Here is a 72,089-nt window from a genome sequence, read left to right on the forward strand (position 1 = left end):
AAACAGGTTGGTACACAGTCCCCCTTAGTGCACACTAAATGCTGCAACTTCAATGCCAAAAGGAATCTCTTTGCTCTTGTTTCCAGTTCCGTAACTGCATGCTGAGCACCATCGGAATGGGCGGCTTGGTGGAGGACGAGAGCTCAGTTTCCACCAGCAAGACAGAAGTGTCCTCAGTGACTTAAATATGACGACACCTCAAAGTCGTCGTATAAAGTATTTATTTATTTATTTATTTATTTTTTGTCATAAAAGGTGAACCAGGAAAAAGTGGCTAGAAAGTGATTTTCGTTCCCACGTCTGGGCACTACTCTTTTTTTGCATTTTTGCATAGACAACGCCATTGTGGACATTAGATTAAAATTTCTCTGCAAAATATCCTGGCGTTTTTTTTTTAGAGCCATAAATGTATAAAAATAGGAATTACAAAAAACGAAAATCTTATGCAGCTTGTTTTTGCATTTACATTCATTCTGGAAACAGAATCTCTATCACAAATTGACATGAATACATATACCTAACATTTGAGGCAAGTATTTTAGCATTGGTATACTTTAATTTGAATTTAAACCATGAAACATACAAAAAAAAAAAAAAATGAAAAAAACGCTTCAAAATAAGTGAATAGCAACCTGTACAATTGAACATACACATGGTACATTTTGCTAAACAATTATGTTTTATACATTTAAAATGTCAGTACATACTGTTTATAAGAGGAAGTATAAAATAAAATAAAATAAAGAACACTTTGGCCCAAAATGGCTGACATCAATCAAAATATCGAATAATGCATTACAGTTTAGAATCTGTACACAATATGGTACAAAACAATATTTACATGAACAAAACAATGTGTTGATGTCACAGCAGGTCTTGAGTATTTTTTTAAACACTTTTTTTTTAAAAATTTTGTCTTAACTTTGCACATTGTTAAAGCCATATCTCAAGAATTCTTTGATAGATTTTCCTCAAATTTGGCACAAACTCAAACTATGATTATCATCTTTTTTTTTAAGGTCAAGTGCACTGTAACCTCACATTCTATTTTTAAAGTATTTAACTGAAGTAACTAAAAAAAAAAAGAAATAGTAAAACTACTCTGAGGGATTTTTCTCAAATGGGGCAAAAACTCAACTTTTGATTAGAGAACTAATTGATTAAGTGTGACTTTGCGTATTCTGAACGAGGGAGACATTGTTCATCTCTTAGCTATTACTATCATCAGAGCCATCTTCTCATGTGCTTTTATCCTCTGTTTCCATGGAAATATTGGCACAGACACAAATCAGTACAGGACAGTCTTGCAGACATACAGGAACATCTTCCTGTCTCACAACTAAACACTAAAAAAAATTGGCCCTAGTGTGCGAATGTGAGTGTGAATGTTGTCTGTCTATCTGTGTTGGCCCTGTGATGAGGTGGCGACTTGTCCAGGGTGTGCCCCGCCTTCCGCCCGATTGTAGCTGAGATAGGCTCCAGCGCCCCCGGCGACCCCAAAGGGAATAAGCGGTAGAAAATGGATGGATGGATGTATATAATGTAGGAACCAGAAATATTAATAACAGAAAGAAACAACCCTTTTGTGCGAATGAGTGTGGATGAGTGTAAATGGGGGAGGGAGTTTTTTGGGTTGGTGCACTAATTGTAAGTGTATCTTGTGTTTTTTATGTTGATTTAAAAAAAATAAAAAAAAATAAAATAAAAAAAAAATAAAAAAAAATAAAAAATAAAATAAAAAAAATAAAAAAAATAAAAAAAATAAATAAAATAAAAATAAATAAAAAAAATAAAAAAAAAATTAAAAAAAATAAAAAAAAAATTCTGGTGCGGCCCGGTACCAATCGATCCGCGGCCCGGTGGTTGGGGACCACTGCTATAAAGGAATCAACAAAAGTAAGTAAAAAAGCATGGTTAGTTACCTGGCAAAGGTGCACGATGGACTTGAACTCCACATGGTCACATAGATGGACATTCTGTCAAGGACGATGCATTACACGTCCATAACACCCAGAGATAAGGACACTGAAATCATGGAGAAATTTATGCAAGAAGCCAGAACTTTTTGACAGAAAAAATCCTGACTTTTTGACAGAAAATACCCCGACAGTTTGACAGAAAACAATTCCGATTTTTTTAACAGTAAAAATCCTGACAGTTTGACAGAAAAAAATTCCATTTTTTTTACAGAATAAATACAGATTTTTTGACAGCAAAAATCCAGATTTTTTGACAGAAAAAATCCAGACTTTGTGACAGAAAAAATCCAGACTTTTTGACAAAAAAAAATCCCGATTTTGTGACAGAAAAAAATCTCGATTTTTTGACACAGGAATCCAGATTTTTTGAGAAAAAAAAAATCCAGATTTTTTGACAGATAAAATCCAGACTTTTTGAGAGAAAAAATCCAGACTTTTTGACAGAAAACATCTACATTTTTTGACAGAAAATATACCGACTTTTTGACGGAAAATATCCTAACTTTTTGACAGGAAAAACCCAGACTTTTTGACAGAAAACATCCCGACTTTTTGACCAAAAAAATCCAGACTTTTTGACAGAAGAAATCCCGACTTTTTGACGGACAAAATCCCGATTTTTTTGACAGAAAACATCCCGAATTTTTAACAGAAAAAATCCGACTTGTTGACAGACAAAATCCCAATTTTTTGACAGAAAAAAATCCAGATTTTTTGACAGAAAAAATCCAGATTTTTTGACGGACAAAATCCCAATTTTTTGACGGAAAAAATACAGACTTTTTGACAGAAAAAATCCAGACTTTGTGACAGAAAAAATCCAGACTTTGTGACAGAAAAAAATCCTGATTTTTTGACAGAAAAATCCCGATTTTTTGACAGAAAAAAAATCCCGATTTTTGACGGGAAAAAAAATCCAGATTTTTGACAGAAAAAATCCAGATTTTTTGACAGAAAAAATTCTGACTTTTTGACAGAAAAAATCTCGACTTTTTGACAGAAAGCATACCGACTTTTTGACGGAAAACATCCCAACTTTTTGACAGAAAAACCCCCGACTTTTTGACAGAAAACATCCCGACTTTTTGACAAAAAAAATCCAGACTTTTTGACAGAAAAAATCCAGACTTTTTGACAGACAAAATCCCGATTTTTTGACAGAAAACATCCCGACTTTTTAACAGAAAAAAAATCCTGACTTGTTGACAGACAAAATCCCGACTTTTTGACAGAAAACTTCCAGACTTTTTGACAAACAAAATCCAGATTTTTTGACAGTAAAAATACCGACTTTGTGACAGAAAAAAATCCAACATTTTTTACAGTAAAAATACCGACTTTGTGACAGAAAAAATCCAAAATTTTTTACAGAAAACATTCCGAGTTTTTGACGGACAAAATTCAGATTTTTGACAGAAAAAAATCCCGATTTTTTGACAGAAAAAATCCAGACAAAATACTGACTTTTTGACAGTAAAAAATCCAGTCTTTGTGACAGAAAATATCCAGTATTTGTGACAGAAAATATCCAGACTTTGTGACAGAAAAAATTCCTAAATTTTTTTGACCGAAAAATCCAAATTTTTGGACAGAAAAAATCCAGACTTTTTGACAGAAAAATCCAGATTTTTTGACAAAAAAAATCCAGACTTTTTGTCAGAAAAAATCTCGACTATTTGACAGGAAAAATCTCGACTTTTTGACAGAAAATATACCGACTTTTTGACGGAAAACATCCCAAATTTTTGACAGAAAAAACCCTGACTTTTTGACGGAAAACATCCCAACTTTTTGACAGAAAAAACTCTGACTTTGTGACAGAAAACATCCCGACTTTTTGACAAAAAAAATTCCAGACTTTTTGACAGAAAAAATCCCGACTTTTTGACAGAAAACATCCCAACCTTTTAACAGAAAACATCCTGACTTTTTAACAGAAAAAATCCCGACTTGTTGACAGAAAAAATCCAGACTTTTTGACGGACAAAATCCCGACATTTTGACGGACAAAATCCCGACTTTTTGACAGAAAAAAATACAGACTTTGTGACAGAAAAAATCCAGAATTTTTGACAGAAAAAATCCCGACCTTTTGACAGCAAACATTCCGAGTTTTTGACGGGCAAAATTCTGATTTTTTGACAGAAAAAAACTCCCGATTTTTTGACAGAAAAAATCCAGACTTTTTGACAGAAAAAAATCCACTTTGTGAAGAACAAATCCAGACTTTTTGACCGAAAAATCCCGATTTTTTGACGGAAAAAAATCCAGATTTTTTGACAGAAAAAAATCCCGATTTTTTGACAGAAAAAAATCCCGATTTTTTGACAGAAAAAAATCTAGATTTTTTGACAGAAATAATCCCGACGTTTTGACAGAGAAAATCCAGACTTTTTGACAGAAAAAATCCAGACTTTTTGACAGAAAAAATCCAGACTTTTTGACAGAATAAATCCTCAATCATCAATCCGCGCACCTGGGTCTGATGAGGGCAGACAGCATAAAGACCAGCGGACCCGAAGATCCAGGGCCGGAACGTAGTTCACTCCTCGTAGTAAGAATCCCGTCTCTGGCTTCCCTCGGCGTACTTGTTCTCCCTGTGTTTTCCCTCTGCCCGTGTCTCGTGTCCCCTGTGTTCCCCGCAGTGTTCCTTCTGTTACCCATGATGGAGCTGTGTGCCTCGACTTCCCACCAGATTCTGGACTGTTTCCCTCGATCCTTGACCCCCGCTTGGACACGGACCTTGTCACCTCTCTCCAGCCCCTGACCTCTCGCCTGCCCTCGGACTGTCTTCTTGCCTTGCCCCTCTGCACTCTTGAAAGGTTCATCCAACATGCACACACAACAACCTCTGGTAACATTTACATTGTTAATTCTTCACATCGTCTTGCACCATTCACATAGAGTAGCATACACACCCCAACGCATAATCAGTATCACTAAACTTATTGAACTGATTCCTGCCGTTGTGTCGTCTCGCCGTACGTAACAAAAATATTAATAAAGATAATCAGCCGCCCACAATAGCCAGAATGGTACTTACCCTGACCAATATGATCAAGTTGGCGCTCACCAACGCTGACACGCAGTCCTTGATCTCGGGGAATGCCAAAACTTGGGCGCGCGCCACAATTGACATTTTAAAGGAATCATTATCAAAATCCATTACAAATTGACAAGGAAAAGTTGATCCCGTTAATTGGCACAGACTGGAGGGCACAACATAATTCCTCCTCCACCAAATTTCACACTCGGCACAATGCAGTCCGAAATGTACCGCTCTCCAAACCCAGACTGGTCCATCAGATTGCCAGATGGAAAAGATTAAGATTAAAGTACCAATGATTGTCACACACACACTAGATGTGGTGAAATTTGTCCTCTGCATTTGACCCATCCCCTTGGGGAGCAGTGGGCAGCAGCGGCGCCGCGCCCGGGAATCAAGCGTGATTCATCACTCCAGAGAAGGCGTCTCCACTGCTCTAGAGTCCAGTGGTGACGTGCTTTACACCACTGCCACCCACGCTTTGCATTGGACTTGGTGATGTATGGCTTAGATGCAGCTGCTCGGCCATGGAAACCCATTCCATGAAGCTCTCTGCGTACTGTACGTGGGCTAATTGGAAGGTCACATGAAGTTTGGAGCTCTTTAGCAACTGACTGTGCAGAAAGTCTTTGCACTATGCGCTTCAGCATCCGCTGACACCTCTCTGTCAGTTTACGTGGCCTACCACTTTGTGGCTTAGTTACTGTTGTTCCCAAACTCTTACATTTTCTTATAACAAAGCAGACAGTTGACTTTGGAATATTTAGGAGCGAGGACATTTCACGACTGGATTTGTTGCACAGGTGGCATCCTATGACAGTTCCACGCTGGAAATCACTGAGAGCGGCCCATTCTTTCGCCAATGTTTGTAGAAACAGTCTCCATGCCTAAGTGCTTGATTTTATACACCTGTGGCCGGGCCAAGTGATTAGGACACCTGATTCTGATCAAATACTTTTGGCAATATAGTGTAGCTCAGCTTTACAATATTTCAATATTGACTGCTGATAGAAATATTCTTCTATTGTTCAACATATTTCACTTTCCTCACTACTTTTGCTTTGCTCAAATGAACTGGATGAAAGTGCTCTTTAATTGTTGCTACTGAGTGTAATTATATATATGTATGTATTTTCTTTTACAAGTAGGCGCCGCTGTAGTGGCTGCTGGTGGCAGGAGCTCTGTGCTCTTGTGTCATCATTTTGTGTTCCTGATGTTTCCCTCGTTTTCATGTGTTTTTTTGTCTTTTCATTCGGGACCCTTTGGGACTGTGCGACAAGGGGTGGCACTTTCCTGACTTCTGCAGTGCTTTTTTGTGAACTTCCGGATCTGCCTCCCGGGAGCCTTTTGGCCATTGAGACCAGCTGCTGGTTCTCTGCCACACCAGAGTCCGTTTGGAGAGAATGGAGGAGATGCGGATGAAGAGACGGGACGGACAAGCTTCACAGTGTCTTGGCTGAATGAGCAGGTATCGGACACCTCGGTCTCCTTGGACGTTTCCTCGCTCATCCATGCGGACTGGACACGGGTCGAGAGTTGGTGGGCGGGCGAGGGTTGCTTTGTTGGGTCTGCTCCTGTCCCTGGCCATGCTCTCCTGACCCCAGCAGATGGCGTGGAACACCGCAGAGGCCACCATGGTGTATATGTTTGTTATTTTACTTTTGTGGCTGTGTGTAGAAGTGGCTGGTTGCATCAGCTCTGCTCTTTCAATGTATTTAATGTCCTTTGAGTTCCCCTCTTACACACATGCTTATGTGTGCTATGGCTATGAGGTTTTCTTCCCCTTGGCCTCAGTCTGGACCCCAGACTTAGACGGATCAGAAATGACCGCAGTATTACATTAAAAAAAAACATACTCACTAATATTAACTACATTTATTGTACCCAACTTTTGTTGAGCATACATTATTATTGCATAAAGGTCTGGGGACATACACTACCGTTCAAAAGTTTGGGGTCACATTGAAATGTCCTTATTTTTGAAGGAAAAGCACTGTACTTTTCAATGAAGATAACTTTAAACTAGTCTTAACTTTAAAGAAATACACTCTATACATTGCTAATGTGATAAATGACTATTCTAGCTGCAAATGTCTGGTTTTTGGTGCAATATCTACATAGGTGTATAGAGGCCCATTTCCAGAAACTATCACTCCAGTGTTCTAATGGTACAATGTGTTTGCTCATTGGCTTAGAAGGCTAATTGATGATTAGAAAACCCTTGTGCAATCATGTTCACAGTTTAGCTCGTTACAGAAGCTACAAAACTGACCTTCTTTTGAGCAGATTGAGTTTCTGGAGCATCACATTTGTGGGGTCAATTAAATGCTCAAAATGGCCAGAAAAAGATAACTTTCATCTGAAACTCGACAGTCTATTCTTGTTCTTAGAAACGAAGGCTGTTCCACAAAATTGTTTGGGTGACCCCAAACTTTTGAACGGTAGTGTACATATACAAAAAAAAAAATCATATTACAAAAGACAGTAATTCAGATAATACAATGGATTATCTAGATCCAACAAATGATTCATAAAGTCTCACATTTTAAAAGTATATGATCTTGTATGAAACACAACTGCTCAAATAATAATATGCTTCAAGAAGTGGTCCAGAAGATGTTTCAGATGTGAACCAGTAAATATGAACTAAGAGGGATGTATGTGTACTCAAAAGCAAAGGAATGAACAAATGCAAAACAAATATGTATATCATACACTATATTGCCAAAAGTGTTTGGCCACCTGCCTTGACTCACATATGAAATTGAAGTGCAATCCCATTCCTAACCCATAGGGTTCAATATGATGTGGGTCCACCCTTTGCAGCTATTACAGCTTCAACTCTTCTGGGAAGGCTGTCCACAAGGTTGCAGAGTGTGTTTGCCAGAATTTTCCACCATTCTTCCAAAAGCGCATTGGTGAGGTCACACCCTGATGTTGGCCGAGAAGGCCTGGCTCTCAGTCTCTGTTCTAATTCATCCCAAAGGTGTTCTATCGGGTTCAGGTCAGGACTCTGTGCAGGCCAGTCAAGTTCATCCACACCAGACTCTGTCATCCATGTCTTTATGGACCTTGCTTTGTGCACTGGTGCACAGTCATGTTGGAAGAGGAAGGGGCCCACTACAAACTGTTCCCACAAGGTTGAAAGCATGAAATTGTCCAAAATGCTTTGGTATCCTTGAGCATTCAAAGTTCAGGCCAGGTGGTCTTTCAGGATGACAACATCAGCCCTTCAACCTGGGGTTGCCCATGACATGTAGGTAGGTATGTTTTATGACGAGCGGGCCCTGCTAAACGGGGCCTGTTCTTAACGAGCTCGCTCCCCTCACGAAGTATGACATTGCTCACCCCGAAGACCAATGCTGGACTCCCGATCGTGATGAATGCGTGAGCCTCACGGTTCCTTAAGTGTAGCCAAATGCCTCGTCATCTAATTAGTGACACGCATGAATGGATGAATGATATTCCCACTGTCCCCACCCACTATCTAGCGAAACCCCAGCCAAGAGAACAGGCTTGGCAGAATCAACGTTTGTCAAAGTTAACTTTTCACAGTTTATTTCAAATCCTGCAGCTTCATTTGCTGCTGCTGTTCTCACTAGCACACTTGAACTTAGACGAGAATCTTTCACCAACTCAACACTTTCTCACCAGTGTGTCTTCTCATGTGTACTTTCAAATATTGACTTTGTACAACGGTGTTTTTCCAACCTTTTCTGAGCCAAGGCACATTTTTTTCATTGAAAAAATCTTGAGGCACCCCCACAGCAGAAAACATAAAAAAATGAAACTCAGCAGCTGATATTGACAATAAAAAGTCGTTCTAGCAATTGTTGGATATAAATTTAAACCATAACCAACCATGCATCACTATAGCTCTTGTCTCAAAGTAGGTGTACTGTCACGACCCGTCACATCACGCCGTGACTTATTTTGAGTTTTTTGGTGTTTTCCTGAGTGTAGTGTTTTAATTCTTGTCTTGCGCTCCTATTTTGTTGTTGATTGTCATATCATGTACGGATGTACTTTGTGGACGCCGTCTGCTCCACACGCTGTAAGTCTTTGCTGTCGTCCAGCATTCTGTTTTTGTTTACTTTGCAGCCAGCTCAGTTTTGGTTTAGTTGTACATAGCCATCCCTAAGCTTCAATGCCCTTTGTTTATTTTTGGTTCAAGCGCTAGATACCTTTTTACCGGCACGCTGCCTCCCGCTGTCGTCTGCATATCACCACAAACCATGTTCCTGACATCTACACAGCAATTAGCTACCTGCTGCCACCTACTGATATGGAACAGTATTACATGGTTACTCTGCTGAGCTCTAGACAGTACAGACACTCAACAATGGCACATTATTTGCGGATTATAATTACTGGTTTGCAAAACATATTTTGTAACCCAATTAGGTGAAATTACATAATCTCCCATGGACACACCAGACGATATATCACAGTACAATAGTGTGCCGCAGCACAGTGGTTAAAAAACACTGTTGTACAAAACCTTAACAGATTTAACAGGGGAAAGGTTTTTCTCCAGCATGCATTTTCATGTGTCCTTTCAGCATATTTTTATGTGCAAAACCTTTACCACACTCTGAGCAGGAAAAAGGTTTTTCTCCCGTGTGTACTCTCATGTGCGCTTTCAAATGGTATCCTTGAGTAAAATCTTTGCCGCAGATCGAACAAGAAAAAGGTTTTTCTCCAGCGTGCATTGTCATGTGTCCTTTCAGCACGTTTTTATGCGCAAAACCTTTACCACACTTTGAGCAGGAAAAAGGTTTTTCTCCAGTGTGTATTCTCATGTGCGCTTTCAAATGGTATCCTTGAGTAAAATCTTTGCTGCAGATTGAACAAGAAAACGGTTTTTCTCCAGTGTGTATTCTTGTGTGTATTATCAAATGTTGCCTTTGAGTACAACCTAGCCCACAGACTGAACAGGTAAAAGGTTTTTCTCCAGTGTGTGTTCTTGTGTGTGTTATCAAATGTTGCTTTTGAGTAAAACATAGACCACAGATTGAGCAGGAAAAAGGTTTTTCTCCAGTGTGTATCCTCATGTGTATTTTCAGTTGACAACAGTATTTAAAAGTTTTGCCACAGTCAGAACATGTCAAGTGTGTGTTGTCAGTGTGACATGTCTTATTAAAGTGTGTGTTGTCAGTGTGACGTGTTTTATCAGCTTCAGAGTCTTCATCATCAGTGTAAGGAGAGTGTGACCTTGATAGTGGAGCTAAGATCTTGTCTGCTTGGGATCCTCCACAGTGGTCTCCATCAGCTTCTGTTGTCATGTGTTGAGTTGAGCTGCTGCTTGGAGGCTCCACCTCTCTCTTCTCCTCACTTTCACCTTTGACCTCATCATCTTCACTCTTCACGATAACACAGACCACTTGGTCATCCTCAAGTCCTTCAAACTCCTCCTGACTGATGCTGTGTTCCTCCTCTTCCTCTTTAATGTGAGCAGAGCTATGACTCCTCTTTCTCTGTAATGTGACGGGGGAATGCGACTCCTTTATGTAAGAGGTAAGTTGCTCCTCCCCCTCTTTAATGTGGGCTTGCTTTGGCTTCTCCTCTTCCCCTTTAATGAAGGGGTACTGCAGCTCCTCCTCCTCTTTAATATAGGGGGGCTGAGGCTTATCCTGCTCCATTCTTGAGGTCCACTTGCTGCTCGGGAGAAGATGTTCTCCCCAGATGTCTGCAGGACACAAGAAAACAAACACATGGTTTAGAAAAATCCAGCTTTGCTCTGTCACATGAGACATTGTCCATGCATATGTTGTGATAATGTCCTTGACAGGGATCGTACACCTTTTCCATGGCCAAATTCAAGCACTTTTTAAAGACTTTCAAGATCAATTTTCCAGTTTTTCCAGTACCCTTCAAAAGGCGAAAACCAGTGTTTGATTGATTGATTGATTGAGACTTTTATTAGTAGGTTGCACAGTGAAGTACATATTCCGTACAATTGACCACTAAATGGTAACACCCATGAATCAATCCATAGCCTTGTTGTTTGAGGTCACCAAATGCTGTCTGTAGGAAAAATACGGAAAATCTGCTAAAACCTAAGCCTAACATTGAACCAGCAACTGAATGGGGCATAGAAAATGAAGCAGTGTGACTATTCATTGTCATTGGTGTTTGCAAACGTGTCTCCATGTGTTGTTTTTTCACATTTCTTGTTCTGTTTTTTTACTTACATCACGCAATGACATCGAACAGCACGGATTGATTCACACCGTATTTGTGCTTGTAAACTGCATAATGTGATATGAATACACGCACCCTCAAAATGTCAATTTTACTCATTTATTAACAAAACGGTTTCACATTAATATAAGGATAATAAATTAAAAGAAAATATTTTGTTTGTTTCATAACACCTCAGTCACTTTTCATTAAGCATATCCAAGCCTTATAACTGTGGCTATGATAACAAATCGATGTTTAGTTGAGGGAAGTTCTTAACATTATAATTTATCATTGACAAACGCTCACCTTTTTCTTTTCATAGCTCGTAATAACTTTTCGTAATTAACATGTAATCTAGCGCTAATCTCAAAGTTTAGGTCGAGCATGTACCAAAAGGTTAGAAAACAAAACTTTTGCTAACGTTAGTTAACATGTAGGGCTATCTCTGTGGTTTACCTTTCATATGAAGCAAGAGAGCCGACTCTCCCATTGCGAAAAGCTGGATTTCCTATTTTGCATACTTTGCAGCAGGCTACATGTGGATTTGGTCCACGTTTTATCCAAAGTTTGTATTTGTCATTTTCTATCCAATGTTCATTAAAACGACAACCTCCCGGCATGATGGACCGATGCACCACTGTCCTTTTGGGGGCGACACAGAGCCGTATATACGGCTCTGGCATGACAACAACCTAATGTAAGGGCTCATGCAAAGCCTACAGATCAAGCGTGTAGCTTAAATTTTTAAGGAATCTTGTTTTATTTTATTTCCATTTGATAATTAGCCTATTGAGTCAGACTGCTGAGAAATACGATGGACATTTCCAAGCATTTACAAGCACTTCACCCAAAATTCAAGCATTTTTCAAACCTTGAAAACACAACGTTAAAATCCAATCATTTTCAAGGTTTTTAGAGCACCCGTACGAACCCTTAAAGTAGGCATGTAACAACCGGCCACTGACCTGCTTATTTGTGGTCATTTTAACCTTGCTACTTAATTAAAGATTAATCAATTTACTTTTTATTTCATGTATTTATACTAAATAATAAGAGAGCAATGATGAAGTTCACTTTCCAAATTGCAGGTCACACATTTCTCCTTTGTTTTCATGGATAATCCAGGAAAAAACAGCAATTCATTTTTGAACTTCAAAAATGTATAGCTCCCTTAAAATTTGGCCTATCACAATGGTTCAAATACATTTGGAAAGCTTTTTTCCGAGATCTTTGTGAATGAAGCACACATTTGTAGTTGTTTCCCCATATTTCTACACAATAACTCAGATATGGTAACACTAGTTAGCAGTAGAGAATATGAAGTGATTTTTGATCTAGAATAAAGCAAAACATGTTCTAGATCAGTGGTTCTTAACCTGGGTTCGATCGAACCCTAGGGGTTCGGTGAGTCGGGCTCAGGGGTTCGGCGGAGGTCAAGACACACCCGACTCATCGTGTAAATAAAAAATTCTCCCTATCGGCGTATTACGGATACGGCAACAGCAGAAGTCACACTGATTTGCAGGTGTGTAATTTGTTGTGAGTTTATGCACTGTGTTGGTTTTGTTGTTTGAACAAGGTGATGTTCATGCACGGTTCATTTTGTGCACCAGTAATAAAACATGGTAACACTTTAGTATGGGGAACATATTCACCATTAATTAGTTGCTTAGTAACATGGAAATTAGTAACATATTGGCTCTTAACTAGTCATTATTAAGTACTTAGTAATGCCTTATTCGGCATGGCCTTATTATAACCCTAACCCTGGCCCTAACCCTAAACAAATAACTCTAAATTAAGTCTTTGTTACTTAGAATATGTTCCCCATACTAAAGTGTTACCAAAAACATATAACTTTGTTTTGAATTAGAAAATGTTTTTTATTTTATTTTTCACTAAAGAAGGGTTCGGTGAATGCGCATATGAAACTGGTGGGGTTCGGTACCTCCAACAAGGTTAAGAACCACTGATCTAGATGAAATATCTTGTGGGACATCATGCACAAAAGTGCACTTGATTTAGTTTAAACTATTTTAGTGGCGTTCTGTACAAAAAGTGCACTTTAATTGAGTGTTGTTTTGATATGTCATCTTAGTGACTGACATCATGCACAAAAGTGCACTCATAGCTTGTTTAAAAATGTCTCTGACAATCTTGCACTTTCTGTTTTGAAATGACATGAATGTTTGTGCCACTGCTTAATAACTGTTTAATAAATACAGTTTTGGTCAATTGATTTAGGTGTGATTTCCCTCTCTGCATGAAAGTTTAAAATGAGCATATATTAATGCAGTATGAACAAGAATGTTTTAATGTAGACACATAGAATCATCATACTGCTGTGATTATATGCATCAAGTGTCCATTCAAGGCTAAGGCAAAAATATCGAGATATATATCGTGTATCGTGACATGGCCTAAAAATATCGCGATATTAATAAAAGGCCTAACTAACTGGAACTGAACTGAACTTTGCAATTGGGACTTTTTGAAAAAAATTATTTTGCTTCAAACAATGTATTAGCAATTTCCTTTCCTTTCACAACAGTTTCATACATATATGTCAGGGCCAAATTACACCTCATCATTCTCTCTATGCTGTGTGTGTTCACACAATAATACATTTTAACAAACGGCCGCAGCCATTTTGCAACACGGCCGTTTGCCGCGACATCTCAAAGGACTCGGACACACAAAGTCATTAACTTGACATTTCAACATCAACAATCCGACACAAATCTTGTCAAACCTGGCATGAAACGTTCCGATGAATAAAAATAGACATTTGTGTGATTTTCACCGTGTACCAACCTGAAAAGCAGGTAAATGTCAACACAGTCGCAGGCACCGAAGATCTTCTCTCTGCTTCCGGCATCCGTCCGGTGAGGAGGCGGAAGAGCCCTCAACCATAGAAGTCCGGCGCGCGCGGCGGGCGCTAACACTTTGGTTCCGCTTCTTCTTCATTTTATGGCGGGTGCGTACCGCCATCGACTGTACTTGAGTGTGTATCCTCAGGGTGAGTACTTAGGTTACAGACTAAGTTGGTATATACCGGGGGTATATTAAACGTATTAAACGGCACGCTGGTGGCTCCATGGAGCTTTTTCAAAAATGTATAAAAATGGTAAAAAAAATGGGGTGAAAAATATGTTTTTTGTTGTAATATGGTTTCTGTAGGAGGACAAACACGACACAAACCTGGCTCTCAGTCTCCGTTTTAATTCATCCCAAAGGTGTTCTATCGGGTTCAGGTCAGGACTCTGTGCAGGCCAGTCAAGTTCATCCACACCAGACTCTGTCATCCATGTCTTTATGGACCTTGCTTTGTGCACTGGTGCACAGTCATGTTGGAAGAGGAAGGGGCCCGCTCTAAACTGTTCCCACAACGTTGGGAGCATGGAATTGTCCAAAATATTTTGGTATCCTGGAGCATTCAAAATGTATTTCACTGGAACTAAGGGGCCAAGCCCAACTCCTGAAAATCAACCCCACACCATAATTCCTCCTCCACCAAATGTCATACTCCTACCACGGTACAATGCAGTCCGAAATGTAGCGTTCTCCTGGCAACCTCCAAACCCAGATTGGTCCATCAGATTGCCAGATGGAAAAGCGTGATTCATCACTCCAGAGAAGGCGTCTCCACTGCTCTAGAGTCCAGTGGCGACGTGCTTTACACCAGTGCATCCCACGCTTTGCATTGGACTTGGTGATGTATGGCTTAGATGCAGCTGCTTGGCCATGGAAACCCATTCCATGAAGCTCTCTGCGTACTGTACGTGGGCTAATTAGAAGGTCACATGAAGTTTGGAGCTCTGTAGCAACTGACTGTGCAGAAAGTCTTTGCACTATGCGCTTCTGCATCCGCTGACCCCTCTGTCAGTTTACGTGGCCTACCACTTGGTGGCTGACTTGCTGTTGTCCCCAAACTCTTCCATTTTTTAAATAATAAAACTTGACTTTGGAATATTTAGGAGCGAGGGAATTTTACGACTGGATTTGTTGCACAGGTGGCATCCTATGACAGTTCCACGCTGGAAATCACTGAGAGCGGCCCATTCTTTCACAAATGTTTTGGTTCAGCTGTCCCGTTTCCCCGGTATTAATGTTTTGTCTCACACCAACTATTGCAAAAATTACTTCCGGTGTTTTGTCGAATTTTGCAGCTTCAGCAGCAAAAAACAACTAGTTGCGTAATTCGATAGAGAAGTATTTCGAATTACGCAACCATATAAAAAAGAATGCAACTTTAAGTTCTGGAACGCAGATTTGGATATCAAATAACGTTCCCATTGTATAATTACAAATATTACCTCCGTAAATGAGTTTGTTTTCGCCAGGGTTTATATGTTAACATACCATATTTTCCGGACCATAGGGTGCACCGGATTATAAGACGCACTACCGACAAATGGGCTATTTGTTATCTTTTTTCATATATAAGGCGCACCGGATTATAGGGCGCATTAAAGGAGTCGTATTATTATTAGTTTTTTCTAAATGTAAAACACTTCCTTGTGGTCTACATAACATGTAATGGTGGTTCTTTGGTCAAAATGTTGCATAGATGATGTTTTACAGATCATCTTCATGCCGCTTTCTGACAGTCTCTTCAGGATGCGCCGTTTTGTGGGCGGTCTTATTTACGTGGCTCACCTTCGACAGCGTCTTCTCCCCGTCATCTTTGTTATAGCGGTGTAGCGTGCAAGGACGGGAGTGGAAGAAGTGTCAAAAGATGGAACTAACTGTTTTAATGACATTCAGACTTTACTTCAATCAATAACGGAGCAGCATCTCACCTCATCCAGAAACAACAACACCGGAAATGTGTTCCGTGAAAAACCGTCCGACCGGAACTCTAATAACTAAAATTCCTTGGGTGAATAATGTAAACTCACTACACCGGTATGTTTTTTTTTTTTTTGGCGAGTTTAAAAAGTACCAATGATTGTCACACACACACTAGGTGTGGCAAAATTATTCTCTGCATTTGACCCATCACCCTTGATCACCCCCTGGCAGGTGAGGGGAGCAGTGACCGCGCCCGGGAATAATTTTGGGGGATTTAACCCCCAATTCCAACCCTTGATGCTGAGTGCCAAGCAGGAAGGTAATGGGTCCCATTTTTATAGTCTTTGGTATGACTCGGCAGGGGTTTGAACTCACAACCTACCGATCTCAGGGCAGACACTCTAACCACTAGGCCACTGAGAAGGTTACTGACAGATATAAGACGCGCGCAATTTTCCAGGATTTATGCAGATCCCAAATACAGATCAGCAGATACCAGAATAATAATATAATATTGTAAGCAAAACACCAGATATGTCTTACCTTATACACACACCATAATAATACTCGTATGTTGAAGCACAGTACAATCCACCAAGCGGTGCAGCTTCATAGCTTACCAAAGTCGTACTAAAACATTTTGATAGATTTTTGAGCGCCGTGTGTAATGTTCTATATTTTCAATGGAACATTTAAAATGTTAGTGTTGTTTACTTGAGACACATTGCCATTATAGTGCAGCCTACACTTATCTCTTATGTTTGACTGCCATCTACTGGTCACACTTATCATTTCACCATGTACCAAATAAAATAGCTTCGAGGTGGGTAAGCTCAACCAAACGTATTCCTTACATTAGGCGCACCGGGTTATAAGGCGCACGGTCGAGTTTTGAGGAAAACAAAGGATTTTAGGTGCTTACCTATAGTCCGGAAAATACGGTTATATGGACGGATTTGGATCACCCTTTCAGAAAATGTCCGAAATAGGTCATGGAACAAGTGCTTTCCTAATTTTTATTATTCATAAATGAGCTCGTCAAAGCACTTTTTGTTGGTACAGGTTTAGGGTCAACCCTAACCATCCATGCATTTCAGGTTAATTAAGGTTCATACCGTTTTTGTTTCCTGGAATGTAAATTAATTCTAAAAATAACCAATCTAGTCCAATCCACTTTATTTATATAGCACATTTACACAACAAGAATGTTTCCAAAGTGCTGCACAGCCATGTTAAAAACAATATTAAAAACAATATTATGCTACACCAATGACTGAATAAAAACAAAGAATAAATGAATAGAAAACCAATACAAAAACAATATAACCACAATAAATGAGGATTTTATGCCTATTGTGCAGAGGAAACAGATGGCCCTCTATGGCCTTCTGCTGTTGGCTAACGTCATATACTGTATATCAGGGGTGCCTTGGCTGATTATCGGTTCTGCTAGACACCGACATCTATTTAATAATACCACCTTAACATTTGACAACCAAACAATTACACAAGGCGACTCGGTAAAAAATCTGGGTATTATCTTCGACCCAACTCTCTCGTTTGAGTCACACATTAAGAGTGTTACTAAAACGGCCTTCTTTCATCTCCGTAATATCGCTAAAATTTGTTCCAGAATGCTTGCAGGCGGGTAGGGAATCAAAGTTCCTTTAATCAAACACAAATTAATTTAAAATCATATTTAATGTTTATTTTTTACATCATTGTCGTTTTGTTAGCTAGAACAGCAACAATACAATCTGAAATCTATTATCAGGGAATAAGTCTCTACGCAGATACAGTACAGTGTATGGATATTTTTAATGATTGGTAATAGATACAACTGTTTTTGAATTGCATGAAAACATGTTTTATCTTTGGAAAACAAAATACATTTGCACCCAATTTGTATTGTAAATACACACACAATTGCATTCGAAGTTAGGGATGTTCCGATCAGGGTTGATCATCAATGACTGAGATCAGCTGATACCAATATTGATAACATTTGTTAACTATAAATATTTCAGTTTATTTATGGTCTGTACTGTTAAAAGTTTAACAATATCAACACAATATTTCAACTAGTTCCCTAATTTTCTTTTATTACATAAAATTGTTTGAGCAAATTAAAGTCAATTGTAAACAATAGCTAGACAAAATCAAAAACTACTAATTTACTACTCGTTGAAAGGCCTACTGAAATGATTTTTTTTTATTTAAACGGGAATAGCAGATCCATTCTATGTGTCATACTTGATAATTTCGCGATATTGCCATATTTTTGCTGAAAGGATTTAGTAGAGAAAATTGACGATAAAGTTCGCAACTTTTGCTCGCTGATAAAAAAAAAAGCCTTGCCTGTACCGGAAGTAGCGTGACGTCACAGGAGCTAGTATTCCTCACAATTCCCCATTGTTTACAATGGAGCGAGAGAGATTCGGACCGAGAAAGTGACGATTACCCCATTAATTTGAGCGAGGATGAAAGATTCGTAGATGAGGAACGTTACAGTGAAGGACTTGAGAGGCAGTGATGGACGTATCTTTTTTCGCTCTGACCGTAACTTAGGTACAAGCTGGCTCATTGGATTCCACACTCTCCTTTTTCTATTGTGGATCACGGATTTGTATTTTAAACCACCTCGGATACTATATCCTCTTGAAAATGAGAGTCGAGCACGCGAAATGGACATTTAAAGTGACTTTTATCTCCAAGACAATACATCGGTGACACACTTAGCTACTGAGCTAACGTGCTAGCATCGTTCTCAAATGAAGATAGAAACAAAATAAATAAACCCCTGACTGGAAGGATAGACAGAAGACCAACAATAATATTAAACCATGTACATGTAACTACACGGTTAAAAATTCTCAGCCTGGTAAGGCTTAACTATGCTGTTGCTAACGACGCTAAGGCTAATTTAGCAACTTAGCAACCGGACCTCACAGAACTATGATCAAACATTAGCGTTCCACCTACGCCAGCCAGCCCTCATCTGCTCATCAACAGCCGTGCTCACCTGCATTCCAGCGATCAACGGCGCGACGAAGGACTTCATCCGTGGGTTTGGCGGCAAGCATCGGCTAGGCGTCAGGGTAAGTAGTCCTTGTTGTGTTGCTGTAAGTATTGTAATGCCCCGCAGTGGAGAAGGAGTCACACAGACGAGGATGCGCTGCTCAATCGCTTTATTAACAAGCGGTAACTGGTTGTAGTTCAAAAAGTAACGCACACACATACACGAGCTGCTGTTAGCCAAAACTCACGCTCACACACACTCAAGTTCTCCGCCAACTCACTCGCGCATTCGCGTTCCCCAAACCCTTAAAGACACAGTACACTAATGCAAATATCACAGATATTACAGTATTGTACTTAGCCGCTAAGACACCGATCGATCCCACCTACAACGTTCTTCTTTGCAGTCTCCATTGTTCATTAAACAAATTGCAAAAGATTCACCAACACAGATGTCCAGAATACTGTGGAATTTTGTCGAAGAAAACAAGAGGCTTTTCTATCGGGTCCGATGGGGTCCAACCACTTCCGTTGCTTTTGTGACGTCACGCGCATAAATCATATCCAAAGGAGTTTTTCAACCGGAAGTGTGGCGGGAATTTTAAAATTGCACTTTATAAGTTAACCCGGCCGTATTGGCATGTGTTGCAATGTTAAGATTTCATCATTGATATATAAACTATCAGACTACGTGGTCGGTAGTAGTGGGTTTCAGTAGGCCTTTAAATCTTTGGGTTTTTGCCCTCAAAGTCCTGCTGTGTTTAGGGAAGTATTACCTGAGCTGACAATACTAACAAAAACAATCCCCAAAAAATATTTTGTGGAAATAAAAATATCGACCTAATCGCTCTAGTAGGGATCATATACTGACACTACCCTTGGTATCGACACCATCAATTTATGGATTGATCTGCCCTCCTCTTACTGACTGTGACAACCAACAGTTGTTATATTATCCTCTCTCTAGACTCTTATTACATTTCTGTTTACTTTCTGCTGTAATGTGGTTCTAGCTACACTTCTTATACTTTACTAAATACTTTTTTCTTGGTGCTGTTTGAGGCTAGCTTAGCAGTTAGCTTGTCTATTACCATGCAGTCTCTCGGTGTGTAACATATGTATTATTAACTTGAAGGAGCGGCTCCACAAGTTTTATGGAGACATACTGTAAGTAGCTTCTAGCCGCTTGTCAGCTGGGGGACTAAAAATAAATACAATACTGACTGGCGGACGATCGATCGGAACATCCCTGTTCCAAAAATGACTCTACTCTTTGTAAATTACCTTTGCAAAGTTTCCTAAACTTGCAGCATCTCTACACATTTAATATTACAAATAGTCACTGTATTAGAAAAAAGTCCATCCTCTAAAAATGTACATTTTGAAAATATTTTTAATTTACACATTTTTGTACTGGGTTTTGTAATAACTCCAGGTGACAGTATACATATAGAGTATATGAAACTCCCAACAGTAAGCTAAGTTTCACTCAGGAGGAGGGGCAGGTGGAGGAATTTGTGAGAAAGGGACATTATGTAGCCAGGGTGCGGAGGAGTATGATGGAGTAAAAAACGATGGAGGTGGTGGGTAAAGAGGAAAAGCAATTGGAGGTGGAGGAAGGGGTGGGTAAAGGTAGGGCGATGGGGGGTACATAGGAGGAAAATGTGTGTGCTGAGGCGGTGGATGAGAATGAGGAAAGGCTGGTTGGATATTGTTCAAGTTCTGGTGGCTGAACTGAGCCCCAGTATGTGTTTGTGTTGCACCTGTGACACCTTGGCGATGCTGCTCATGGTGTGCAGTGCCCTGAGCATGGTTTTCTAGGAGAAAAAAAAAGAAAAGAAGATACAACCTTGTTAGGAACATTCTAATCTATATTTTTTGGAGATATAATAGTACCGTATTTTTCGGACTATAAGTTGCAGTTTTTTTCATAGTTTGGCCGGGGGTGCGACTTATACTCAGGAGCGACTTGTGTGTGAAATTATAAACACATTACCGTAAAATATCAAATAATATTATTTAGCTCATTCACGTAAGAGACGAGACGTATAAGATTTCATTGGATTTAGCGATTAGGAGTGACAGATTGTTTGGTAAACGTATAGCATGTTCTATATGTTATAGTTATTTGAATGACTCTTACCATAATATGTTAGGTTAACATACCAGGCACCTTCTCAGTTGGTTATTTATGCCTCATATAACGTACACTTATTCAGCCTGTTGTTCACTATTCTTTATTTATTTTAAATTGCCTTTCAAATGTCTATTCCCGGTGTTGGGTTTTATCAAATAAATTTCCCCAAAAAATGCGACTTATACTCCAGTGCGACTTATATATGTTTTTTTCCTTCTTTATTATGCATTTTCGGCCGGTGCGACTTATACTCCGGAGCGACTTATACTCCGAAAAATACGGTAATATAGAAAATGAGACTACAAGCTGTAACTCTGAATGCACATTAGGCAATTAAGAAACTTTCATTTAATTCATTTTATTGTTCTTATTTTATTTGAGAATTGTATTCATTGGAGATTTAAAGGGAAGTTTTTAAAATTGTGTTTTCCAGAGAATAGGAATTTACAGCAACAACAACAATTAAGCAGTTTATGTTTTGCTTGTTGTTCCCTTACTATACCCCAAATGAACCAAACAATGACTTTAAAACCGAGGTACGTATGATGGCGCACTGTTACGCCCGATTTCTTCAAACAGGACTAACAATCTTTATGTGTACCTTTGTAGTTTTTCTTCTTCTTTCTGGAGTTTTTCGCTTTTTTAGCTTGCTGCTCCTTCTCGTCATCACTGTAGTCCAAAGCCTGCAAAGTAGAAGAACATTGTGCAGCTTTCTCCAGTTACAGAAGCAACAGTAACGTGGAACACATTTTAGACATGCATTATGCAAACAAAAAACAAAGTTTGCTTTTCTGCATGGATTATTTGGTTGGACATTGGTTTCAGTACTACTTCAAAACAGAACCATGAATTGATTTACGTGGACCCCGACTTAAACAAGTTGAAAAACTTATTCGGGTGTTACCACTTAGTGGTCAATTGTACGGAATATGTACTGAACTGTGCAATCTACTACTAAAAGTTTCAATCAATCAATCAAGAGGTAAGTCATTCCAAAGGTCCTTTCAGACCTCCCAAGTAGGAATTGTTGCACATAACTCATTTGAACTAAGTCGAGTGGGTAGAAGAAAATACCTTATTGACCAAAATACAATACGTTATTTTTTATGTTACAAAGAAGAGTTGTCTTATAATCAGAGTATTGAACTTTTAACATGTAAAACAATAGAATTCGAGTCGGTGCTTTCGAACAGCAGAGAAACCGTAATTTTGCACATTTTAAATGAATATGAATATATTTGTATTTTCTACAAGTTCTTTGCTGGAATTTTAACGCTGGTCCGTGTATTTGGTCCATGTAGTGTTCTCGGCTGTGTGTTTCACGTAAGCGTTTAATGGAAAGGTGGGTGGCTACGCTGCTCATGCAGAATACAAAAATGGCCAACATTTTCAAACTGCTGAGCAGCTAAGAAATGTGTTTAGTACAATACAATAATTAAATATCATTGAGCTGATATTAAAAACATGATTTGATTTCACTTGAAAAAGATGTCCTTTTAAATTTGTCTACTTTAATCTGCTGATACATAGTTTTTCCTTTTGTGTTGTAAAGAGGAACTACACTTTTAAATGTTGCTTATCATTAACAATTCTTATGTAAGACAAGCACACATGTTTCTCTTTTTTAAAGCATTTTAACTAATAAATGCTAAATTAATAAATGCTAAATTAATAAATGCGATCAAAATCTGCTTACAATGAAGCCTATGGAAGTCGCTCTGTTCTGCCTATAAAGCCCAGTAACATATTGTGTCATTTATCATTCTATTATTTTGTCAACATTATTAAGGACAAGTGGTAGAAAATGAATTATTGATCTACTTGTTCATTTACTGTTAATATCTGCTTACCTTCTCTTTTAACATGTTCTATCTACATTTCTGTTAAAATGTAATAATCACTTAATCTTCTGTTGTTTGGATGCTTTACATTAGTTTTGGATGATACCACAAATTTAGGTATCAATCCGATACCAAGTAGTTACAGGATCATACATTGGTCATATTCAAAGTCCTCATGTGTCCAGGGACATATTTCCTGAGTTTATAAACATAATATAAATTTTGTGATGCTAAAAAATATCGATGTAATCATAGTAGTATCGACTAGATACGCTCCTGTACTTGGTAACATTACAGTGGATGTTAGGTGTAGATCCACCCATGGCATTTGTTTACATTCAAAAACGGCATCTTTAGCGGTGACGCCGGTGAGCTACGGTGTGTAGTGAAGCATGTTTAGCTATTCCTCGTCCTGCAGGGAGGATACTTGTAAGAAACTCACTTTATTTGTCGTCATGGAGACAAGAATTAGTGATTTAGAAGTGGCTAAAACACTGCCGACAACGGCTGAACTTTAGCCACTAGCTAGCTAGCCATGTCTTAAAGCACCTCTTCCTGAGGGCGTTTCAGTGTTATAACTTCATCTTTATCTGTAGTTTTTAAGCCAAAATGCGTCCATTCTCCCTTTTCTGTCTTCACACTGTGTCTGCTTGTAAGTACTCTGTGATTGTGCGCTGCCGAACATGCTCCTCTGCTCGTAAAACCAACAATGTCATGACGTGACGACGAGGGGCCCGTACTTTTTAGAGGCGGTATAGTACCGAATATGATTCATTAGTATCTCGGTACTATACCAATATCGGTATATCGCACAACCCTAATAGATATACAAATTGCAATATACAGGAGTCTGGTACAGTTCTCTAATATTGTAGTTGTAGTCATTGTGTCATGTTTTCATATTGACATAATATCACAAATGTAGGGTTCAGTTACTTTTTCTGTTAAAGGAGCACGTGTTGTAAAATCAAGTTGTCATTTTATGCTTTTTATTGTGCAACATTTGGTCAACTTGCAAGTGTTAATCAGGACCAAACGATTAATTTAGTCCTTAAGTAGCCAAACTTCATACAAAAAATGTGTCTCCCATCTTTGGCAGTCAACGCAGATGAAAAGTTGCATTACATACCTCTTCTGGAGGTTCTTGGTCATTTTTCCAGGATGCATCAGAGCCCTTTAAACTGTAGAAAACACATTTGAACATAACATATTAAATATAAAGAGGAAAATTATAGTTTCATCAACTGCTGGAAATGAACAGTCCATTTTTATGGTAATTTATTGGAACAGAGGTACTGCAGGTACTGGCAGTTGAGTAGGCGTGCGGTGGGTTTGACTTTTGGAATATTTTGGGGTCTTTGACACTTCAATTCATAATTGAAACAAAATACAGTTATTATTGACCTCAACATGTATTGTTTCTTCTGTTTAAAAGAACTTACTCTAAACTCTATGATCTGTTCTTGTCTTTGTTAATGAGAAAACCTATGGGAAAACTTAACCCACTATATACACAAAGTGTTCAGAAAAGTTCCAGGACTTGATTGCGTCCTTCGATCTGAGGGTCTTTGACCACTGTGCGTTTTTACCACTAGCCATTACAAGCTAATGGTAAGTATTCAATAGCAGCTGCAATGGAAAACTGCATGCACGTGTAAAAATCATTACAAATCGGCTAAATGCTCCTTATGTGGACAAGAACACATGTCTCTTTTTTCTGTGCATTCTGAATAGTAATAACTGCTAGTAAGAGGCGGCTATCAATGCAGGTAACGGGGAGTCATCTATTGTGCCTACAAAGCTTTTACATGCAGTGATCTGCATATTAACCAAGCTAAAACGTAATTTTATTTGCAAAAGCCAACTCCTTGGAACTACTTTTCTGTCAGAGTAACACAATGCCTTGCTCAAAGAGACACTCATACTGGTCCTCCGGCCACAAACAAGAGCTGCTGCTGAATTGCCTCTGACTTTGAAAAAGTTAACGCTAGATTATAAATCATTCCTTACACATGTATAGTAGAAGAAAGAAGAAATTTACTCGCAAATGGGGACTTCATAAGTGAAATAGGCCAATCTCCATTACCTGTAGTTAACCACTTCTTGCCAGCAGTGTTTCAATACTTAGAATACACAGAAAGATGAGCGTGTGTGTTCTTGTCTGTCATAGGGATTGTGGATAAGAGAATTCCAAAAAGCGCAGTTCCCCTTTAACGTAGATCATCATAGAACAAATCCCACACTGGCAGACCAATATAAGCAACATTTTTTACCTTAATATTGCTGCTTTTGTCTCAAGATGCCAAGTCCCCAACTAGGTATGAAAAGTTGCTGAATCAGTGACGAAGTCAACTGGAGGCATTGGGTTGCAAAACTGCTCTACACCGTAATACAATTTTTTTCCCCGTAAAATATGCATTTTCTTCCATTTTCAGGTTTTGTCGGGACTCCTGATGACGTTTTGAGACATCTCCTACAACTACAGCACCAGAATTGTGCTACTGAAGCAAGTCCGTTTTTTTGAATTTTTTGTAAGGGTCCCCCCTTACATTTTAGCAAAACATTTTTTCCGTAAAATATGCATTTTCTTTCATTTTCAGGTTTTGTCGGGACTCCTGATGACGTTTTGAAACATCTCCTACAACTACAGCACCAAAATTGTGCTGCTGAAGCAAATCCGTTGTTTTTAATTTTTTGTAAGGGTTACGACTTTTTTGCAAAATATTTTTTTCATAAAATATGCATTTTCTTTCATTTTCTTACATTTACGGGTTTTGTCGGGACTCCTGATGACGTTTTGAGACATCTCCTACAACTACAGCACCAGAATTGTGCTGCTGAAGCAAGTCTGTTTTTTGAAATTTTTTTTGTGAAAATAAGTTTTCTCAAAAAAAGCATTTTCTGCCATTTTTAGGTTTTGTCGGGACTCCTGATGACGTTTTGCGACATCTCCTACAACTACAGCACCAAAATTGTGCTGCTGAAGCAAATCCGTTTTTTAAAATTTTTTCCTTACGACTTTTTTGCAAAAAATGTTTTTCTTAAAATATGCATTTTCTTCAATTTTCTTACATTTACGGGTTTTGTCGGGACTCCTGATGACGTTTTGAGACATCTCCTACAACTACAGCACCAGAATTGTGCTGCTGAAGCAAGTCCGTTTTTTTGAATTTTTTGTAAGAGTCCCCCCTTACGACTTTTTTGCAAACTTTTTTCCCCGTAAAATATGCATTTTTTTCCATTTTCTTACATTTACGTGTTTAGTCGGGACTCCTGATGACGTTTTGAGACATTTCCTACAACTACAGCACCAGAATTGTGCTGCTGAAGCAGGTCTGTTTTTTGATTTTTTTTTTGTAAAAAAAAGTTTTCTCAAAAAAAGCATTTTCTGCCATTTTTAGGTTTTGTCGGGACTCCTGATGACATTTTGAGACATTTCCTACAACTACAGCACCAGAATTGTGCTGCTGAAGCAAGTCAGTTTTTTTTTAATTTCTTGTAAGGGTCCCCCCTTACGACATTTTAGCAAAAAATTTGTTTTCGTTAAATATGCATTTTCTTTCATTTTCAGGTTTTCTCGGGACTCCCGATGACGTTTTGAGACATTTCCTACAACTACAGCACCAGAATTGTGCTGCTGAAGCAAGTCCGTTTTTTTGAATTTTTTGTAAAAAAAAAAGTTTTTCGTAAAATGAGCATTTTCTTCCATTTTCAGGTTTTGTCTGGATTCCTGGTGACGTTTTGAGACATCTCCTACAACTACAGCACCAGAATTTTGCTGCTGAAGCAAGTCCGATTTTTTGAATTTTTTGTAAGGGTCCCCCCTTACGACATTTTAGCAAAAAATTTTTTCCGTAAAATATGCATTTTCTTCCATTTTCAGGTTTTGTCGGACTCCTGATGACGTTTTGAGACATCTCGTACAACTACAGCACCAGAATTGTGCTGCTGAAGCAAGTCCATTTAAATTATTGTAAGGGTCCCCCCTAACGACATTTTACCAAATTTTTTTTCCGTAAAATATGCATTTTTTTTCCATTTTCAGGTTTTGCCGGGACTCCTGATGACGTTTTGAGACATCTCCGACAACTACAGCACCAGAATTGTGCTGCTGAAGGAAGTCCGTTTTTTTGAATTTTTTGTAAGGGTCCCCCCTTACGACATTTTAGCAAAAATGTATTTTCGTTAAATATGCATTTTCTTCCATTTTCAGGTTTTGCCGGGACTCCTGATGACGTTTTAAGACATCTCCTACAACTACAGCACCAGAATTGTGCTGCTGAAGCAAGTCCGTGTTTTTTAATTTTTTGTAAGGGTCCCCCCTTACGACATTTTAGCAAAAAAAATGTTTTCCGTAAAATATGCATTTTCTTCCATTTTCAGGTTTTGTCGGGACTCCTGATGACGTTTTGAGACATCTCCTACAACTACAGCACCAGAATTGTGCTGCTGAAGCAAGTCCGTGTTTTTTAATTTTTTGTAAGGGTCCCCCCTTACGACATTTTAGCAAAAAAAATGTTTTCCGTAAAATATGCATTTTCTTCCATTTTCAGGTTTTGTCGGGACTCCTGATGACGTTTTGAGACATCTCCTACAACTACAGCACCAGAATTGTGCTGTGCCTCAATGTTGCTCAGAAAATAAGATAGACATGCACATAACTTTTAAACCGCTCACTCGCAAGGTAAGGGAAGGAGAAATTATTTTCCTGGTTTCCAGGACTGTTTACATTTTTTCTTCACCAAAATTGGTCAATCATTTTGGTGGATTTCGTCTGTTTTTTGTAATCCGTAAACCAGACCTGGGTATTCTGCGGCCCGCGGGCCGCATCCGGCCCTTTGTGCGTCCCTGTCCGGCCCGCGTGAGGCCAATTATAAATTACAAAATACATTTTAAAAAGTATCTATGTCGAGTGTGCAATACAACGGTGCTGCTTTTGTTTTGAAAATCGTTATTTGTATTACTTCCGTGTGGACGTATGCGTGATTGTGAGTGAATGTGAACAACTGCAATTACAAAATAAAGTTGAAAAAACATCTATGTCCTGCGCGCAATACAACTGTGCTGCTTTTATTTTGAAAAGTATTATTTATGGGCGTGTGTCCGTGTGTAACCTGCGAGTGAAGGTGCACATGCAGCGACAAGTGATGCACGGTTTACACCCGAGACGCCAAAAAGAGAAAAGTTGATGATGAATGGCGTGTTTTCAACAACACATGAACTGCAAAGCAACGTCCCCTCACCTAAGGTGCGTGCCTGCGCAATTGCGCACTGCTCAAGCGTCCGCTGCGCGCAGCAAGTATATGCCGCGCACCAAATCAAATCCCATCTGAATTATAAACAAAATAAACATATTTATTCTATGGAATTTTGCAATGCAACTTTGAGTGACAGTGACAACAAGCGGCCCTAACGGTGTTCGTCAACACCGTTCAATTGAACACCGTTCAATTATTGTAACGTCTATCGAGATGCTTCGAGGACAGGAATTATATCGATCACTTTATTGAACAAAACTGTTTATATTCGGACATAACCACACCAAAAACATGAGTAAAACAATTCTATCTCGAAAAAGTAGTCATTTTCTGCCGTACAAACCAGGCCAAAACCAACTTGTCATCTGTCACCAACACGCATAGCACTAAACCACTGGTGCGTTTAAGGCCACACAAAAAGTCGGACAACTCAAACACCACACAAAGTTACACTATGACTCCTCAGTCATACGTGTGCTTATTTTACTGTCATTTATTATTAATGTTAATTTATATATATTAGTCATGGAATGCTGTTACACACACTATGTTGAAGTATTACTATTATTATTATTATTATTATTATTTATCTTACGGTATATATCAAAAATAATATTGAGCAAAATTTAATTGAAATATTGTCGATGTGGCCCTCCAGTAGTGCTCGGGTAGCTCATGCGGCCCCCGGTAAAAATTAATTGCCCACCCCTGCCGTAAACCATACCTGTCATACCTTCCCCATCCCAAAGCTGCAGCCTAGGGGAAACACTGGATTATTTGTCCTGTTTGTTATTTTTGCATTTTGATGCAATATTTATTCTGGTTCAAATCCACCTGCGCAAAATCAAAATACTTTGTCATTTCCACCTGGGTCTTGTTGGATTTTGTTCAAGGATGTACATGTGTGTGTGTGTGAACTCACAGTTTAAGATGTTGAATGAGAATGTATCCTGTGTACTCTTCCATATCTGGTGCACAATAAACGGTCAATCCAAGTGTCAGCCCCTTGTTGCTCAATTCCTCTGGCGAGTTAAAACGCAAAACATAGAGGGGACTGGATACAGGACCGAAAGTTTCAAAAACCTTGGAAAAGAGAAAAAGGGAATGTAAGTTGATTTGCTGCTTACTTTGTACAGTACAGTATTTAACACTTTACTTATGCACAAACAACCATTGACTTCTATTACATCAATCCATTTTGTACTGCATGTCCCTCTTGGGGTCGCGGAGGAGCTGGAGCCTATCCCAACTGCACTTGGGGAGAAGGCAGTGTACACCCTGGGCAAGTCTACACCTCATCACAGGGCCAACACAGACAACATTCACACTCACTGACACACTAGGGCAGGGGTGGGCAATTAATTTTCACCGGGGGCCGCATAAGCAACCCGAGCACTGCTGGAGGGCCACACGACAATATTTCAATTAAATTTTGCTCAATATTATTTTTGATATACCGTAAGATAAATAATAATGATGATAATAATAATAATAATAATTAATAATAATAATAATAATTTAATTTAACCTAACTTAACTTTATACAAAAGCAGATTGCGTTTGATGGTCACTTTATCCTGCATTATCCAACATTTTTCCCCGTCAGATTTGGACAACCACCTGTTGTTAAAAATAGTTTCTAATCATATTTATTTTATATTGTTTTTTATATTGGTTTTATATGTACCGTAATTTCCGGACTATAAGCCGCACCTGACTATGAGCCGCACCAGCTAAATTTAGGGGAAAATACAGATTGCTCCATATATAAGCCGCACCCGAATATAAGCCGCAGGGTTTTGATGTGTAATTACCGTAGTATATAGGGGTTCCTGCTACCACGGAGAGGATTGTCGGGACAGAGATGAGTGTTTGGGAACGCAAAGCGTCCCATTTATTAACAATAAATCTTTCAATCATTCAATCAAACTTTCACATCTTTGACATGGCGAACAGCATTCGTGCAGAGTACAAATAATACAACGGTGCAAAGTAATACAAAGTGCTCGCATGTACGTTATCAAAATAACCAGCCTACCGGTATATGAAAAGTCAGTCTTTAATCATTGTGTCATCGTCTTCCTCCTGCGTACTAAAACCAACGAAATCCTCTTTGTCGGTGTTGGAGAAGAACAGGCCGCAAATAAGCCGCACCGTTGTATAAGCCGCAGGGACCAGAACGAGGGGAAAAAGTAGCGGCTTATAGTCCGGAAATTACGGTAATTGTTTTTTCTTTTTATTCAGTCATTGGTGGAGCTAAGGATAATATTTGAATATTGTTTTTAATATTGTTGTGCAGCACTTTGGAAACATTTTGTTGTTCAAATGTGCTATATAAATAAAGTGGATTGGATTGTCACACCTGCCAGCTTGTCCCATTTCAGTCCTAACATGTCCAAACACGCATTTACCTATGTGAACAAGTCATTACCTGTGGTTGTCTCTTTAATTGACTGCATGGCTGCCAGCTACTCCGTGATTTGAAAGTCGGCAGTTATCCCACATAAGAAGAAGAGCAGCTGGGCAGTGTCCCGTACATCACAGCTCTCATCCAAAGTTAGCGAAAAACAGTCCATGTCTCCGGGCATACAGCGCAACAAAGTCCAATAAGCACTCCTTAATTAACTCCCCGTCAGAAAACACCTTACTTTTTCTGGCAATTTTGTGAGAAATGACGAAACTTGTCCTGACGGCTGCATCTCTGGGGGTGTGAAATATGGCAAAAAGTCCTTGTTGGGTTTGCAGTTTTACCATCAGCCTCCCTTGCGCGCGCTTCATCAGACACATTCCGGTATTTTCACTCGTGCTACGTCGTGTAGTGGCGATTCAAATGATATTCTTTAAACACAGCAAGCTGTGTACCACACATTAAGCACACGGCTTTACCTTTAATTTATGTAAAGAAATACTTGCCAGTCCATGTCTCGTTGAAAACACGCCATTCTTAATCAACTTTTCTTTTTTTAGCGTCTCATCACTTCTCTATGCACCTTCACTCACAGGTTCCCCCCGGACATACGGCCACATTTCAAAATAAAAGCAGCACAGTTGTATTGCGAGCACGAAATAGATGTTTTTTTAAACTTTATTTTGTAATTTGTGATTGCGCCGTTCAATTCACTCACAATCGCACATGCGCATACGTCCACACGGAAGTAATACAAATAACGCTTTTCAAAACAAAAGCAGCACCGTTGTATTGCACACTCGACATAGATACTTTTTGAAATGTATTTTGTAATTTATGATTGGCCTCACGCGGGCCGGACAGGTATGCGCAAAGGGCCAGATGCGGCCCGCGGGCCGGTGAATACCCAGGTCTGCACTAGGGCCATTTTTTTGTGTTGCCAATCAACCTATCCCCAGGTACATGTCTTACATATTAATCTAAATATGTGAATCAACGTACTAATTAATGTGAACTTTATTGACTACACATGTTCAAGATTGAACACAGGAAGTGAATACAAGTGTTACTAATGGCTGTGAAACAAAGGAGCAGTTAGGTTAAACAAGCTCTGTTTTTATCTAATGGTAAATGGTAAATGGGTTATACTTGTATAGCGCTTTTCGACCTTCAAGGTACTCAAAGCGCTTTGACACTATTTCCACATTCACACACACATTCACACACTGATGGCGGGAGCTGCCATGCAAGGCGCTAACCACGACCCATCAGGAGCAAGGGTGAAGGGTCTTGCTCAAGGACACAACGGATGTGACGAGGTTGGTAGAAGGTGGGGATCGAACCAGGAACCCTCAGGTTGCTGGCACGGCCACTCTCCCAACACCGCCACGCCGTCTACTCCTTTTAGGACTTTTTTTTGGCCTTTGTATGCATGTCTAAAATAAACTAATGCAACAACCAAAAAAGAGTAACAAAAAAGAAGCTTGGAAAATCTTGCATTTGAGAATTTGAATATTAGTGAAGGTGGTAGGTGTTAAAAATATTCTCTACTGTTGTTGTCCTTGTACAAAATGCACATTTTATGACAAACTTTCAGGATGGGAATCTGTTGAAGCAGTTAGTGTAACAAAGTCCTAAAATATAACAGTTCTTAAAACTAAGAACTATGAGCAACAATGTCTAAATATAGTTTGGTTTGCATTAGGACTTAAACTGACAAACTTACTACTATGTCCCAAATATCATAAACATGAAAAAAAAAACAAGGCTCACCTTGCCCAAAGCTAGTCGATCAGCTCGAAAGATGATGCTGTCATCGGTCAAAGGGGTTGTGTCTTTCAGAGACTGGATTATTACTGCAGAGAGAGACAGTGAATTAGGACTTGTGTAGGAAAATACAAAGATTTATATCATCAGTAATTCTTCACCAAGCTTCTGTATAATGCTGGATACAGTTCCTACTGGTGTTAGCGCAACAGCATCTGGTAATGACACAGTCAGCTCCTCCACCGCAGGAAGATCCTGCATAAAAATATGAAATTTCAGTTTGTAAAGGTGATCAGACAGAGAACGTTCAGATTGATTGCTGTATTGTCATTGCAAATAATATACAATGAGATTCAGTTTAAAGCATAAAGTGAAACCCACAAGAAGTACGCACACAAAACCAACAACCACTAAGAAATAAACATTTTATTCATACGGACTACACACATATAGCAAGCACATAGTGCCTAAAAATATGCAGTGATCATAAAATGTAAACAGTAAAATGTATTAAAAATATAGTACAAACACATTACACAGGCCAGTTTTTAGTGCAACATTAAGTTTGGTGATGGCCTGAGAATAAATATAATAAATAAATTAATGTTTGAAAGGGAAAATGTATTATTTTTTGGAATTTTACCAATCATTCACAATCCTTATGTAAGACAAGAACACAAATGTTCTTTTTTTATGCATTATAAATAGTAAATAAATGCGATCAAAAGTCTGCTTACAATGGAGCCTAGGGCTGGGTGATATATGGAGTTTCTAAGATATATCAATATATTTTTAAACAAGATATGATTTAAGAAAATATCGATATAATTTATTTCACGTTAAAATTACCAAACGCCGCTTATTTGTTGTGTTCCTTGTTCTCCCCCGATTTCTATTTTACTTATGTTATGTAATTCTGTACTACTTAAACAGTTTATTTTCTGTGCTGTTAATACCCATCTTGACTAACTGGGTTAATAAAAGTGCCACTGACTGTTTATCGTACAGTTGTCATTCACTTCAATTTCACTGGATATCGCTCAAAAATTAATATATTTATAAGTATACTTTCACTGAAAAACATATTGAGATATACACTACCGTTCAAAAGTTTGGGGTCACCCAAACAATTTTGTGGAATAGCCTTCATTTCTAAGAACAACAATAGACTGTCGAGTTTCAGATGAAAGTTCTCTTTTTCTGGCCATTTTGAGCGTTTAATTGACCCCACAAATGTGATGCTCCAGAAACTCAATCTGCTCAAAGGAAGGTCAGTTTTGTAGCTTCTGTAACGAGCTAAACTGTTTTCAGATGTGTGAACATGATTGCACAAGGGTTTTCTAATCATCAATTAGCCTTCTGAGCCAATGAGCAAACACATTGTACCATTAGAACACTGGAGTGATAGTTGATGGAAATGGGCCTCTATACACCTATGTAGATATTGCACCAAAAAACAGATATTTTCTGCTAGAATAGTCATTTACCACATTAGCAATGTATAGAGTGTATTTCTTTAAAGTTAAGACTAGTTTAAAGTTATCTTCATTGAAAAGTACAGTGCTTTTCCTTCAAAAATAAGGACATTTCAATGTGACCCCAAACTTTTGAACGGTAGTGTATATCGAATATCGAGTTTAAATAAAAATATATCGAGATATATTTTTTCGTCCATGTCGCCCAGCCCTAATAGAACCTATGGGAGATGCTCTATTCTGCCTATAAAAGCCCTTAAATACATCCAAACACCTACGGTAAGGTTTTATATACGTGATGTAAGTATATACTGTATGTAATGGAGTAACGGGCACATTAATAACAACATATAATATCCATTTAATATTTATTTGGATCGTTATAAGCATACGCAACACACTAATTTAAAAATATGCACCATAATGTCCGCTTTTTACCCACTACATCACTGATTATTACTTACTGCAGACTTCATGAGAGCCAACAGACATACCGTATTTTTCGGACTATGAGTCGCAATTTTTTTCATAGTTTGGCCGAGGGTGCGACTTATACTCAGGAGCGACTTATGTGTGAAATTGTTAACACATCACCGTAAAATATAAAATAATATTATTTAGCTCATTCAGGTAAGAGACTAGACGTATAAGATCTCATGGGATTTAGCGATTAGGAGTGACAGATTGTTTGGTAAACGTATAGCATGTTCTATATGTTATAGTTATTTGAATGACTCTTACCATAATATGTTACGTTAACATACCAGGCACGTTCTCAGTTGGTTATTTATGCGTCATATAACGTACACTTATTCAGCCTGTTGTTCACTATTCTTTATTTATTTTAAATGGCCTTTCAAATGTCTATTCTTGGTATTGGGTTTTATCAAATAAATTTCCCCAAAAAATGCAACTTATACTCCAGTGCGACTTATATATGTTTTTTTCCTTCTTTATTATGCATTTTCGGCCGGTGCGACTTATACTCCGGAGTGACTTATACTCCGAAAAATACAGTAATAAAATAGCACTTACTGTACAGGGTCTGCTGTCATTAGGATGCCGTGTGATAGAATCTCTTAAATTTGCTGTCAAAGTTTCCCAACATGTCAGATTATGTCCTCATCCTTCTATTACCCAGGTGAGAGGCATTATTTATGTTCTCCAATAAACTTCCACAAGCAAAGAAAGCAGCTCACCACTTGAGGATGTAAACATAGGCACACAAGCTGTGTTAGCAATAGCTTGTCTGCGTTAGTGCTTATAATAACAATGTTACTAATACTTGCTCGATATTCAAGTCACAAAATGTAACTGGAGTATTGTTGGTGCTTTAGGGCTGTTTTTTTATTGGGTTTTATGGGTGGAATAGAGGACCTCCCATCCCCCCCATTTATTTAGAAGTTCGAATGCATTAAAAAAAATACATTCACCGTAATGTATTTCATAATGATTGCAAACAATAGGCAAAATCCAGAAAATAGTGCAGTTTCCCTTCAAGAGCAGGCTTAAGACCCACATTTTTGATTGTATGGTTGAAAAAGTTACAACTTTAACACAACAATAACACTTTTAACAAGTACAAAGTGCCACTTGGGCATGTGATTTCTACTTGTTGAATTGAGTGAGAATTAATCCCAAGTGCACTGAAGTCAGCTATGTGAACCACTGCATCCCCAATGCACCCATAAAATAACCCACATTTAATTTCCCAAACATAAGACGGTAACTCAAGGGTGTCCAAACTTTTTCCACCCAGGGCCACATAAACAAACATTAACGTTATTATACTCAAACACCAAAACAGACTGACCTCTAGTAAAAGTTCATCTTTGGTTTTGAAGATAGCTGTTCGGTTTAAACCCTCATCGTCATCATTTTCAATCACGGTGGCATGTGAAAAAAGCGAGGAGGAGGATGAGGTGTCACTAAGAACAGAAATATTAAATGTCAACATGCTTTTATCATCTCAACAGTGTAATCGCAGTGTGGGCTTTGGTACCTATCTGTATCTTCAGAAATTTCCCCATCAAAATCCTTATTCGTCCCTTCATGGACTAAGGATGATACAGCTGACTCAGCATGTTCACTTGTTTCTCGTTGTTCTTGAGTGTTTGAACTTTTTTGTTGTGTAGTCATGTCCTCACTCATCTCGTAGGCTTGCACTATTTGTACTTGGTGTTCCAACAGCTGCTCCATCTGAAAAATGATACAAAAATTACAACATGAAATCGTAAATTTGCAGTGTTAGATCGCTTGAAAAATTCGCAACAAAGTACATTGCACAATATGCAGAAACAATTGAAAATAGAGCAACACGATATAATATAAAACATTTTTTAATTCTAATTAATAACACAGATTAGTTTTTGAATGTATGTATACATTGTTTAGCCTTTTAAAAGAAAATCATCCATCCGTCCATCCATCCATTTTCTACCGCTTGTCCCTTTCGGGGTCGCGGGGGTTGCTGGAGCCTATCTCAGCGGTGATATAACGATAAAAGGTATTAACGATAACTGCAATAAATCTCTCAACGGCGAGTATTACTGTTTTAAATTAAAATAACCGAAAAACTGTGATCGATAACTGCACTTTCATAAACTTACAGGCTGACGAGCACTAGCTAGCTAAAAACGCTATCATGAATACATAAGACATTAACGTCTTTCCCTATTTAGAAACAATATTCCTAAGTCTAAACTTATATAAATACATTGCTGTATGAGCAACTCAGATATTTAATTGTGCACATTGAACATACAGGCTGCGTTTTCTTACAACAGAGTGATCAATTCCACGGAGGAATATGACACAGAAGTGTTTTTTTGTTGTTGCAGATGTTCCTCCCAACAGATCCAGAGGCAGAGGTTAAACCCCTGACCCAAGTTTTTGTGGAAGGACATTGATTTACCCCTACATAATGGCCACTCAAAACACAGACAGTCTCGAATGGGCAAAGCTTAAAGGGGAATGACACAGGTGTCTACAACAGGAAGTGAACTTGCTTGACGCCACATAAATAAAAAAATTAGCACCTATATCTTAAAAAAACCCCACTGTAAAACCATTACAAATTGAAATGAAAAAAGAGAAACATATTTAAACATTTAAATAAAAACAATTTGGCTCTTAAGAGGCCAGAAAAAATATTTAATGTTGGTTCTGGCAAGAAAATATATTTATATACGTTTGTTTGTTTAAATAAAACTTGGTCAAAAGATTTCAGTGTGTGTACAAGTACTTTTTGAGCACATTTATCGATTCTGCGATAATAATGATACTGTAACCGTGATGGTTTTGGTCAAAATAACCGTGTTATGAAATGTTTATATCCAATGATGCCAACAGGGAGTTGGGAAATGTCCTTGATTTTCCTATGATTTAGCATCAATGCAGCGTTTACGCAAATTTGTCGATGCCGTGAAGTGTCCATCACAGCGCACTCAGAAATGTTCCCATCAAAATCCTTAATCGTCCCTTCATGGACCAAGGATGATACGGCTGACTCAGCATGTTTACTCGCCTCTGGTTGATCTTGAGTGTTTAAACATTCTTGTTGTGTAGTCATGTCCTCACTCATCTCGTAGGATTGTACCTTTTGTACTTTGTCTTCCAACAGCTGCTCCATCTGAAAGAGTTACAGTTGAACATAATACATAATTATTACAACATGAAATCATATATTTGCAGTGTAACATCTATTCATGTATTACTTTAAGAATGATTACATTTTGCTTTCATTTAAAGCTTTTACTTGCTATTTTCTCTCCTTGTACTTGTACTTGAATACTATATTTATGGAAAGACTCTTGCCTTGACTAACATATCATGGCTGTGTCTCAAATGTTGTGCACTTCATTAAGTATAATGTGTACACCGTGTACTTAGTTCTTATGTGTGCACATTTTGATAGTGTAGTGCTGTGCGAAATCCATTATTGTCTTTGCACATTTGTCAGAAGTGATACCATTATTCATCAGCTTCTTCTGATGTTACAATGTATTTACTTTTGTACTTACACTTAGTTTTTTCTAGTAAATTAGTGTGTTTCGACTAGAAGTACAGAAAACGCAGTGCACCGTTAGTACCCAGATGTTGCAGGAAAATTACCCCAAAAAGTGAGTGCTCAGAAATTGACGTTAGCCACCTAGTATGAACTGGACTTTCACAATATTATGTCAGACCCACTCGACGTCCATTGCATCCGGTCTCCCCTAGAGGGGTGGTGGGGTGATCCACATATGCGGTCCTCTCCAAGGTTTCTCATAGTCATTCACATCGACGTCCCACTGGGTTGTGAGTTTTTCCTTGCCCTTATGTGGGCTCTGTACCGCGGATGTCGTTGTGGCTTGTGCAGCCCTTTGAGACACTTGTGATTTAGGGCTATATAAATAAACATTGATTGATTGATTGATAGTATAGATGTCACCATTTTGTAATGTTTAAGTAAGTAATTAGAGTGGTTGGAATTCACCATTAAAAAAAGAGAGAGGAAGAAGAAACGAGTAAATATTGCGCCGGTTATTTCTGTTTCCACTTCCAAGTGCACAATGACAGTAATTGATTAAGGAATTAGGGCATCACTACACTGTCAAAGACACAGTATAATTACAACATGTAAGTAAGGATCATTTGTGCTAATTTAACACAGTTGTTTTCTTCCCTTCAAGTGACTGACCGCACTGTTTATGTTATTTGTTTTTTTTGGCAACTGCCTTAAAATGTTTAAAAGGCAGCTATGGAATCCAATAATTGCCACCCCCACTAATCAGATTTCTGACATAATTTTAACACTTTAAATAATAGCATGCACATGTAATGCATACTTTTATTATATATATTAATTTGATACTTTATTTATAGGTACAAAAGTCTATGTTGTGATAAAAACAAAATACACAAATCAGTTTACATTTTTAAAAACATGATAAAATAAGACAATCAGACTATATAACGAGTTTTAAGAACTATTCAACTAAACTGTTAGGGGCGGGGGTCATAGTTTCAGAAAGCTAAGGACCAGGGAGCAGAACATACATTTTTATTTTGTACATGCAATGCAAGACTTCTATGTTTTTAAATGAATAAAACTGTATAGTCAAAGTCATATTTTTTGCTAGTAAAAATTATTCATGTGACAGGAGAGCTCTGCTATGCTATTATTAAAAGTTCAACTTATTATTTCTATGTTGCGTGTTATTTAGTTATTTATTTTGTATGTATAGGGGGGTGTAGGGATATAACGATAAAAGGTATTAACAAAAACCGCAATAAAACTTTCGACGGCGAGTATTACTGTTTTAAATTAAAATAACTGATAAACTGTGATCGATAACTGCACTTTCATAAACTTACAGGCTGACGAGCACCAGCTAGCTAAAAACGCTATCATGAATACATGAGACTTTAACGTCTTTCCCTATTTAGAAACAATATACCTAAGTCTATACTTACATAAACACATTGCTGTATGAGCAACTCAGATATTTAATTGTGCACATTGAACATACAGGCTGCGTTTTCTTACAACAGAGTGATCAATTCCACGGAGGAATATGACACAGAAGTGTTTTTTTGTTGTTGCAGATGTTCCTCCCAACAGATCCAGAGGCAGAGGTTAAACCCCTGACCCAAGTTTTTGTGGAAGGACATTGATTTACCCCTACATAATGGCCACTCAAAACACAGACAGTCTCGAATGGGCAAAGCTTAAAGGGGAATGACACAGGTGTCTACAACAGGAAGTGAACTTGCTTGATGTCACATAAATCGAGGGTGAAGCGCCTATATCATTAAGAAAAACAATGTAAAAACATTATAAAATTGAAACGAAAAAAAGAAACATAATTAAACATTTAAATAAAAACAATTTAATAATAATACCTGGGATTTATATAGCGCTTTTCTAAGTACCCAAAGTCGCTTTACATGTTAAAAACCCATCATTCATACACACCTGGTGGTGGTAAGCTACTTTCGTAGCTACAGCTGCCCTGGGGTAGACTGACGGAAGCGTGGCTGCCAATTTGCGCCTACGGCCCCTCCGACCACCACCTATCATTCATTCAACATTCATTCACCGGTGTGAGCGGCACCGGGGGCAAGGGTGAAGTGTCCTGCCCAAGGACACAACGGCATGGTAAGAGGCGGGGAGCGAACCTGCAACCCTCAGGTTTCTGACACGGGCGCTCTACCCACTACGCCATACCGCCCCACATTGGCTCTTAAAAAGCCAGAAAAAATATTTAATGTTGGTTGTGGCAAGAAAATATATTGTGTTCTTTAATTTATGTATTTATTTATTTAAATAAAACTTGGTCAAAAGATTTCAGTGTGTGTACAAGTACTTTTTGAGCACATTCATCGATAATAATGATACTGTAACCGTGACAGTTTTGGTCAAAATAACCGTGTTATGAAATGTTTATATCCAATGATGCCAACAGGGAGTTGGGAAATGTCCTTGATTTTCCTATGATTTAGCATCAATTCAGCGTTTACACAAGTTTGTCGATGGCTTTAAGTGTCCATCAAAGCGCACTCAGAAATGTTCCCATCAAAATCCTTAATCGTCCCCTCATGGACCAAGGATGATACGGCTGACTCAGCATGTTTACTCACCTCTGGTTGATCGTGAGTGTTTAAAACTTCTTGTTGTGTAGTCATGTCCTCACTCATCTCGTAAGATTGTACCTTTTGTACTTTGTCTTCCAACAGCTGCTCCATCTGAAAGAGTTACAGTTGAACATAATACATAATTATTACAACATGAAATCATATATTTGCAGTGTAACATCTATTCATGTATTTGTTTAATAATTATTACATTTTGCCTTTATTTTAAGCTTTTACTTGCTATTTTCTCTCCTTGCACTTGTACTTGAATACTATATTCATGGCAAGACTCTTGCCTTGACTGACATATCATGGCTGTGACTCAAATGTTGTACACTTCATTAAGTATACTGTGTACACTGTGTACTTAGTTCTTATGTGCGCACATTTCGACAGTGTAGTGCTGTCCGAAAACCATGGTCATTTGTCAGAAATGATGATAACAATATTGATCAGCTTCTTGTGATGATACAACGGATTTACTTTTGTAGTTACACTTAGTTTATTAAATACATAAGTGTGTTTCGACTAGAAGTACAGAAAAGGCAGTGCACCGTTAGTACCCAGATGTTACAGTCAAAATATACCCAAAAAGTGAGTGCGCAGTAATTGACGTTACCACCTAGTATTACTGTTTCAAATTAAAATAACCGAAAAACTGTGATCGATAACTGCACTTTGATAAACTCACAGGCCGACTAGCACTAGCTAGCAAAAACGCTAACATAAATACATGAGACATTAACGTCTTTCCCTATTTAGAAACGATACCTCAGTCATAACTTATATAAACACATTTAATTGTGCACATTGAACATACAGGCTGCGTTTTCTTACAACAGAGTGATCAATTCCACGGAGGAATATGAAACGGAAGCGTTTTTTTGTTGTTGCAGATGTTCCTCCCAACAGATCCAGAGGCAGAGGTTAAACCCCTGACCCAGGTTTTTGTGGAAGGACATTGATTTACCCCTACATAATGGCCACTCAAAACACAGACAGTCTCAAATGGGCAAAGCTTAAAGGGGAATGACACAGGTGCCTACAACAGCAAATTAACTTGCTTGACGTTACATAAATATGAAGTGAAGCACCTACGTACACTACCGTTCAAAAGTTTGGGGTCACCCAAACAATTTTGTGGAATAGCCTTCATTTCTAAGAACAAGAATAGACTGTTGAGTTTCAGATGAAAGTTCTCTTTTTCTGGCCATTTTGAGCGTTTAATTGACCCCACAAATGTGATGCTCCAAAAACTCAATCTGCTCAAAGGAAGGTCAGTTTTGTAGCTTCTGTAACGAGCGAAACTGTTTTCAGATGTGTGAACATGATTGCACAAGGGTTTTCTAATCATCAATTAGCCTTCTGAGCCAATGAGCAAACACATTGTACTAAGGCTGAAACGACGCGTCGACGTAGTCGACGTCATCGGTTACGTAAATACGTCGACGCCGTTTTTGTGCGTCGACGCGTCGCATAATGACGTCACACTACCGTCATGGCGAAGCGCAAAGCAGACGATCAAAGAAGACGATGTGAGCGGTGCGAGCGAGGGGGGGAAAGCATGCCAATAGTGTGGGAGTATTTCAATAAACGGCCTAATAATGTTGTTGTATGCACACTGTGTCGAGCGGAAATGGCCTATCATAGCAGCACAACGGCTATAAACGAACATTTGAAAAAAAAACCATCAACTAGTCAATCGTCCGCGCGAGCATACGTTGTCATCATTACACAAAAACATGAATGTGTCATTTGTATCTGCTAGGGGTGTAACGGTACGTGTTTTGTATTGAACCGTTTCGGTGCGGGGCTTTCGGTTCGGTACGGCGGTGTACCGAACGAGTTTCTAAGCTAAAGTCTTAACAAGCTGCTTTGCTCCGTCTGCCTCTGTCTCAGCACGCAGCATTGTCCCACCCACACAACCATCTGATTGGTACACACGCAGCATTGTCCCACCCACACAACCATCTGATTGGTACACACGCAGCATTATCAGCCAATCAGCAGTGCGTATTCAGAGCGCATGTAGTCAGCGCTTCAGCGTGGAGCAGATAGGTGTTTAGCAGGTGACCATCAGGCAGCGGACTCTCCCCAAATGATAATAAACACCTCCCAGTCAACTACTAGTAACATCACTATGAGCCCGTTGACCTTCTAGAAACTTAAACTGCAGCTCAGCTCGCTAGAAATCCTGGCTTGAGGTGAAGGCTAATTAGCTCTCAGTTCCAGCCACATCGACCCCTTCTGAGCGCCTATTTTCAGCTGCTGGGAATATTGTAAACAAGAAAAGAACCAAACATGTACACATGCTAACATTTCTTCATTACAACTGTTAGACACTCACTGGAATGAGTAGAATTGGTTATTGTGTACTGTGTTGGACTGGATGTTTATTTTGCACATTTTAAAAGCAATATTTAATGTTTACAGTGCTCCAGAATATTTAGATTGGCACTTTTTTGTATTGGATGTTTATCTTTATTTTTGCACATTTTAGCAAATAAGCAATACTTTCACTTTTGTTGAAATGTTTACACTGTTGTTACAGAATATTTCGTTTTGCACTTTTTTGTATTGGATGTTTATCTTTATTTTTGCACATTTTAAAGCAAAATAAGCAATACTTTTACTTTTGAAATGCTTATACTATTGCAGAATATTAAGATTTGCACTGGATGTTGACTTTTATATTTGCACATTAAAAAGCAAATAAGCTACTTTTAATTTTGTTAAATGTTAAAAGTTTTAAATGTTTACATTGTTACAGAATATTTAGTCATGTTGTTGTCAATGTTGACTGAGTGGCCATACTTCTTTTTTTTGTAAATAAAAGCCATGCCTTTTGAAAAAACGGGCCTACATTTATTTTTTCATCTTCATTTTGAATAAAAAAATAATCGGCAAAAGGAAAAAATAATCTATAGATTAATCGAAAAAATAATCTATAGATTAACCGATTAATCGAAAAAATAATCTATAGATTAATCGATAGAAAAATAATCGTTAGCTGCAGCCTTACATTGTACCATTAAAACACTGGAGTGATAGTTGCTGGAAATGGGCCTCTATACACCTATGTAGATATTGCACCAAAAACCAGACATTTGCAGCTAGAATAGTCATTTACCACATTAGCAATGTATAGAGTGTATTTCTTTAAAGTTAAGACCAGTTTAAAGTTATCTTCATTGAAAAAAGTACAGTGCTTTTCCTTCAAAAATAAGGACATTTCAATGTGACCCCAAACTTTTGAACGGTAGTGTATATCATTAAAAAAACAACACTGTAAAACCATTACAAATTGAAACGAAAAAAGACAAACATATTTAAACATTTAAATAAAAACAAAATGACTCTTAGAAGTCAGAAAAAATATTTATTCTGGAAGAAAATGTTTATTTATGTAATTATTTATCTAAATAAAACTTGGTCAAAATATTTCAGTGTGTGTACAACTACTTTTTGACCACATTCATCAATACTGCGATAATAATGATACAATAACCGTGATAGTTCTGGTCAAAATAACCGCGATATGAAATATTTATATCCAATGACGCCAACAGGGAGTTGGAAAATTTCAATTACAAATAACAATAAAGCTATCCAATCTAATTAAGAGTAATATTACGATACTCACCAGGCTGCAGTTAGCCCTAGCCCCTAATGCAGGACTATTTAACTGGGGGCCCAAAATAACACTATACCCTGAGTTCTGATTAAAACTTAGAATACCTAAATATTTTTGCAGTGAATTCTTAAACACTACAACACTCCTGCTGTATGGAAGAACTTGGACCAAACACAATGAAAGATCCGCACAACCTATTGCAGCCACTGCAGTAGCCACTTGTATTTTACATAACAGGACTATCTTGTTCTGAAATATGTAACTCTGACAAAAGAAATACACCAAAAACAACCGACCTAAACTCGCTGTTCGTTGTGGACATCGAGGGACAGAAGTAGAGTCTCTAAACACGAGTACAGTCTAATGCCAGAAAAAGATGTTGGATTTGTTGTTAGTTGTTTTTCCAAAAAAGAAAAGTCACAAAGTCTCTCAACACTTGAAAAATTCTCAACAAAGTACATTGCACAATATGCAGAAACAATTGAAAATAGAGCAACATGATATAATTTTAAAAATGTGTTAATTCTAATTAATAACAGATTTGTTTTTAAATGTATGTATACATTTTCTAACATTTTTTAAGAAAATCATATCCATCCATCCATTTTCTACCGCTTGTCCCTTTTGGGGTCACGGGGGACGCTGGAGCCTATCTCAGCTGCATTCGGGCGAAAGGCGGAGTACACCCTGGACAAGTCGCCACCTCATCGCAGGGCCAAAGAAAATCACATCATCATAGCTAATTATGCAAATTATAAGATGACGCCATCATGGCCACACCCCTAACCACGCCCTCTCTCCCAGAGGTATTTTGGCAATCTGGAGAAAATCCTGCTAACGTGCTACAGTAGTAATATTAAAGACCGAAATGCGTCCACAACAAAATCTTGTTTAAGACCACAAAAAGCCTAGGGCCTGCCCTGGCCCACATCCAATATGATTTAGCATCAATCCAGCGTTTACACAAGTTTGTCGATGGCGTTAAGTGTCCATCACAGCGCACTCAGAAATGTTCCCATCAAAATCCTTAATCGTCCCTTCATGGACCAAGGATGATACGGCTGACTCAGCATGTTCACTCACCTCTGGTTGATCTTGAGTGTTTAAACATTCTTGTTGTGTAGTCATGTCCTCACTCATCTCGTAGGATTGTACCTTTTGTACTTTGTCTTCCAACAGCTGCTCCATCTGAAAGAGTTACATTTGAACATAATACATAATTATTACAACATGAAATCATATATTTGCAGTGTTACATCTATTCATGTATTAGTTTAAGAATTATTACATTTTGCCTTCATTTTAAGCTTTTACTTGCTATTTTCTCTCCTTGTACTTGTAATTGAACACTATATTTATGGAAAGACTCTTGCCTTGACAACATAACATGGCTGTGTCTCAAATGTTGTACACTTCATTAAGTACACTGTGCACTTAGTTCTTACATTTCGACAGTGTAGTGCTGTCTGAAATCCATTGTTGTCCTTGCACATTTTCCAGAAATGATAACAATATTGATCTGCTTCCTGTGACGTTACAACAAATTTACTTTTGTACATACACTTAGTTTTTTGATTACAGTATTTTTCGGACTATAAGTCAGTTTTTTTCATAGTGCGACTTATACTCAGGAGCGACTTATGTGTGAAATGATTAACACATTACCGCAAAATATCAAATCATATTATTTAGCTCATTCACGTAAGAGACTAGACGTATAAGATTTCATGGGATTTAGCGATTAGGAGTGACAGATTTTTTGGTAAACGTATAGCATGTTCTATATGTTATAGTTATTTGAATGACTCTTACCATAATATGTTACGTTAACATACCAGGCACATTCTCAGTTGGTTATTTATGCCTCATGTAACGTACACTTATTCAGCCTGTTGTTCACTATTCTTTATTTATTTTAAATTGCCTTTCAAATGTCTATTCTTGGTGTTGGGTTTTATCAAATAAAATTCCCCCAAAAATGCGACTTATATATGTTTTTTTCCTTCTTTATTATGCATTTTCGGCAGGTGCGACTTATACTCAGGAGTGACTTATACTCCGAAAAATACGGTACATAAGTGTGTTTTGACTTGAAGTACAGAAAATGCAGTGCACTGTTAGTACCCAGATTTTACAGTAAAATTACCCCAAAAAGTGAGTAAGCAGTAATTGACGTTATTATTATTATTGTTTTAAATTAAAATAACGGAAAAACTGTGATCGATAACTGCACTTTGATAAACTCACAGACCGACAAGCACTAGCTAGCTAAAACGCTAACATGAATACATGAGCCATTAACGTCTTTCCCTGTTTAGAAATGATATACCTCAGTTTAAACTTATATAAACACATTGCTGTCTGAGCAACTCAGATAATTAATTGTTCACATTGAACACACAGGCTGCGTTTTCTTACAACAGAGTGATTAATTCCACGGAGGAATATGACAAGTGTTTTTTTGTGGTTTGTGTTGTTCCTCCCAACAGATCCAGAGGCAGAGATTAAACCCCTGACCCAGGTTTTTGTGGAAGGACATTGATTTACCCCTACATAATGGCCACTCAAAACACAGACAGTCTCGAATGGGCAAAGCTTAAAGGGGAATGACACAGGTGTCTACAACAGGAAGTGAACTTGCTTGACGTCACATAAACCGGAAGTGAAGCGCCTATATCATTAAAAAAAAAAACACTGTTAAACCATTATAAATTGAAACGAAAAAAGACAAACCTGTTTAAACTATTAAAATAAAAACAATATGGCTCTTAAGAAGCCAGAAAAATATTTAAAATTTGTTCTGGCAAGAAAATATACCGTGTTATTTTTATTTATGTATTTATTTATTTAAATAAAACTTGGTAAAAAGATTTCAGTGTGTGTACAAGTACTTTTTGAGCACATTCATTAATTCTGCGATGATGACACTGTAACCGTGAAAGTTTTGGTCAAAATAACAGTGATATGAAATATGTATATCCCATGATGCCAACAGGGAGTTGGGAAATTTCCTTGCAATAATTTTTAATTTTTTTTTTTTTTTACAAATGACAATAAAGCTATCCAATCTAATTAAGAGTAATTTTACAATACTCACCAGGCTGCAGTTAGCCCTCGCCCCTAATGCAGGACTATTTAACTGGCGGCCCGAGAATAACACAATACTCTCAGTTCTGTTTAAAACTTAGAAGATTTAACATTTTTGCAGTAAATTCTTAAACACTACAGCACTCCTGCTGTATGGAAGACAGACAAACACAATGAAAGATCCTCACAACCTATTACAGCCACTGCAGTAGCCACTTGTATTTTACATACCAGGGCTATTTTGTTCTGAAATATGTAAATCTGACAAAAGAAATACCTCAAAAACAAATGTCCACAACAGAGAGTGCTGGTTATCAAAATAATAATAATAATAACCAAGGATGAAGTCCCCCTACCGGTCCTGAATATGTGGCCCCTAGAACAATTCTGAACAGCCATGCCTAACGCAGGGTTTCCCCTTTAATTAAAGTTAAAAAGTTAAAGTACCATGTACTGATCATGGTATTCGCGGCGGAAAATTTAGCCGCCACACCTTAAAAATATATATTTTTAACCTTAAAACAAATTAAAGTAATATAATGTAATTTGGCCTCAAGCAGAAGTCAAAAGTTTGATTCTATTTTTAAATTTCTGTTGCCAATCTTATGTTAATAAACGGCCCAATTCAAGATATATTCCCTCCCATGCACACACATTCATCTCCATCCTTCCCCACACACACAACAACACTTCCTCATTCTCCGCCAATCCCCTTTCAGACATGGATGGTGTGTTTGCGATCTTGGGAACAATGAACACCAAATCAAAACCACACAAACATTAAACATCACCAGTAGCAGGTCGTTACAGTAGGAATATCGTGATATATAGCCTGTTATTTGCGCACTATGCACAAAAATCCAGCCACCAAAAAAAGACTGACCCCCAGACAGCGCTGCCAGAACAGGATGTTGTGGCGACATAGGCAATATGCACGGGATTGTCTGAAGCGGATGCAGCATGTCTGCGATGTGAACGTACTTTAGATATATCCGATATATGCCCGCTGACAGTAACCTGAACTCGCCGTTTGTCGCAGACATTGAGGGACAGAAGTAGAGTCTCTAAACACGAGTACAGTCTATAATAATGCCAGAAAAAGATGCTAGATTTGTTGTTAGTTGTTTTTCATAAAGGAAGTCACTAAAAGTCTGTAGACACTTGAATAATTCTCAATAAAGTACATTGCACTATATGCAGAAACAATGCAACATAGAGCAACACGATATAATATAAAACATGTTTTAATTCGAATTAATAACAGATTTTTTTTTTTAAATGTATGTATACATTTTTCAGCCTTTTAAAAGAAAATCATATCATAGCTAATTATGCAAATCATACGATGATGTTATCGTGAACACACCCCTAACCACGCCCCCTCTGCCAGAGGTATCTTGGCAATCTGCGGGAAACCCTGCTAACATGCTACAGTAGTAATATTAAAGACCGAAATGCGTCCACAAAAAAAATCTTCCCATCAAAATCCTTAATGGTCCCTTCATGGACCAAGAATGATACGGCTGACTCAGCATGTTCACTCGCCTCTGGTTGATCTTGAGTGTCTAAACATTCTTGTTGTGTAGTCATGTCCTCACACATCCCATAGGCTTGTATCAGCTGCTCCATCTGAAAGAGTTACAGTTGAACATAATACTAATTATTACAACATGAAATCATATATTTGCAGTGTTACATCTATTCATGTATTAGTTTAATAATTACTACATTTTACTTTCATTAAGAGCTTTTACTTGCTATTTTCTCTCCCTGTACTTGTAATTGAACACTATATTTATGGAAAGACTCTTGCCTTGACTGACATATCATGGCTGTGACTCAAATGTTGTACACTTAATTAAATATACTGTGTACACCGTGTACTTAGTTCTTATGTGCGCACATTTCGACAGTGTAGTGCTGTGCGAAATCCATTGTTGTTTTTGCACATTTGCCAGAAATTATGATAATATTGATCAGCTTCTTGTGATGATACAATGGATTTACTTAAGTACTATCTAATTATCTATCTTAGAATTAGTTTTTTGAGTACATAAGTGTGTTTCGACTAGAAGTACAGAAAATGCAGTGCGCCGTTAGTACCCAGATGTTATAGTCAAAATACTCCAAACAGTGAGTGCACAATAATTGACGTTAGCCACCTAGTATAGACACCACCATCCTGTAATTTTTAAGTAAGTAATTGGAGTGGTTGGAATTCACCATTAAAAAAGGAGTGAAGAAGAAGAAACAGGTAAATATCGCAACGGTTATATTTCTGTTTCCACTTCAAAGTGCACAATGACAGTAATTGATTAAGGAATTAGGACATCACTACACTGTCAAAGATACAGTATAATTATAAGGTGTAAGTAAGGATCATTTGTGCTAATTTAACACAGTTGTTTTCTTCCTTTCAAGTGAATGATCACACTGTTTTTTTGTTTTGTTTTTTGCAACTGCATTAAAATGCTTAAAAGTCAGCTATGGAATCCAATCATTGCCACCCCCACTAATCAGATTTCTGACATAATTTTAACACTTTAAATAATAACATGCACATGTAATGCTTACTGTTATTATAAGCATTTATTGTGTACTTTCTTTATAGGTACAAAAGTCCATGTTGTGATAAAAACAAACTACACAAATCAGTTTACATTTTTAAAAACATGATAAAATAAGACAATCAGGCTATATAACTAGTTTTAAGAACTATTCAACTAAACTGTTATGGGGGGGTCATATTTTCAGAAAGCGAAGAACCAGGGAGCAGGACATGCATTTTTATTTTGTACATGTAATAGTGTCAAAGCGCTTTGAGTACCTTAAAGGTAGAAAAGCGCTATACAAGTATAACCTATTATGTAATGCAAGACTTCTATGTTTTCAAATGAATGAAACTGTAAAGTCAAAAAGCCTTTTTATGCTAGTCAAAGATCCTTCATGTGAAAGGAGAGCTCTGCTATACTTAATAGTTCACCTTAATTTTTTCGTGTTGCGTGTCATTTAGTTATTTATTTTGCATTTATGGGCGGGTGTAGGGATGTAACAATAAAAGGTATTAACGATAACCGCAATAAAACTCCCGACGGCGAGTATTACTGTTTTAAATTAAAATAACTGATAAACTGTGATCGATAACTGCACTTTCATAAACTTACAAGCCAACGAGCACTAGCTAGCTAAAACGCTAACATAAATACATGAGACATTAACGTCTTTCCCTATTTAGAAATGATATACCTCAGTCTAAACTCATACAAACACATTGCTGTATGAGCAACTCAGATATTTAATTGTGCACATTGAACATACAGGCTGCGTTTTCTTACAACAGAGTGATCAATTCCACGGAGGAATATGACACAGAAGTGTTTTTTTTGTTGTTGCAGATGTTCCTCCCAACAGATACAGAGGCAGAGGTTAAACCCCTGACCCAGGTTTTTCGTGAGGACATTGATTTACCCTTACATAATGGCCACTCAAAACACAGACAGTCTCGAGTGGGCAAAGCTTAAAGGGGAATGACACAGGTGTCTACAACAGGAAGTGAACTTGCTTGACGTCACATAAACCGGAAGTGAAGCGCCTATATCATTAAAGGCCTACTGAAACCCACTACTACCGACCACGCAGTCTGATAGTTTATATATCAATGATGAAATCTTAACATTATAACACATGCCAATACGGCCGGGTTAACTTATAAAGTGACATTTTAAATTTGCCGCTAAACTTCCGGTTCGAAACGCCTCTGAGGATGCCGTATGCGCGTGACGTAACCCGGGGAACACGGATATGCCTTCCACATTGAAGCCAATACGAAAAAGCTCTGTTTTCATTTCATAATTCCACAGTATTCTGGACATCTGTGTTCGTGAATCTGTTGCAATCATGTTCATTGCATTATGGAGAAGGAAGCTGAGCAAGCAAAGAAGAAAGTTGTCGGTGCGAAATGGACGTATTTTTCGAACGTAGTCAGCAACAACAGTACACAGCCGGCGCTTCTTTGTTTACATTCCCGGAAGATGCAGTCAAGATGGAAGAACTCGGATAACAGAGACTCTAACCAGGAGGACTTTTGACTTCGATACACAGATGCCTGTAGAGAACTGGGACAACACAGACTCTTACCAGGATTACTTTGATTTGGATGACAAAGACGCAGACGTGCTACTGTGAGTATGCAGCTTTGGCTTCTAAACATTTGATCGCTTGACCGTATGTGCGCAACTTTTTTTTGCGTATGTACGTAACTTTTTTTTAAATATATAAGCTTTATGAACCTTGGGTTAGGTGAACGGTCTTTTGGGCTGAGTGATTGTGTGTGTTGATCAGGTGTTTGAATTGTATTGGCGTGTTCTATGGAGCTAGGAGCTAGCATAGGAGCTAGGAGCTAGCATAACAAACACGCAGGTGTTTTTATGCAGGATTAATTTGTGGCATATTAAATATAAGCCTGGTTGTGTTGTGGCTAATAGAGTATATATATGTCTTGTGTTTATTTACTGTTGTAGTCATTCCCAGCTGAATATCAGGTACCGTGAGTATGCAGCCTTGGCTGCTAAACATTTGATAGCTTGACCGTATGTGCGCGTCACGTACGTAACTTTTTAAAAATATATAAGCTTTATGAACCTTGGGTTAGGTGAACGGTCTTTTGGGCTGAGTGATTGTGTGTGTTGATCAGGTGTTTGAATTGTATTGGCGTGTTCTATGGAGCTAGGAGCTAGCAGAGGAGCTAGGAGCTAGCATAACAAACACGCAGGTGTTTTTATGCAGGATTAATTTGTGGCATATTAAATATAAGCCTGGTTGTGTTGTGGCTAATAGAGTATATATATGTCTTGTGTTTATTTACTGTTGTAGTCATTCCCAGCTGAATATCAGGTCACCCCCGGCTCTCACAGCATCTTCCCTATCTGAATAGCTTCAACTCCCCACTAGTCCTTCACTTGCACTTTACTCATCCACAAATCTTTCATCCTCGCTCAAATTAATGGGGAAATTGTCGCTTTCTCGGTCCGAATCTCTCTCACTTCATGCGGCCATCATTGTAAACAATAGGGAACTTTGCGTATATGTTCAACTGACTACGTCACGCTACTTCCGGTAGGGGCAAGCCTTTTTTTTTATCAGATACCAAAAGTTGCAATCTTTATCGTCGTTGTTCTATACTAAATCCTTTCAGCAAAAATATGGCAATATCGCGAAATGATCAAGTATGACACATAGAATAGATCTGCTATCCCCGTTTAAATAAAAAAAATTCATTTCAGTAGGCCTTTAAGAAAAAGAATAACTCCGTAAAACCATAACAAATTGAAATGAAAGGAGGCAAACATATTTAAACATCTAAATAAAAACAATATGCCTCTTAAGAAGCCGGAAATTTTTTTTTTTTTTGTTCCGGCAAGAAAATATGTTGTGCCTTTTTATCTAAGTATATATTCATTTAAATACAACTTGATAAAAATATTTCAGTGTGTGTACTAGTACTTTTTGAGCACATTCATCAATACTGCGATAATAATGTTACTCGATGATAGTCCCTTTCAGTCTCCTCCTCTCTGGAAGTGCACAACATTGCGCAGGAGAACTGTATGTGCACATGCATAGGTTGTTGACAGTCTGAAGTTGCATGCTAGCTCGTATTTTGTTGCAGAAAATAAATGTTGTCGTCACACGTACGTGTTTTTTGTAACTGTAATATTTCCATATATTATACAAACATGGAGCAAAAATGTAAATGCAAAACCCCAAACTATGTTCCTGTCTTCACAATAAAAGTGCTGCTCCATCGCGCCTGCGCTAACAAAATAAGAGTCTCCGAAAGCCAGCGCAAACAAGCTATGGAGTTTGCCGCCAATGTATTTCTTGTAAAGTGTATAAAAACGAATATGGAAGCTGGACAAATAAGATGCCAAAAACCAACCACTTTCATGTGGTATTAGACAGAAAGGAGGAACTTTTTTTCTCCTCCATTTGAAAACGTGGACGTTATCAGCACTGCTGTCTGATTCCAATCAATGCGAGTCATCAGAATCAGGTAATACACCAACTTATATTCTTGTCTTCATGAAAGAAAGGAATCTATATGTTAAACATGCATGTATATTCATTAAAACACCTTTAACATGTGAACAAAAACGGCAAAATAAATAAATATAAATTATATACTGTATATATATATATATATATATATATATATATATATATATATATATATATATATATATATATATATATATATATGATATGTGTGTGTATGTATATGTATATATGAGGTAGATCACCTCGACTTGGTCATTTATTAAGTAATTGATTAACGTTGAAAAACTTATTGGGGTGTTACCATTTAGTGGTCAATTTTACGGAATATGTACTGTACTGTGCAATCTACTAATACAAGTTTCAATCAATCAATGAATGCCTACTGAGCCTATGGTGCTGTTAAGTTATTGTGGCTCAATTTGCCTTTTTTATTTTAATTTTAATGTATTATTATTTAATATATATTATTGTTTTAGTTGCTTAAGAGATATTCCTGGCTATGAATTTGCTCATTGCTATTATTATGTTTTTGTGCGTTATTTGTTGCCGTCATCATTAAACGAACAGGTTACTCATCAGTTACTCAGTACTTGAGTAGTTTTTTCACAACATACTTTTTACTTTTACTCAAGTAAATATTTGGGTGACTACTCCTTACTTTTTACTTGAGTAATAAATCTCTAAAGTAACAGTACTCTTACTTGAGTACAATTTCTGGCTACTCTACCCACCTCTGATCACTGCACAGTGCACACTTACTTTCTTGGGTGCACTTTAAGTGCAACATCCGGGTGTGTACGCTCTTACGTACTCAAAGTATGAGTACGAAAGTGTGCCAATTGAGACGTAGCACAAACATTCAAGACTACAAAATATCCGATTACCATTCATTACTTGTTCGGTACAAAATCATGGACCGGCGATTATATTGTCTTAGAAACCAAATACGTGACGTTTGTGACGATTCTTCCCTGTAACTCTTGACTGCTGATTAGTTCCAAGCCTCACCGTTCTAAACGTGGTTTCACTGCATGCCCAAAACAATCAAGGTAACAAGAAAACAGCTACATGTCTGCAACACTCAATAGTTACAAACAAGTCACTCAATCCTACTTTAACAATAGCGAAGTGAAGTGTTAACTAAATCCGAAACAAAAGTTTTAAAAGACAAACTAATGTAGAAAATGTAATGCCTACCTTGTTTAAATCGCAAGCAGCAGCATGAGTATTTCCGGGGTAAAACTACCTATTTCCGTCAATAGCTTCCAACATAAGAGTCGTTTGTATTACATGCATACTATTTCATTGCCCGCGGTGTGGAAAATATACACCAAACTATACCACAGATTAAATCATAAAAAAATGCAACACAGATAACTTAAAATTATTTAAAGGCAGGTTTGGTACGACTCGAGACAAGATGAACCTTTGTGTTTTACTTTGAAATCCATTTGCGGAGATGTGCGTGTTAAAATGCTTGACTTGATGCAGGTAAACCCACATGTCTCTTCTCCTCCATGCGGGTCGTGCTTCTTCCGCTCCTGCGCAGAAGGATAGAAGAGTGGAGTGGTGTGGGCGATACGGCAATGTTTAGTTAACAAGCAAATACAGGGACAGTATTGCCGATACTAATACATTATACTTGAAAATGTCAAGTTTATTGAATGATTTTGCCTTTAATTTGTTTATCATATTTGTTATCAAACACAGGACAAATCATTTGTAATTTATAATCAATTAACAAAACAAAAATAATACACGCATTACAAAAATATCAACAAAAATAAAACAACAAAAAGACAGATATTTGTAAAAACAAACATGGAAGAGTACAACAAATATCAATCTCACAACAATGGTATAGATCTGATACTGATTATACATTTGGTATAACGTTGAAAATGTGTCTTTTTCATTACAGTAGTTGTTATTTATTTTTATATTGTATCTATTCATTATTCTTACTGCTGTTTATTGTTTATCGTCCTATGAGGCTTGAGCAGCACTTTGGTCATCCTGTGTTGTTTTATAAAGGACATATAAAATACAATAATAAAAAAAAATCATATTAAAATAAATTAAAAAGTTAGTTAAAAAGAGAACAATTATTTGCCGTTATCCCATTGGTTGCCTTGCACAATGCAATGGGCGATGCTTATTAGGAGGTGGGTGTTACTTAACTAAACTGGGGTCCTCAGAGTGATTTTATTGGAAGGCCTTGACACATAATTTTTTTTTATTTGTATATAACCATTTTTACACGACTTGACTCAAACTTGCATTTAAGTCAGGGTGTCCAAAGTGTGGCCCGGGGGCCATTTGCGGCTCGCAGCTAGTGTTTTACCGGCCCGCAGCACATCGTTGTAAAAATACTAAAACTTTTTTTTTTTTTTTAAACATTAAAAAGTGGAATAAAAGAGCAAATAGGTGAAATGCAATGAGAAAAAGTTGCAATGTTGACTCTAATAACACCATTTTTTAAAATAATTTCTCAAAAAATAATAATGAATCAAAATCAATGTTGCTATGAATTATTGACTGATTTAAGGACAAAAAGGACATAAATACAACAAAAATATGAAAATTATATAAAAAAAAAACATACTAATTATATACTATTACTAATTATACTAATTATTCTATTGATTGTTATGATAAATATACTAAACTAATTACACTATATATTATCTGAAGCTGATATAGAGATTTAAGTGTTGAATGAAAAAAAAAAAGCATGACCTTTTTATGAGAGGGGCACTTTTGGATCCCCAATAATTTTAGTGGAATTTAATAACAACTGTCTTTGCTAAAAATAAATAAATAAGAATAATACATTCAAATCAATTTTGCTATGAATTATTGACCTATTTAGGGATCCAATTACTTCACATCAAATATTCCACGTTGAAAATCTTTTTGGGAAAAATATTGTACATTTTGTATTTTAGCCCCAAAAACCAGGGTTTCGACAAAAAGCTTGTAAAATGTAAAAAAAAATAATGAAGTAGGATTAGAGATTCAAGGCTTTTATGAAAAAATAATATATGACTTATTTTTAACCTTTTTTAAGACTGAAACCCTTCTGGGTCCCTAGGACCTCACTTGAGGGAGCCCCAAAAATAAAATAAAAAAGTGTATATTGTATTGGTTTTGAAAATGAAAAAATATCAAAATGGCCCCCGCGTGCTTTGATTTTTCAGTGTGCGGCCCTCAGTGGAAAAAGTTTGGACACCCCTGATTTAAGTAGATGCACGTTTTGGACCTAATTCGGTTATTTTGGATGCAAAAAGACAAATTTACCAAAATGAACCAATAATTAGAAAATGTTTCTGCCTCAACTTCCACTGGGGATCAAACCCACTAAATCTACCTATGAACAGCGGTACTGGTCTTTGACACATTTGCTACTGGGCCACACAGAAACCTTAAAACATTTAGAAATGACCACAGTTTTACAGTAACTTTGGCCTGTCCCATTAGACACACCATTAAGATCGTTCATAGACGTATAATTAAACTCCTGATAGGAAGTCGCCATTTGTTACAGTTGTTACGTATTTGTTACATGGGACAATGCATATAATGAACATATAATATGTAAATGTAAAAGATTGTAGCCAAAGGCTAATTTACATCTGCAGTTGATGGTACAAACACAACAAGGTCCATAAAAAGTTAAGTTGGACAGCACCAATATCAGACATAAACAGTACAAGAAAATACACAGACTCGGATACAGGGACGTGCACATGATAATAGAGGGGCAGGGGCTCAAAGTCAGAAAAGGGCAGGACATTTTTTTTTGGTCCTTTATATAATATGGAAATTAATGTAAAATTAAATTTGCTAATAGGAAGCTAACTACTTAGCTGTGTGTCCTTTGTAGGTAAAAGTGATTGCCATTTCTTTTGTGTCAACAAATTATTGTCATAATGAGTTCATTCACATTATCATAGGCTTGGAAGACATGAAAAGCAACAAAACACTGGTTTATTATTAGGCTATTTATTGTTAAAGATAAGCACTTTAATATTGAACAGTGAACAATGCAGCATGAACTTTGAAAAAAAATACAAAAATAAATACCCAAATGGAAAAAACTTAAATGTGAAAATCTGTCCTTCTTCCCTTAACTTGATGAAAACACCATCAAGTTGTAACTTATGGTCTTTCTCACTTAATGCTCAGACTAAACAACTGAAACGCAATACAGGGCCAAAAATATGGACCAGGGGCCAGTAGAGGGCTGTAGGATGGAGGCAACCCATACCCAAATATGCTCCTCAATGTAAATTCAGGGCTTCCATGAAATGCTGTGAAGTCATCAATTTTAGCCATGCATTAAGAGGTCTGCTACCCTTAGCTGCTTCCTGGCGCTCTTTCTCCTTCCTTTTCTGTATCCTTTCTGTTTTTGGCATCGTGCTGCAGGCATAATCAACATGAATCAAGTTTAAATACAGATGGTAATATTCCTAACAGATAACCTACATCTTATATCCCCAGAATGCTGAAATTATTATTATTAATAATAATAATAATAATAATAATAATAATTATTATTATTATTATTATTGTTATTATTATCATTATTATCATTATTTATTATTATTATTATTTTGTTAACCCACACAGTAATAGCAAAGTCACAATAAACTTTATATCTAAACCTCTACTGTGAGAGAAATGTGATCCACCGTAAACACAGTGCATTTTATTTTGAAAATTAACCCGGTGTTTTATTTTGTATTTTGTACACTACTTCCTGTCCCGCACGATCCACTCTGCTCTGTGCGTAATTGATGTGCCGTGCTCAATTGATGCGCCGTGCTCCGACGTCCGCCAAAAACAGAAGCTGACACATTGAATAATAGAATAATACGGCGTTTTTCTGAAATATTACTCATATTAGATGCTGAATAAGTTCAAGTTGCTCCACTGTCACGTCTCCGGCTCAGGGGCGCAGTTGGCTCTCTCTCCTCTCACTTACTCACTCACTCGCCCTCTCTCTCTCTCTCTCTGGCGGAAGCGGCAGGCTCAAACAACCCCGTATTACAAGAAAACGTGGAGTTTTTGTACCGCTGTTTTTTTTTCTGTTTTTTTTCTTTTACATCCCTGACAGGAATTTATTCATGTTGTTTAAAGAAAAGAAGAAAAAAAACACACACACACAGGCAGAGGGCACTTTTTAAGACGAGGCAAAAAAGGGCAGGGGCTCAAGCACCCATAGGGCCCTATGTGTGCACGTGCCTGCTCAGATATAGTATTAAACATTAAAAAATGGAGATCCATGAAAAACAGTAGGTTTCTGCACGACCTCAGCTCAGGACAGATCAGGAATAAAGTCACCATAGTAGTTATGGAGAAGTGGTATAGTTCTAAAGCGCAAGTGTGCTAAATAGTTGCATATAAGAAAATACATATTTTCCTTTGGCCTAATAAGTTAAAGTGCTGGAATTATTGCACATAGTAGTTAGCATTAACACATGTTTATGCATAAAATATTGCAGAAAATATGAATATACAACATTAAGATTTGAAAAGCCAAATAAATGCATTGTAACTAATGGCAAGTATATCTAGTTTTATTATACAAAACCCAAAACCTGCGAAGTTGGCACGTTGTGTAAATCCTAAATAAAAACAGAATACAATGATTTGCAAATCCTTTTCAATTTATATTCAATTGAATAGACTGCAAAGACTATTGTTTGTGAATGACTGAGCATTTCATGGAAGCTGCTTTTATACCCAATCATGGCACCCACCTGTTCCCAATTAGCCTGTTCACCTGTGGGATGTTCCAAATTAGTGTTTGATTAGCATTCCTCAACTTTCTCAGTCTTTTTTGCCACTTGTGCCAGCTTTTTTGAAACATGTTGCAGGCATCAAATGCCAAATGAGCTAATATTTGCACAAAAAACCCCCCAAAGTTTACCAGTTCGAACGTTAAGTATCTTGTCTTTGCAGTCTATTCAATTGAATATAAGTTGAAAAGGATTTGCAAATCATTGTATTCTGTTTTTATTTACCATTTACACAACGTGCCAACTTCACTGGTTTTGGGTTTTGTATATCTATGCTCTTGTCTTCAACAACGATGTTGTATCACATTTAATGCATCAGGTACGTTAGCCAAAAAATAGGTCCACAAGCTTGCAAAAATAATTACAAAACATAAGTGTTTAGAGAGCTTTTTTGCAAAAGGAAAAAGGCCAGGGCTCTCACTAATTCAGCATTATGGTAAGTTGTATTTTTCATGTACTTATTTTTGCTGCCTTTATTTGCCATAAGTGGAAGACTTGTCCTTGGTGCAACTAGACTGGGGACCCCTGCTTTAGAAGACAATGTGCCACAGAGGACAGTGCCAAGGGAGGGAAATATGCTATTTTATCCTGAACAGTGACTGAGCAGGAAGAGGCGAGGAATAAGTTTGCAGTTCTCATTTTATATTCCTTTTCTTTGACGCACTGCCATCAGAAGGTTCAGCCAAATGCATGGACGATATAACGAAGGTGTAATTAAACGTCTAACTTGCTATCTTTTTCTGTTGGTCCGGTATTAATAATGTATTGGGGTGTTCTGTATTAACGGGGCATTGTAATACAAGGACTGTCTGTAGTAGTGGCCCATTTCCACTAAATGTCCAGGATTGCGTATTTCCTGGTAACTGCAGTTACCAGGAATGTGAATATTTCTTCCTTTTTCATATTTTGCATAAATATGGCCACCTCTTTTATGTTTTACAATGACAACACACCCAGTTCCCAACAAAAAGTGTGTGTTGTCGCACCCTCTTTCGTCAGTTTCCATTGACACACACACACACACACACACACACACACACACACACACACACACACACACACACACACACACACACACACACACACACACACACACACACACACACACACACACACACACACACACACACACACACACACACACACACACACATTCATGTCTTGCCTACTTTGTGTGGACCCACGTTTGGTTAGTGGGTTGTGAGGGCCCCCCTTTCCACTATAGCTAGAATGATGAAAAAATATACATCTAGCCCTAGATGGGAGTAGAGAGTTGCAACTAGGGATGTCAGATAATGGCTTTTTGCCGATATCCAATATTCCGATATTGTCCAACTCTTTAATTACCGATACCGATATCAACCGATACCGATATCAACCGATATATGCAGTCGTGGAATTAACACATTATTATGCCTAATTTGGACAACCAGGTATGGTGAAGATAAGGTACTTTTTAAAAAAATTAATAAAATAAGATAAATAAATTAAAAACATTTTCTTGAATAAAAAAGAAAGTAAAACAATATAAAAAAAGTTACATAGAAACTAGTGATTAATGAAAATGAGTAAAATTAACTGTTAAAGGTTAGTACTATTAGTGGAGCAGCAGCACGCACAATCATGTGTGCTTACGGACTGTATCCCTTGCAGACTGTATTGATATATATTGATATATAATGTAGGAACCAGAATATTAATAACAAAAAAGATACAACCATTTTGTGTGAATGAGTGTAAATGGGGGAGGGAGGTTTTTTGGGTTGGTGCAATAATTGTAAGTGTATCTTGTGTTTTTATGTTGATTTAATAAAAACCATAAAAAAACAAAACAAAAACAACAACAAAAAACGATACCGATAATTTAAAAAACGATACCGATAATTTCCGATATTACATTTTAAAGCATTTATCGGACATCCCTAGTTGCAACCTCACTTCAGAATGCATAACACACAAAGTAAAACAAATATGTTACTTTTGTAGTTGTGAGGACCAGGCAAATGTCCTCACAAGTTAAAAGATCCTCACAGAGAGGGTGGTTTATCAAGTGTATGTCCACACAAGGATGGTGAGACAAGTGCACACACACACACACACACACACACACACACACACACACACACACACACACACACTCACACACACACACACACACACACACACACACACACACACACACACACACACACACACACACACACACACACACACACACACACACACACACACACACACACACACACACATTCACACGGATGCACAAACACACAGATCATAAGAATGGCAGGAAGGGAGTGTGATTGTTAATAGTGGACTTAACAGTAACATATGGTGTGAACTGTTTTTGTGGCTTTAACGTTTCCGTCTGTGTGTGTGTGTTCATGTATTTCTACCCTTCTTGAGACATCAACAAGGAAAAGTACCTTCCATATGAGGACCGGTGAACAAGTTAGGACCGAATTCATGGTCCCAATACGGAAAACCATTGCATCTAATAGAGAGCCAAATACTAGAGTCTGTGAACATTGCTCCAAAGTCAGGATTTTTTGGTTGATTTAAAGGCCTACTGAAATGAATTTTTATTTATTTAAACGGGGATAGCAGATCCATTCTATGTGTCATACTTGATCATTTCGCGATATTGCCATATTTTTGCTGAAAGGATTTAGTATAGAACAACGGCGATAAAGTTCGCAACTTTTGGTCTCTGATAAAAAAAAGCCTTGCACCTACCGGAAGTAGCGTGACGCTGTCAGTTGATCGCCTCCTCATATTTTTCTATTGTTTTCAATGCAGCTAGAGCGATTCGGACTGAGAAAGCGACGATTACCCCATTAATTTGAGCCAGGATGAAAGATTCGTGGATGAGGAACGTTAGAGTGACGGACTAGAATGCAGTGCAAGACATATCTTTTTTCGCTCTGACCGTAACTTAGGTACAAGCTGGCTCATTGGATTCTACACTCTCTCCTTTTTCTATTGTGGATCACGGATTTGTATTTTAAACCACCTCGGATACTATATCCTCTTGAAAATGGGAGTCGAGAATGCGAAATGGACATTCACAGTGACTTTTATCTCCACGACAATACATCGACGAAACACTTTAGCTACGGAGCTAACGTGATAGCATCGTGCTTAACTGCATATAGAAACAAAATAAATAAATCCCTGACTGGAAGGATAGACAGAAGATCAACAATACTATTAAACCATGGACATGTAAATACACGGTTAATGCTTTCCAGCCTGGCGAAGGTTAACAATGCTGTTGCTAACGACGCCATTGAAGCTAACTTAGAAACGGGACCTCACAGAGCTATGATAAAAACATTAGCGCTCCACCTACGCCAGCCAGGCTTCATCTGCTCATCAACACCCGTGCTCACCTGCGTTCCAGCGATCGACGGAAGGACGAAGAACTTCACCACGATCATCCGTGCGGTCGGTGGCTAGCGTCGGCTAGCGCGTCTGCTATCCGAGTCAAAGTCTTCCTGGTTGTGTTGCTGTAGTCCGCCGCTAATACACAGATCCCACCTACAGCTTTCTTCTTTGCAGTCTTCATTGTTCATTAAACACATTGCAAAAGATTCACCAACACAGATGTCCAGAATACTGTGGAATTATGAGATGAAAACAGAGCTATTTTGTATTGGATTCAATGGGGTACCGATACTTCTGTTTCACTGGTTACGTCACGCGCATACGTCATCATCCAAAGGCGTTTTCAGCCGGAAGTTTCGCGGGAAATTTAAAATTGCACTTTATAAGTTAACCCGGCCGTATTGGCATGTGTTGCAATGTTAAGATTTCATCATTGATATATAAACTATCAGACTGCGTGGTCGGTATAGGGTTTCAGTAGGCCTTTAATGTGCATACAAAAGTAAACATTGACAGGTGCAAAGGCAGCAATGTATAATAAAACAAGACAGCTAAAGAAGGACTTCCCAATTCATCCCCGAAAAAAACCGCCCCGTAAAACAGCTGATTTAAGACTTCCGGTGCTGACGTAAGACAGCCCGCGTCCCATATGTGACCGTAGGATGAACAAATACACTACGGTACTAAGACGATAGTGGCCATTAACAGTTAGCTTCTACAGATAAGAGTTGCCCAAAGTGCGGCCATCTGTGGTTTGTGACTCGTTTGTCATCGGCCTTAGGCACAGTACAAAAAACAAAAATTAGAGATCTCATTTGCACCCCAGGTGGTGAAATCTATCAAAATTAGGGTGGTGCCAAAAAGGAGGGATCTTTCAAATTGACTGTGTGTCGGTTTTAAAAGTGTTCCCCCTCTGGTCAACATATGAAATAACAAGTGTGTGTAAAAATGTGAAGTGCTCCCCCTCTGGCCAACATATGTAATGTGTGTAAGAAATTGAAATGCGCCCCCTTTGGCCAAAATGAATACAAAAAATAAAATAAATATGTATATAGAGACATACTGTAATAACTTGAAGTAAATAATGAAGATTAAAAACCAATTACAAACAAAATATAAAAACATATAAACTACAAGCTTACATTTTTTATAATTGCATAGTATGTATATATTTTTTATGTTGTAAATACAAATCTCTATATATGTAGAAAGAGTGGTCCTAAAGAGGTTTTTCGAAGGTTTCAAGAATGTAACAAATACAAGAATGCGTGTGTGTGTGTCACAGACAATCAAATATCTAATCTTCTCATCAGCAGACCTCGCTAATTCTTTTCACTTCCTTCCCTCTTATATAGTCTTGAGGTGGTGTGTGTGTGTGTGTGTGTGTGTGTGTTCTAAGTGTATGTTGCTGAACTTCCAACATGTCAGTTCCTGGAAACTAAAGCAAAAACATACACAAACTCTGGGTCACTGAGACATGTTGTTATGCTATTATCATACAGTAAATGTATTACTCTCATAAGAAGCAGAAAAATATGTTTGTTCAAAAAAAGAAATATTAAATTGTATTATTCATCATTAAATTAGTTTTTTGCATTTCATAAGTTGATTTTTTATAAATATATATACAGTTTACTTTACGCCTATAACAATCCGGATGGTTCTTTTCCTCTTTGGTCCGGAGGACACGACGTCCACAGTTTCCACAAACAATTTGAAATGTGGACTCGTCAGACCACAGAACACTTTTCCACTTTGCATCAGTCCATCTTAGATGAGCTCGGGCACAGCAAAGCGTTTCTGGGTGTTGTTGATAAATGGCTTTCGCTTTGCATAGTAGAGTTTTAACTTGCACTTACAGATGTAACGACGAACTGTAGTTACTGACAGTGGGTTTCTGAAGTGTTCCTGAGCCCATGTGGTGATATCCTTTACACACTGATGTCGCTTTTTGATGCAGTACCCGGTAGCCTTTGGGATTGAAGGTCCGTAATATCATCGCTTTCGTGCAGTGATTTCTCCAGATTCTCAGAAACTTTTGATGATGTTACAAACCTTAGACGGTGAAATCCCTAAATTCCTTGCAATAGCTGGTTGAGAAATGTTGTTCTTAAACTGTTCGACAATTTGCTCACGCATTTGTTCACAAAGTGGTGACCCTCGCCCCATCCTTGTTTGTGAATGACTGAGCATTTCATGGAAGCTGCTTCTATATCCAATCATGGCACCCACCTCAAGATTCAAGATGCCTTATTATTGTCCATTCTTTAACATGTACAAGACACATAAGAACGGAAATTTCATTTTCGGCACAATCCCACTAAGAGCAGACATACATTACAGGGAGACAAGACGGGACCGCCAACGGATCAGCCACTTATGGCGCTCCTTAAAAAAGGTGGGAACAAGGTGATATCGGGAAAGGGGGGAAGAGTAAAAAATATCAGTCTAAGGCTGGGCCCTCAGGAGGGGGTCCAGACCGAGTCCAAGGGAAAAAACCTCATTTAGCATAGCACACATAAACATGTTACATATAATCACAACAACTCACACCTGTTCCCAATTTGCCTGTTCACCTGTGGGATGTTCCAAATAAGGGTTTGATGAGCATTCCTCAACTTTCTAAGTCTTTTTTGCCACTTGTGCCAGCTTTTTTGAAACATGTTGCAGGCATCAAATTCCAAATGAGCTAATATTAGCAAAAAAAATAACAACGATTTCCGGTTCGAACGTTAAGTATCTTGTCTTTGCAGTCTATTCAATTGAATATAAGTTGAAAAGCATTTGCAAATCATTGTATTCTGTTTTTATTTACCATTTACACAACGGGGTTGGAATTGGGGGTTAAATCACCCAAAATGATTCCCGGGGGCGGCCACCTCTGCTGCTCACTGTTCCCCTCACCTCCCAGGGGGTGATCAAGGGTGATGGGTCAAATGGAGGCTGGAGCCTATCTCAGCTGCATTCAGGCGGAAGGCGGGGTACACCCTGGACAAGTCGCCACCTCTACACTTTAGCTTTAATTGGGATTGAGTCACATACTGTAGATGTTGTTTTAATTTCTATATGCGTAAACATATGTAGTTGTGTGACTGTATTAAACAATAAATGTTCTATTTTATTCATGTAAAAAACAAAATGGAAATTATTTATGCAAAATACACAATTGACGCTATACTTTTGTAATGTTTAATTTATGTTTATATTTTCAGTTTTACAATTCTAAATGAAAAACAAAATAAAGACATTAAACCAGGCATGTGATTTGAACTTAATGAAAAAGACTGAAAATACGCCTGGGGGTAACTTGTGTTCACATCCACAGGAACCACATGGGTTAGCCTACTCTATGCAGTATTTACAACCTTACTAGTGTTCACTTCACAGCCACAGATGTTCATCTTTACATTATTTACTCATTATTTTGGCATTTGTGCTTTGATGGCTGACATGAGCCTTCCCGGCAAATTTCTGAGCAGCTTGCATTTTTCTTTTTGTTTCTGCTTTAGTGGATTCTGCCTTGAATTTCATAGCCAATTTTTGTCTCTTCGTCTATTCTATTAGCTAACTTATTTTAAAGGCCTACTGAACCCCACTACTACCGACCACGCAGTCTGATAATTTATATATCAATGATGAAATCTTAACATTGCAACACATGCCAATACTGCCGGGTTAACCTATAAAGTGCAATTTTAAATTTCCCGCTAAACTTCCGGTTGAAAATGTCTATGTATGATGACGTTTGCGCGTGACGTCAATCGTTGAAACGGAAGTATGCGGACACATTGAATCCTATACAAAAAAACTGTTTTCATCTCAAAATTCCACAGTATTCTGGACATCTGTGTTGGTGAATCTTTTGCAATTTGTTTAATGAACAATGGAGACTGCAAAGAAGAAAGTTGTAGGTGGGATCGGTGTATTAGCGGCTGGCTGCAGCAACACAACCAGGAGGACTTTGACTTGGATAGCAGACGCGCTAGCCGGCGAACTCACCTTAACTTCCTCCGTCTCCGGGCCGCCGACTGCATCTGTGATCGGGTGAAGTCCTTCGTCGCACCGTCGATCGCTGGAACGCAGGTGAGCACGGGTGTTGATGAGCAGATGAGGGCTGGCTGGCGTAGGTGGATAGCTAATGTTTTTAGGATAGCTCTGTGAGGTCCAGTTGCTAAATTAGCTTCAATGGCGTTGTTAGCAACAGCATTGTTAACCTTCGCCAGGTTGGAAAGCATTAACCGTGTATTTACAGGTCCATGGTTTAATAGTATTGTTGATTTTCTATCTATCCTTCCAGTCAGGGGTTTATTTAGTCTGTTTCTATATGCAGTTAAGCACGATGCTATCACGTTAGCTCCGTAGCTAAAGTGTTTCGCCGATGTATTGTCGTGGAGATAAAAGTCACTGTGAATGTCCATTTCACGTTCTCGACTCTCATTTTCAAGAGGATATAGTATCCGAGGTGGTTTAAAATACAAATCCGTGATCCACAATAGAAAAAGGAGAGAGTGTGGAATCAAATGAGCCAGCTTGTACCTAAGTTACGGTCAGAGCGAAAAAAGATATGTCTTGCACTGCACTCTAGTCCTTCACTCTAACGTTCCTCATCCACAAATCTTTCATCCTGGCTCAAATTAATGGGGTAATCGTCGCTTTCTCGGTACGAATCGCTCTAGCTGCATTGAAAACAATGGGGAAATGTGAGGAGCCTTTCAACCGTTGACGTCACGCTACTTCCGGTACAGACAAGGCTTTTTTTTTTATCAGCGACCAAAAGTTGCAACTTTATCGTTGATGTTCTCTACTAAATCCTTTCAGCAAAAATATGGCAATATCGCGAAATGATCAAGTATGATACATAGAATGGATCTGCTATCCCCGTTTAAATAAAAAAAAAAAATTTCAGTAGGCCTTTATTTTATATGAATAGCCATTTGTGATTTATAGCATGAAATAACAAATATCTTGCAGTCATGTTGTTTGTTTCAAAATGATTAAACTATTCAATGTCAAAATATAAAGACTACAAATAATGAACAAAATGTCAGCTACCGTCTTGTTCTAGAACACCAATGAAAATTACATTTAAGATTTAGACACGCTATACTGTAGCAAAAGTCATCACATGTCTGCCACAATCATATGTGTTCTTAAATGTGTATTCCAAGTCTTCCATGTGGAGGATTTGGGCTTACATGGCATACTTGCCAACTCTCCCGTTATTAGCGGGAGAATCCCGGTATTCAGCGCCTCTCCCGACAACCTCCCGGCAGAGATTTTCTCCCGACAAACTCCCGGTATTCAGCCGGAGCTGGAGGCCACGCCCCCTCCAGCTCAATGCGGACCTGAGACTGAGTGGGGACAGCCTGTTCTCGCGTCCGCTTTCCCACAATATAAACAGCTTGCCAAACGAATTCAAACGAATGGAAAGAAGAATTTCAGTTCATCCAGGACAGTTCGAAGGGGAAGGTGTATGTTGCCTGTAAATATGTACAACAGACTTCTCCATTGAACACGGTGGCCGAAATGATATACTCATCATGAACGGAGAAGTTAAACAGGACAATACTTTGAAAATTCAAGTATTTCTTTTATGTAAATAAAATAAATATATATATATATATATATATATATATATATATATATATATATATAGCTAGAATTCACTGAAAGTCAAGTATTTCATACATATATATATATATCTATATATATGAAATATATATGAAATACTCGAGTTGGTGAATTCTAGCTGTAAATAACCACGCCCCCAACCACCACCCCCCACCCCCAACCAAGGCCCCCCCCACCCCCTACCTCCCGATATTGGAGGTCTCAAGGTTGGCAAGTATGTTACATGGTAAACAACTCAAATGAATGTTTTGGGAATTGTTTTATCCAGATGCATACATGTGTCCAAATGTGGCCAAGTAGACGTATTGTGGGTTTCCTGGACGTCGTTTACATCGCTAAAAGAAATATATAAGAGAATCCCTCTGCCATCTTCCACTAGTTTATATATATATATATATATACATATATATATATATATATATATATATATATATATATATATATATATATATATATATATATATATATATATATATATATATGGGGTGTAGGGGGGTGGGTAGAGACAGCACCCTTGTTGATTGGCAGCTGCTCCCTACTCGTAGGGAGGCCACGCTTCACCGGTTCTCATCCATCCCCTAAATCTCTCACGTGCTGGCTCCAAGCGCCACACCCCGGTACACTGCCTCAGCTGGCAGACCAAACCACGTGAGGGGGTGGTGTGTACACTGCACCACTAGGCGGAGGAGCTGCACCAGTCAGCCAACGGCTAGGGCGGAGGGCAGCCCCCGGTCAGTAGGGTGTCGGCCCGCCAACGTTTGCCTGCTTCAGTGGGTGCCTGGAGCTTAGTGTACTGTAAAGGCACGATGAGCAGACGGTAAATCTTTGCACCAAACAATAAGAAAATTAAAAAGAAGACTCCAGCTCTTCTATTTGGTAGCTGGAACGTGCGCACTGTGCGCACAGGCATCTCAGATGACCTCAGAGTGGTGGAAGACACCAGAAAGACAGCCATCATTGACAGAGAGCTCACCAGACTCAACGTCAGCATAGCTGCCCTCCAAGAAACCCGGCTCCCTTCCAGCGGCTCCCTCAGAGAGGAGAACTACACCTTCTTCTGGAAGGGCAGAGAACCCGAAGAGCCCCGCCAGCATGGTGTTGGCTTTGCCATCAAAAACACCCTCCTGGCTGCAGTGGAGCCTCCCTCAGGTGGCACCGAGCGCCTTTTGTCCATCCGCCTCGCCACTGCTGCTGGTCATGTCAACATCCTCAGTGTGTACGCTCCCACTCTCACCTCATCGGAAGACACAAAAGACCAGTTCTATGGGCAGCTTGATGAACTGATAAAGGGCCTCCCAAAAGATGAGCCCTTATTCCTCCTTGGCGACTTCAATGCCAGAGTAGGTGCAGATCACAAGTCATGGCCCTCCTGCCTTGGACGTCATGGCACAGGGAAGGTAAATGAGAATGGTCAAAGGCTGCTGGAACTGTGCTCCTACCATGACCTCTGCATTACAAACACCTTCTTCGAGTGTAAACCATCACACAGAGTGTCGTGGAGGCATTCGCGGTCCCAACGCTGGCACCAACTCGACCTTGCCATCACCAGGCGCTCTGCCTTAAACAATGTCCTCATCACCAGAAGCTACCATAGTGCAGACTGTGACACTGACCATGCCCTTGTGTGCAGCAAAGTGCGTCTCCAGCCACGCAAGCTACATCACTCCAAACCAAAAGGCCGCCCCCGGATCAACACAGTACACATGTCAGATCCCCTTAAGGTGGACGCATATGTAACCAACCTGGATGAAGCCCTACAGGACCTGCCAGATCATGACGCCACAGGAAAGTGGAATGCCATGAGGGACAAAATTTACAACACGGCCATGTCCTCGTTTGGCAAGAAAGAACATCCCTGCCAGGATTGGTTCAAAGCCCACCTTCCAAGGATGAAACCAGAAATAGAGGCTAAACGTGCAGCCTTCTTAGCACACAAGGAATGCCCAAATGAACAGACACTCACAGCACTCAGAAGGGCTCGGAACACCACCCAGCGTGTTGCTAGACAGTGTGCCAATGAATATTGGCAACAACTGTGTAAGGAAATACAGAGCTGTGCCGAGTCCGGAAACACACGCGGCATGTACAACGGCATCAAAAAGGCCCTTGGCCCTGCAGTAAAAGGAATTGCCCCCCTGAAATCTCTGTCAGGGGAGAAGATCACTAACCGGGAGGAACAGATGACCAGATGGGTGGAACACTACTCAGAACTGTACTCCCGTGAAACATCAGTTTCCAATGCTGCCCTTAGTGGTACGAAGGATCTGCCCATCATGGAGGAGCTAGATGAAGTGCCCACTATGGAAGAGCTCAGCAAAGCCATTGATGCCCTCCCAAACGACAAAGCACCAGGTAGCGATAACATCCCACCTGAAGCCATCAAGCACGGGAAACCTGCCCTGCTTCAGCCTCTGTATGAGTTGCTCTGCATGTGCTGGGAGGAAGGTGCAGTCCCACAAGACATGCGTGACGCCACCATTGTGACACTGTATAAAAACAAAGGTGACCGCAGTGACTGCAACAACTACAGAGGGATCTCCCTTCTCAGCATTGTCGGCAAAGTGTATGCACGCATCCTCCTCAACAGGCTGCAGAGACTCGCGGATCGTGTCTATCCAGAATCCCAATGTGGCTTCAGAGCAGGCAGGTCGACAACTGACATGATCTTTTCCCTTCGACAGCTCCAGGAAAAGAGTAGAGAGCAAGGCCAGCCACTCTACATGATGTTCATAGACCTCACCAAGGCCTTCGATCTGGTCAGCAGGGAAGGCCTATTCCAGCTCCTTGAGAAGATTGGCTGCCCCCCAAAGCTCGGCAGCATGGTGACCTCCTTCCATGTCAACATGAAGGGCACAGTCCTGTATGACGGATCATCTTCAGAACCATTCTGTATCAACAGTGGTGTCAAGCAGGGCTGTGTACTTGCACCAACCCTTTTCGGGATTTTCTTTTCCCTGCTCCTGTCTTACGCCTTCGACTCCTCCACTGATGGTGTATACCTGCACACCCGGTCTGATGGGAGATTGTTTAACCTGGCGCGACTGCGTTCTAAGACCAAGGTCAGGACAGTTCTCATCAGGGAGATGTTGTTTGCTGATGATGCAGCCCTCATGACTCACACAGAGGATGCCCTTCAGAGTTTGGCTGACCGCTTTGCCGATGCTTGTAAGCAGTTTGGGCTCACAATAAGCCTGAAGAAGACCAACATCAGTGCACAAGACATCAGTACTGCCCCCTCCATCACAGTTGATAACATCAGACTGGACACTGTGGACGAGTTCACCTACTTGGGATCAACAATCAGCAACAACCTCTCACTGGACATCGAACTGGACAGGCGTCTCGGAAAGGCAAATACCATCATGGCTAGACTGACCAAGAGAGTGTGGGAGAACGGAGCGCTGTCAGAACACACCAAGATCCGTGTATATCAGGCCTGCGTTCTCAGCACCCTTCTCTATGGAAGTGAATCCTGGACCACCTATATGAAGCAAGAACGTCGGCTCAACACCTTCCACATGCGGTGCCTCAGGCGCATCCTCAACATCAGCTGGCAGGACCACATCCCATACACCAACATCCTGCAGCGCGCCAAGATCCCCAGCATGTACTCCCTGCTGAGTCAACGCCGTCTCCGCTGGCTCGGCCATGTCCGACGGATGGAGGATGGAAGACTACCTAAGGACATCATGTATGGACAACTGACCATTGGCACCAGACGAGCTGGTCGCCCCCTACTACGCTTCAAGGACGTCTGCAAAAGAGACATGAAAGCATGCAACATCTCTCCTGACAGCTGGGAGGTACAGGCCATGGACAGAAATGCTTGGCGTCAGACTGTCCACAAGGGCAGTGCAGAAGCTGAGGTGGCAAGAGATCGGCTTGCAGCAGAGAAGAGGAGACGCAGGAAGTGCACTGCAGCAACCCCTCAAACCCAGGCCACCTTATTCATTTGCACAAACT

General features: G+C 38.6%; 3 protein-coding genes and 5 non-coding genes across 11 annotated transcripts in view; 1 reads left to right on the plus strand and 7 right to left on the minus strand.

Moving 5' to 3' along the window:
* Positions 1-378, plus strand: part of LOC133639322 (green-sensitive opsin-like) — a 4,023-nt gene extending 3,645 nt beyond the window's left edge. Inside the window, exons 4-5 of the mRNA XM_062032556.1 lie at positions 1-6; positions 87-378. The exon at positions 1-6 is cut by the window's left edge and continues 234 nt beyond it. Coding sequence (XP_061888540.1) covers positions 1-6; positions 87-185 — 105 coding nt within the window. The 3' untranslated portion in view covers positions 186-378. The remainder of the gene's footprint in view (positions 7-86) is intronic.
* An 8,226-nt stretch (positions 379-8,604) lies between these two features.
* Positions 8,605-14,129, minus strand: LOC133639851 (gastrula zinc finger protein XlCGF57.1-like). Its single transcript, XM_062033507.1, has 2 exons — positions 14,026-14,129; positions 8,605-10,714 (listed from the first exon to the last, which is right to left on the minus strand). Exons 1-2 carry the CDS (start codon positions 14,087-14,089, stop codon positions 9,537-9,539), a joined length of 1,242 nt encoding a protein of 413 aa, XP_061889491.1. The 5' UTR covers positions 14,090-14,129; the 3' UTR covers positions 8,605-9,536.
* A 6,033-nt stretch (positions 14,130-20,162) lies between these two features.
* LOC133639850 (H/ACA ribonucleoprotein complex non-core subunit NAF1-like) lies at positions 20,163-54,837 on the minus strand. Of its 4 annotated transcripts, none has more exons than XM_062033503.1 (13): positions 54,806-54,837; positions 48,793-48,876; positions 45,244-45,348; positions 40,533-40,637; positions 37,435-37,539; positions 35,911-36,107; positions 35,722-35,836; positions 32,595-32,688; positions 32,440-32,522; positions 29,182-29,342; positions 24,131-24,182; positions 21,762-21,843; positions 20,163-20,840 (listed from the first exon to the last, which is right to left on the minus strand). In XM_062033503.1, the coding sequence occupies exons 1-13, from the start codon at positions 54,821-54,823 to the stop codon at positions 20,509-20,511; spliced, it is 1,533 nt and encodes a 510-aa protein (XP_061889487.1). In that variant the 5' UTR covers positions 54,824-54,837; the 3' UTR covers positions 20,163-20,508. The 4 variants fall into 4 exon arrangements, with proteins under 4 accessions (XP_061889487.1, XP_061889488.1, XP_061889489.1 ...); XM_062033504.1 differs by lacking the exon at positions 54,806-54,837 and adding an exon at positions 54,502-54,648; XM_062033505.1 differs by lacking the exon at positions 54,806-54,837 and adding an exon at positions 54,313-54,484.
* On the minus strand, positions 36,747-36,868 carry LOC133640185 (small nucleolar RNA SNORA26). The gene has a single exon (XR_009824088.1). It is a non-coding gene; the product is annotated as a small nucleolar RNA SNORA26 (small nucleolar RNA).
* Positions 39,496-39,617, minus strand: LOC133640186 (small nucleolar RNA SNORA26). Its single transcript, XR_009824089.1, has one exon. It is a non-coding gene; the product is annotated as a small nucleolar RNA SNORA26 (small nucleolar RNA).
* LOC133640183 (small nucleolar RNA SNORA26) lies at positions 41,421-41,542 on the minus strand. The gene has a single exon (XR_009824086.1). It is a non-coding gene; the product is annotated as a small nucleolar RNA SNORA26 (small nucleolar RNA).
* LOC133640182 (small nucleolar RNA SNORA26) lies at positions 46,632-46,753 on the minus strand. The gene has a single exon (XR_009824085.1). It is a non-coding gene; the product is annotated as a small nucleolar RNA SNORA26 (small nucleolar RNA).
* LOC133640191 (small nucleolar RNA SNORA26) lies at positions 50,641-50,761 on the minus strand. Its single transcript, XR_009824094.1, has one exon. It is a non-coding gene; the product is annotated as a small nucleolar RNA SNORA26 (small nucleolar RNA).
* Positions 54,838-72,089: the final 17,252 nt, after the last annotated feature.

The sequence above is a fragment of the Entelurus aequoreus genome, linkage group LG22, assembly GCF_033978785.1.
Source record: "Entelurus aequoreus isolate RoL-2023_Sb linkage group LG22, RoL_Eaeq_v1.1, whole genome shotgun sequence".
Taxonomy (NCBI): Eukaryota; Metazoa; Chordata; class Actinopteri; order Syngnathiformes; family Syngnathidae; genus Entelurus; species Entelurus aequoreus.

Bases quoted from the DNA above. Each gene is read 5' to 3' on its own strand.
- LOC133639851 (XM_062033507.1), bottom strand. From the start codon at position 14,089: ATGCCGGAAGCAGAGAGAAGATCTTCGGTGCCTGCGACTGTGTTGACA. The intron at 10,715-14,025 runs GTTGGTACACGG...TGTGTCCTGCAG, and splicing joins GACATTTACCTGCTTTTCAG to ACATCTGGGGAGAACATCTT.
- LOC133639850 (XM_062033503.1), bottom strand. The intron at 37,540-40,532 runs GTGAGTAAACAT...TAACTCTTTCAG, and splicing joins ACACTCACGATCAACCAGAG to ATGGAGCAGCTGTTGGAAGA. The intron at 20,841-21,761 runs GTACACATAAAG...TTTTTCTCCTAG, and splicing joins GAAGAAGAAAAACTACAAAG to AAAACCATGCTCAGGGCACT.